The sequence below is a fragment of the Colossoma macropomum genome, unplaced genomic scaffold (assembly GCF_904425465.1).
Source record: "Colossoma macropomum unplaced genomic scaffold, Colossoma_macropomum, whole genome shotgun sequence".
Classification (NCBI taxonomy): domain Eukaryota; kingdom Metazoa; phylum Chordata; class Actinopteri; order Characiformes; family Serrasalmidae; genus Colossoma; species Colossoma macropomum.
Window position 1 is genome coordinate 4,067 of NW_023495471.1, and position 72,089 is coordinate 76,155.

The window sequence follows — 72,089 nt, forward strand, 5'->3', positions numbered from 1 at the left end:
GGCGTGTGCGAGTGTTTCAGTGGCGTGTGCGAGTGTTTCAGTGGTGTGTGCGAGTGTTTCAGCGGCATGTGCGAGTGTTTCAGCGGCGTGTGCGAGTGTTTTAGTGGTGTGTGCAAGTGTTTCAGGGGTGTGTGCGAGTGTTTCAGTGGTGTGTGCAAGTGTTTCAGGGGTGTGTGCGAGTGTTTCAGTGGTGTGTGCGAGTGTTTCAGTGGTGTGTGCGAGTGTTTCAGCGGCGTGTGCGAGTGTTTTAGTGGCGTGTGCGAGTGTTTCAGTGGCGTGTGCGAGTGTTTCAGTGGTGTGTGCAAGTGTTTTAATGGTGTGTGCGAGTGTTTCAGTGGCGTGTGCGAGTGTTTCAGTGGTGTGTGCGAGTGTTTTAATGGTGTGTGCGAGTGTTTCAGTGGCGTGTGCGAGTGTTTCAGTGGTGTGTGCGAGTGTTTTAATGGTGTGTGCGAGTGTTTCAGTGGCGTGTGCGAGTGTTTCAGTGGTGTGTGAATGTTTCAGTGTATTTCACCTTAAACGGCCACCCATAGACATCACACACACACACACACAGAAAAAGAAGTGACCCTCATACACACAAAATAACACACATTTAAAACAAAGAAATCACACAGAAACACACACACACACAAAATGACACACAAACACACAAAGAACAAAAAACAACATATACACACACAACCACACACAACCACACACACACACACACACAAATCACACAACCACACAAACACACACACACATATAAAAAGAAATCACTTACACAAATTGACATACACAAACACACAAACACACACACACAAACACACAAAATCACACACAAACACACTGAAAGGAAATCTCACACACACACTTTGAAAGTAAGAAATCACACTCAATATGACACACTCACACAAAATCACACACACAAAAACATCAACAAAAACAAAATAATAAAATTGAATACCTCGCTATATCGCGCTTTACTGTTTTGATGTTTAGTGAATAAAGTCATGAATCATTTCTTCCACTGATTATTCATGATGTCAATACTGCATTGGGTTTACTGTATTTTGAAATGATGCTGTCTTGATGTTTAGTATTTATGTTGAGTCTGTGACAGATCACTAAGTGGTATGTACTAAAATTATCCATTATAAGTTCCTATGAATTTAATATGTCAAACATTCAATGTGCCTGGACCTCAAATCACATCACAGTTCAGTGGACAGTGGTTCTATCATTTTTACTGCTCTTATAGCTGTGGTCATCCACAATCTGGCTGAGGAAGTAAATGTTCTTCATATCAAAAACTTTTGCTTCCATCCACTGTTATTTAGGCAGTTCCTCCATCTAATGATGTACACAAAAGCAGCCTGAGCGCTAATGGCTTAATACTAATGGCTTGTGGGGCCTTCAGCCTGCTAAAATTTAATAAATGTAAGTTACCAACCAGGGCCAAGAGACGCACACGACAAAATAACATGACAAAGAGCTGGACAGGATATATTATCAACATCAAGCTCATTAATCTGGAGATCAACAACACAAAACCAGTTGAACTCCATCACAACCAGCCTGTTCATAAACACAGTCAGTGCAGCGTTCAACAAATGATGCTCCAAAATGACAAAGTTTTAGGTTTAAGAGCTTCATTTAAATTTACTGTCAAAGAAAGAAAGACCAGCAACTTAAACACGCCTGACCAGAGAAAGAAGAAGAAGAAGAGCCAGGTGACGATCACACTGTTGCAGAGGTGACAGGCTGCTCATACAGTTAACCAGACATAATACAGTCTAATGTACCAGCTGATTTCTTAATAATGTTACTGATGCTATGCCGTCAATATGAAAGTTAACGGTTAACCTTCTTATGCTCATTGTAGGCACACAATACAACTTTAATTTCTCATCTAATCACTAATATAGCAACTACAGAGCCTGTAGCCTAAACTGAGCAGCTACTGGAACCAGGCTAAAGCATACTGACTTACCCAGCAATGTAACTAGATGTAGTTTACAGTTTATAATAGCTGTGTTTTATATTAATCTATAGTGTGTGCTGCTGACCTGAACATCTCAATGAAAGTCACTTGTTTACTTTCTGCAGTTTTCTGGCCTGTGACTGTGTGTACAAAGTGCCTCTCTCTCTCTGTCTCCCTCTCTCTCTCTCTCTCTCGTCTTGAGTTGGCATGTAAAATGTTAGCATACACAGAAGTTGCTACAGTGCCACTAGCTCCCCATTGTGGACAGTCTTGTAGTGAGTGAGTGAGTGAGTTAGCTAGGTCCATGAAGTGTTCCACATCTAAAAAGATCATGTTAAGGAAGGTCATCAGGTCCAAGATGATCAACTCAATTCAGATGATTTTTTAATGACTCAGTCATTTACTCCGTACTTTTGAGCTGATACTTTTTTACTTCTACTCAAATTATTTTCACTTTTACTGCAGCCATTACTTGATTATGAGAGCCATTATGGACCTAGATTTAAAAGCCGATTCCACTGATTTTTAAAAGTGTCTCCGTAATTCAGTGTTTGAGATGTAAACAGTGTCATTCAGAGTTTTTTGTTGTGAAAGAGTTGATTGTAGAAACTCAGAATTTTTTTTTTTGTGAAATTCTCCTTTAAATTGAAAGGAATACTAGGCCTGGGTGAAATTGTGAGAAATTTACCTTCATTCTTATCTATTCAGCTAATGAGCTTGTTGAATTGAAAGTGGTTTAAGATCATCTCCACTGATAGAGGTAAAGAAATCTCAGTGCAATAACTCTATAGATTCAGTACTGGGGTCTCCAGGAGATGGCGCTCTGCTCATATTTATCGGTTTTTCAGCAGGGAGTGAATCTCAGTGTAACTCATTAGGTTCAGTACCGAGGTCTCCAGGAGATGGTGCTCCAGTATAAATGGGTTAGTGTGGTTAAGCTCGTCTGCTCTTTCAAAGAAAACAGGCATTAAAAATAGGGCTTCATCTTTGGCCTCAACAATGTTTTACTTGCTGTTAACAAATGACTGGATCTGATTATTTTGGACTTCTGTGGACTCAAGAACAACAGAACCTCAAAAAGATCATTGTTTATTATTCTGTGGTTGCTGTTATGCCAGATTAGAAACTGTAGGACTGAGCTAGATTTGTCTTTGAGAAAAATGAATGGGATTTTCAAAAATGTAAAGCATTTTTAAAAGCAAAGAATCAATAGGGAATACACCAGCAACATACATGAAGCATCAGCATAGGAACGTATATTAAACATGAAGGTAGCATATGAGAGTAATATATATCCTCTGTGTAAGATTAAATGTTTACTATCATATATCATTAAATATGTGTGGTACACATGTTTATATATGTTGGTATATGTGTCCCATATTTGAAAGTGGCCAACTTCAAATAAGTTGGCATATACAGTATGTCACATACGTGACTAATATAAATTTAATGTAAGAGAAATCCATATTTGCTAATATACACTATATGGACAAAAGTATTGGGACACCTACACATCACACCTACAGGAGCTTTTATGACATCCTGTTCTAAATCCATAGGCATTAATATGGAGTTGGTCCCCCTTTGTAGCTATAGCAGCTTCCACTCTTCTGGGAAGCTTCTACAGTATTTCGGAGAGTGTCTGTCGGAATTTTTGTCCATTCATCCAGAAGAGCATTTGTGAGGTCAGACACTGATGTTGGTCGAGAGGGCCTGGCTCATAATCTCTGTTTTAGTTCATCCCAAAGGTGTTTGATGGGGTTAAGGTCAGGACTCTGTGAGGGCCAGTCAAGTTCTTCCACACCAAACTCACCCAGTCATGCTTTATGGAGCTGCTTTGTGCACTGGGGCTCAGTCATGCTGGAACAGAAAAGGTTCTTCCCCAAACTGTTCCCACAAAGTTGGAAGTATACAATTGTCCAAAATGTCTTGGTGCTGAAGCATTAAGATTTCCCTTCACTGGAACTAAGGGTTCTAGACCAACCCCTGAAAAACATATCATCATCCCTCCTCCACCAAACTTCACAGCTGGCACAGTGCAGTCAGGCAAGTAACGTTCTCCTGGCATTCACCAAACCCAGACTCGTCCATCAGACTGACCGATAGAGAAGCGTGATTTGTCATTTTCACGGAATACGTTTCCACTGCTCCAGTGGTCTAGTGGAGGTGCTTTACTCCACTCCATCTGACGCTTGGCATTGTGTACTTTGATCTTAGGCTTGTGTGCAGCTGCTCAGCCATGGAAACCCATTTCATGAAGCTTCCAGAGGCAATTTGGACTTCAGCACTTGGCAGCCCCGCTCTGTGAGTTTGCGTGGTCTACCGCTTTGTGGCTGAGCTGTTGTTGTCTGGGGCAGATCTAGCAGGACAGAAATTTCACAGAATGACTTGTGGCAGAGGCGGCATCCTATGACAGAGTCATGTTTAAAGTCACTGAGCTCATCAGTACGACCCTCTACTGCCAGTGTTTGTTTATCGAGACTGCGAGGCTACATACTTTTCATCCATCTGTTAACAATGGGTGTGGCTGAAACACCTGAAATAATTAGGAGGGGTGTCCCAATACTTTATACTTCAATAAAGTATATCTCAGATAGTAGAAACCCAAATACTGCCATATATCAGCTGCTACTGCTTTTAGTGATGCTAATGTACCGTATAGTTGATGTTTCTAGAGATCAGTCAGAAATGAGTCAGAAAGCACATAATGAAGTCTATTAGAGACACTGAACACCTGCAGAGGCTTTGAGGGAAGCGTGTGATGATGTAGACGTTCAGTTAGCCGTGACTTTGTCTTTTATTGTAATGAGGCCGTGAGGAGAAAACGAGGTTAAACCTGCAGCTCTTTGCTCAGTTTTTAACCACAAATCCCCTTACAGGGACTTTCAGTGGTCACGATTCTCATGACAGCACTGTACTCATAAAACAACTACTGGCTCTCAGATTTTGAGACGCTGTTGTTAAATATCATATTTCATCTTTTTGTGCTTCATCCTTGGAATATTTTACCCCATTAAGAGTTTTAAAAACCCGTACATGAATCTGACAGTTGATTATCAGATTAGTAACCTTTATGGACCTAAATTTAAAAGCTGAATTCCACTGATTTTCACAGTTTCTACATAATTCAGTGTGTAAGATGTAATCAGAGTGATTCAGAGTGGTTTGGTGTGAAATGGCTCAAATGTCTTTACAGTGGTGGTGATAGGAACCAGGGGTCACCATATAAAGTCATTTTCACTAAAAATAATAAAGAAAAATCAATCTAATCTGTATTTTCATAGAGTATATAACAGCTTTGATTGGCTTACTGCTTGCTTACACAACAAACTTACTGAATCAGCTGACAGATACTGACAAATCAGCTGCCTTCATAATTATATTATTTATTATACAATTTTAGTGTCACTTTTTTACAGTAGCACCAGTAAACCTGCCTAAATTTCAAGAATTTGCTTTTACTAACAACGTATCTTTAAACTATGCTTAAAATTGCTGTATTACTGCAGTGATGAATGTAAGAATGAAAACTAACAGAGAAATAAAATTAAAACTCACTACAATTGTCCATTTTTCTCAAAGTTTATTTACTGTTATGTCCCTGTAAAATGAAATTGAAAGTAAAACCTTCTCAAACAATGACATGAGTCATCAAACACCATCTTCAGTTGTACATTTGTATGTTTTGGCCTTGTTCCTGTTTCCCTCACAGTCTTGTTTGTGGTTTGGCGTTGCAAACCGTGCAAAGAGCTGCAGATTTAACCACATTTTCTCATTTCCTCATTATATGCTGTGCAGCTGTGAGACTGTTTGTACAAGGAAATTCCCCAATTTTTCAACATTTCTATATAATTAAATGGTTAAGATGTAAACAGAGTCGTTCAGAGTGGTTTGGTGTGAAACGCTCTGTTCTAGAGAAACTTACAGAGTCAGAATTGTTCACAGTGGTGGTGATAGGAACCAGACGTCCACCTCTAAAAGCTCCCTCACAGAACACTTTGTTTTTCACATTAATCACTATTTTACCATCATCAGCGTTCCATATTAAACTCAGAAGACGTGTAGGTTCACTGGTTCTCTGAATTATGCATATAAATTTGGAAAGCAGGAATTCCTTTTAAAAGCCCAATGTTAATTAAACATGTAAAACCGTTTATTGGACCCAGTTACACTGGAAGTGTTAATGATTCAGAGTGAGATGCTACAACATGGTGTATTTGAGCACTAGACTGTTAGGATCATTATGAGTTTGTCTGGAGACTGTAGGCCGGTCTCTGGACAAGAGTTTACAGGAAGACTAATCCAGTTACCAATTCAGATAATTAGTACTGTATGAATAAGGGGGACGGAAGTTTCCTCTTCATGTAAATCTACCACACTCTAACGACCGGTTGGTTAAAGCAGAGAGCTGTGAAACTCTGTCTGAGCTGATTAATCTGCATTAAGATACAGTGAATCATGGAGTCTCTCCTTTTTCTAGCTCTCAGTGTTCATCTGGCGTCAGCAGGTGAGTTCAGTTCAGTTATGTAAACAATTCCTAATCGAATGCATAATTATTAAAATAATAAATAATAAATAATGTAGTCCTCTAGAGATTGGCTGGGTGAGGGGTGAGGCCACAAGACCTTTTATACAGTATCACAAAAATTACAAAAAAATAAATAAATTGTTCACTTATATTTATAAGTTGGGACATTTTGTAAAATGTGATCAAATCAAGAATCTGTGATTTGTTACTTCTCTTTATTTAACTGACAAAAAGGCAAAGAAAAAATTACAATATTTTCACAGACCAACTTAACTGCATTTTCTAATAATATTTTTATGATAAAATAGAATTTAATGCCTGCAATACACTGAAAAATGTTGGGATCTGCTCAAACGGCTTATTATTTAGTCACACTAGGCTAAATTACCACACGTGATATGAAAATGACTCACAAATGGAGGGAAACAGGCATTTTGGAAACCACACAGACCAAAAGCCACAAATAGTTAGTTTATTTAGGTTATATACAGGTGACATGCTGAGACACAGCATGAAAAAAATATTTCAAATTAATTATTTAAATTCATATATTTTACAAAATATGAAATATGAAAAAGTATTAAAATATAACATTGTGTTGTTTTGGTTCACATCTTTACAGTTTAGAAGGAAACCATTAAAGTGAAGCGATTAAACAGTTCAAATGTATATAAACTCTTTTTTTTCTCAAAGTAAAGCAATGATAAATGATAAAATGCCTAGAAAAAAATAAAAATTCACTTTTAAATTAATTCAAATTAATCAGTTTGTTTTATGGTTTTTTACATTGTTTTTTCATCCTCACAGGCTCCCACTCTCTGCAGTACATCTGCACTGGAGTAACTCCGGGAATAAACTTCCCAGAGTTCTCTGTGGTGGGTCTGGTGGATGGAGAGCAGTTTGTGTACTATGACAGTAACATCAGGAAGATGATCCCCAAGACAGAGTGGATAAAGGAGGTTGATGCTGATCATCCAGATTACTGGAACAGAGAGACCCAGACTAGTCAGAGTAATCAGGAGATCTTCAAAGTTAACATGGCTACGGCAATGCAGCGCTTCAACCAGACTGCAGGTGAACACACTCAGAGCTGTCAGCACTGAAACAGCACATACGCAAAACAAATAAAAGGATAATATTTTAACATACAGTTTATACATGGAAAATACTAATGATTATTGCACGATGTTGCCTCAGGGCAACACACCCATTGTCCTCACTTTTCAATGAATTAAAGCATATTTCTTGCTAATAAAAGGGCCAATAATGAACAGAAAAGTTGGAATAAACCAGTAAAATGCTTTTACTTAGTCAACATATTTCTCAGTGGGCATTTTAACATTATTTTTCCAGCATATTTCATTGTGTGGATGACACTGGACAATTCCCCACAGAAAAGCATAAAAACTAGCATAATTTTTCATCCATCAAAAGATGTGATTCACATCTGTTGGGTGTAACGTTCCTGATTGAATATCATATGAATTGCTTTTGTGTTATGAGAAATTGCATGAATATGTGTGTTGCTTAGAAGCAACACTGAACAGTGGAATAGATATAACCAGTATGAAGTGATGTAGCCAACTGAGAGAACACTATTGTTTGTTTTTATTTTTATGAAGAATTATTTTATTAAATAATGAATATATTACTATTTAACATCTGTGCAACAACAAATAAAAAACAACAAAAAACAAAATTTTGCTCTGACAGCGCAGTGGTGGCGTTAGAGCCATGTGTGATTGATCTCAGGGTTGTGGGTTCTATATAGAGATATGCTTATTTGTCACTGTTGGGTCCTCGAGCAAAGCACTCAACCCCCCAAAACATGAAAGTAAAATCCAAGTGCCAGCCTTACTCTTCATGCACTGTACTGTTACTGTTAATCTGAATCAATATGAATGAAGTGTGTGTGTCTCTGCAGGAGTTCACACAGTGCAGTGGATGTACGGCTGTGAACAGCATGAGGATGGGGCTATTAGAGGATATGACCAGCATGGTTATGATGGAGAAGACTTCATCAGTCTGGATCTGAACACTCTCACCTGGACTGCAGCCAACGCTAAAGCTGTTATTACCAAACACAAGTGGGACAGAGAAGCCTGGGCTGCTCAGGTGAAGAACTACCTGGGGAACATCTGCGTTGAGTGGTTACAGAAGTATGTGGGTTACGGCAGATCCACTCTGGAGAGGAAAGGTAAAGTGGTCTGTGCACCTGCTGCACATTTGTTAATTACCATTTCCCCCGGTCTGATCTGAGACCTGAACTGCTACAGTGTTCTGAAATAATAATGTTATAAAGTGTAATAAGGTTATTATCCTTTTTGACTGATTCATTTGGCTACAGTTTACTTTAAAATGCTGCATGTGAATCTACTTCACGTCTGACGTGTAGAGTAATATACAGTGTTAACTGATACCTTTTTTTGCAAATGGCTTATTTATGTGTCCTTCAGAGCTGTGAAAGAGTGAGAGAGCACCCCTAATTAATTAAATATCCAATCAACATTACCATTAAGTTCAAAGTTATTGGTTTTTCAGGAGATGTTTCTGGTGAGATTAGATCTATAAGATAATGGTGTCTCTAGTGGGTGCTGGGTATCCTTAGTGGGTGCAAGGATGCTGCTACATTGTTGCTATGGTATTTCTGATGGTTGCTGTAGCATTACTAGGCAGTTGCTAGGGTGTTGCTAGGTGGTAACTGTTGCTAGGTGTTTCATACATTGTCCTGGGTGGTTGCTAGGTTGCTGTAAGTTGATAACGGTGTTCCAGGTTGTTTGCAAGATATTGCTGACTAGTTGCAATAGTATCTCTGATGGCTGTTAGGTAGTTGTTAGATGTTTGCTATGGTGTCCCGGGTGGTTGCTAGGTTGTTTCTAGGGGGTTGTTATTGTGTTCCAGGTGGTTGCTAGGGTGAATCTAGGCAGTTGCTATATTAGTCCCAGTGTATTAAGGTTGGACACACAGCCTCAGTGTAATCAGTGTTATATTTTTACACTGACCTGCTGACGTGTTCCTGCTGCAGTAGCTCTGTTCTTCATGGTGTGATAACAGCACCAGCCTAAACATCCTGTGCATCAGCAATTTCAGTGTCCTTTCAGTAAAATGTAAAAGTTTCTGTTTATTCAGTTTATTTCTTTTATTCTTTTAAGTGAAGCAGCAGTTCAAATATATATTCACCTGAATTTAAACATTTGGTTATTTGATTAAGTTTGTTTCTGAATTAACTCTTACTTCTTCCTCTTTCTGAGCCTATAACGTCTAATGGAGTATTAGCAGCCTATCAGCAGGGTCAGTGGGAGGGACGGCAGCAGAATTCAATAGAGTCGAACTGCAATGAAAGGCGTTTCCATAAAACAAGAACGCCCAGATCAGGAACGCCTACTTATCATTCATTGGCCGATATATCTGCAAAATGGCTTCTCTCATTGGTGGATACGACTCAATGGGGAAAATACATCAGTATTTGTAAAGACGTTACTAATACTACATTAATATTGTTTCTACATGTTTACCTGATATTAGCATTTAAAAACAAATATGTATATGTAATGTACTCGATTCTGGTGATTTGTGTAGAGTACTGTCTCGTGGTTTTGTGATCCCCGACTTGACCTTGCGGTCTGTATGCCCATCATAACGGTAGCAGTGCTACACAATCTGCTCCATACCAGCCGCTATTTAAATTAATGTGCAATCATGGATTATAATGTTAACATCCCTAATGAGAACAAAACATAGAAACCACTAAGAGTTTCTGTTGGTTCCTGGTTGGTTTGTAATGCATTTTGGCTTTTCTTGAAGGTTGATAGTGTAACGGATCCTAATTGTTTACCAAGTGACTTAGTGACTGGTTCCAGATACATTTCTAATTCTACTTGGAAACTAGTGGTCTCTAATGGTAACCATTAGGAGGCAAAAACCATTAGATTTTAATCCTAATGGTCTTTATTCAGCAGGGGTTACCGTGGTGCTGCCAGCTTGCACAATAACTTTGGCAAGGTTGAATATTGTTGACTATCAAGCAACCCTGTGCTTATTTTCCACCAGTTTTAAGGTCGCAGTAAAATGTTAATGTAACAGTAACTCACCGACATCATAACCTGTAATGAAAGCGCTCGTTGATCTCGACCTTATTAATCTTTCCCATTTTGTTCGCGCTGTTCTGTACGACGGCGTTTTAGGGCCACTGGTAATGAAAATAAAAATAGCAGACTTCGAGAATAAAGTCCTAATACTTCGAGAAAAAGTCACAATATTTTAAGAAAAAGTCGTATTTTCTTGAGTAAAATCTTAATATTTTAGATTTATTCTAGATAAACACGGTTTCCTCCGACGGACTCGGAGGAAACCGTGTTTATTTAGAATAAAGAGCCGGACGGACCCGGAGGAAACTGTCTGTCTGTGTTGTTGAAGGAGAATCGCAGGCAGGGTCGTCTACACGGCTATCGGGGGCTACATCTCCCCCCATTCAAAGAGGGCATGAAGTTTCACAGACAGTGAGAATGATGTTCCAGAAGGAGTGAGTGGCTTTTACTCCAAATCCCACCTGCCCCTGACGTCACATGACGGGCGTTCCTGGTGGGCGTGTCTGCATCACAGAAACGCCCTCATGTGCTGCAATTAGACCCTCCTCCTGCTGCTCGAAGTATCGCCTGTTGTATTGTTCATAAGTCAAGCTGTGGTAGCTAAATCAGGCTAAAGTGCACCCAATAGAGCCTGGCTGCTACACTACGGTGCTCCACTCCACCGCTGCAGAGAGAGGGAGCGAGGGAGGTGGAGAGGTGCGGTAGAGAGTTTTGTTTATTGCTCTTCGGAGTGAAGAGGCCAATTGCGTTGTTTTGTTTTCTCAGCCACTACACACCCGAGCCATGTATCAGGCCTGCAACGAGGGGAGTAGAGAACTGGTTCGGTTAACTAGTAGAGAGCGAGCTGTGCGTGTCAGAGTGCGTGTGGGCCCATTTTATTTTGTTTTATTTGTTCAGGCTTTGCCAATACAAATATTTTAAACTAAAATCTACAGTGTTGGATATTTTCTTTTGCATACTCAGGAGTTATTTGTTAGTACTATAATTATGTTTCATGTTCATATTGAGTGTATATTGCTAACTGTCAGATACATTTATCAGTCACCTATGCCTAACCTACTGTATAATTAGCTGAGTAACCCGGGGCCCCCAGCTATATTTAATCATTTAAATAACCAACAAGCTATTGGGCACCTAGCTGGGGCGCTACATTTCCATTACACATTTTTTCGAATTTTTGCATTACAATGCAATCTCTCTCTCTCCAGTCCCTCCTGAGGTGTCTCTGTTCCAGAAGGACCCTTCTTCTCCAGTGGTGTGTCATGCTACAGGTTTCTTCCCCAAAGCAGTGATGATCTCCTGGCAGAAGAATGGAGAGGATCTGCATGAGGAGGTGGAGCTCAGAGAGACGCTACCCAACCAGGATGGAACCTTCCAGAAGAGGAGCATTCTGACTGTCTCACCTGAGGAGCCGAACAAACACAACTACACCTGCATCATTCAGCACATCAGCCTGGAGGAGGAGATGGTGCTAATAATGTCTGATAACAGAGTCCTGTCAGGTAGGAGAATCTGATTCTGATGGGGAGAAATCTTTCAAAAATGTCTTCTTCCAGATTTGATTGGTGAAGTAGAAACAGGACTGACACAGATTTAACACTCTGTGTTTCAGGTAGAAGTTTCTTCAGCTCAGACGGAAGATTATTTGGAAAAATCTTCATTGTAGTTCCAGCTGTTCTTCTCGTCTTTTCCTTGTGAATGATGGTGAAAGATTGAGGTAAGGAAACACTGGAATCTTCAGCCGCACAGAGCAGATATCAGTCTTTGTGGAGAGACACTGAGATAATGCTACCTTACACACCCAGTGGACGCTGTCACTGAGAGGCTTTATGCTTCACTCTTCCAGTTCGTTCCACATCCAGTTCACTAACAGTTTATTGGCCTCAAACATTACAATTAACCGTAATGGTAACATGACAGAACAAAATCCGTCATGATTGTATACGACATCAAGTTCATGTAGCACAGTTACTCTAACTTTGTACTAGCTAACCGCTAACTTAGCAGAGAAAGGCTAGTTAACCACTGTTTTCAGATTTGGTTAGCTATCAGCTTTCTCCATCCCCTACTTTCATTTATTTGCTATAATGAAACACTGATAGAATGAAATCTAGAGAAAGCTTTTATCTTAAATCTGACCATCAGTTTTGCTTCCATCCGATGTTATTTATGCAGTTCCTCCATTCTGATGATGTACACAAAAGCAGCCTGACGCTAATGGCTAATTACTCTCACTTGTGGGGACCCTCAGCCTGCTAAACCTAATAAATATGAGTTATAAAAGACGCACACGACAAAATAACATGTCAAACAGCTGGACAGCACATATTATCAACATCAAGCTTATGAACAGCACAAAACGCTCTGAACACTATCACAACCAGCCTGTTCAGCACAGCACTCAACAAATAATGCTCCAAAATAAGATTACAGAATTACATGCTAACATATACATTACTTTAGCTTCAGAGCTGAAAGTTCATAATAAGCAGAATAATCTAAATACATACATTTAATTCTAAATTCTCACCAAAACTGGTCTCTGTGCTGTATAAACATGAATTCTGTCTCTCAAATGGATTAAAAAGAGTTCCTCAGTAGTCCTGAGTTTGCTGTAGTCCTGTTTACTAAACCCAGAGTCTGAAGCTTGTGATTGGAGAAAAGGTGGCCAATCGTTCTGAAGCAATGTGCTAATTCTGCCTAACAACAGCCATTGATTGGTCAAGAGCATTTTCTCCAGAGGCTTTTACCTCAGTATTTTTCTGCACTGCTGATTGGCTGAACAGCAGTGCACTGGATCTAAAGGAGACTGTGGAATAGAGATTGTTTGCAGCACAGAGACCATGACTTCTTCTTCTAGATGTTGTGAATATGATTAATAAACAGGGATTATTCCAATCATACGGGCATATATCAAAACAAAAACTTAAGTATCAGGTAGAAGTTATTTACTTCAATGTTGCTTGTGGTAACCGGTTACAGGGTGTATTACAAGTTACATAGGCCGTGTAAACAGGGTGTATTTCATGTTTTCCTAAACTTAACCTTAAGGGTCATCCTGCTGTGGATGGTTCTCCTCCTGAGTTGCTGCAGAGGTAGAGCTAAACTCCAGCTACTGAGAAGGACAGGCTACTCATACAGTTAACAGACATAATACAGTCTAATGTACCGGCTGATTTCTTAATAATGTTACATGAAATTTTGCCATCAGTTTGCTGGTTAAGAGTGAACCTTGTCATCCTCATTGGAGATACACAATATAGCTTTAATTTCTCATCTAATCGCTAATATAGCAACTACAGAGCCTGTAGCCTAAACTGAGCAGCTGCTGGAACCAGGCTAAAGCATACTGCCTTACCTACCAACGTAACTAGATGTAGTTTACAGTTTACAAGCATAATCTGTTAATGACCCTCATAAACTCTCACATTTTATCATAGCTGTGTTTTATATTAATCTATAGTGTGTGTGCTGACCTGAACATCTCAGTGAAAGTCACTTGTTTACACTTGTTTACATGTGAAATGTTAGTGTTATAAGGTCTGTGTAGCACCCCATAGGACATCCTGCTGGTCTGGATGTACACAGAAGTTACTAGAGTGCCAGTAGCTCCCCCTTGTGGACAGTCTTGTTACACATGAATGAGTGAGTGAGTTATAAGCCGGGTCAGTGAGGTGCTTTCTTATCTAAAAAGGTCCTGGTAATGAAGGTCATCTTCTCTGCAGTGGATTATGAGTCTACAGGTCAGTTTAGAGCTGATACTGTATGAATGGCAGTAAATCTTTCATCTCTGAATGACTGTTGTTTTTGTGTTTGTCTTTACAGAAATGAACTACAGAGCAGGACAACAGGAGCAAGAGGATCAACTCAATTTTAGATGATTTTAATGAAACAGTTAAATACTTACAGCCCACATAAATAGCTTTACAGATCATTTTCTCAGAGGGGCTAAGACTTTCGCACAGTCCTGTATGTGGAGGTTATACCTCAAACACACTTATATATCTTAATTATCTAAAACTTTTTTCTCAATGTTAATGTATGAAGGGTGCTGGGACATGATTTTATGTTACTTTTGTAGCCTTAAAGATACGATTTCTTTATTTACTTAAAGGCGAATTCAACCATTTTTAACAGTTGATTCAGAGCGGTCATTCAGAGTGGTCATTCAGAGTGGTCATTCAGAGTGGTTTGGTGTGAAATACTTGATTGTAGAGACTCTTGATAGTGGTGGTGATGGGAACCAGAAGCCATTAATCGACTTCATACCCAATTTATGTAAGAACTTCCTGTGAGGGAGCTTTTAGAGGTGGACGTCTGGTTCCTATCACCACCACTGTGAACAATTCTGACTCTGTAGTTTCTCTAGAACAGAGTTTTCACACTAAACCACTCGACCTTGGTGATTTTTTACATATCCTTCATTCTGATCTATTCAGCTAATGAGCTTGTTGAATTGACAGTGGTTTAAGATCATCTCCACTGATAGAGGTAACGACATATCAGTGTAAAACTCATTAGATTCAGTACTGAGATCTCCAGGAAACCTCAAGTCTTTCAGCAGGAAGTGAATCGCAGAAGTAATAATGGCTTTTACTTGTTCATAAAACAGCTTCCACAGCACTATTTTACCCCCAGATTCATATAACAGCATCCACAGCGCCACCTCCTGGTGGAGATGTTATAGTGTGAATGGGGTGGTTAGTATAACTGGGTTAGTGTGGTTAATCTCATCCTCTCTTTCAAAGAAAACAGGCATTAAAAATAAGACTTTATTTTTGGCCTCAACATTGTTTTTATTTCAGACAGAACCACAAAGATTATTATTATTTATCAGAAATCTTTATTTATCATTCTGTGGTCGCCTTCAGGCCCAAATTAGAGCCAGATTTCTCTATGAGAAAATGAATGGAATTTTTGAGAAATTACTGCTATCACAGCCCCTGTGGTTAACAACATGGTTCCAAACTTGATATATTTTTTGTTGCACACACATTTTTCCACTGCATCTCACTGACAGACGGAAAATGAACAATCAACGAGATGAAATGTCCACTCCAAAACAATATTACAACAATTTAACCTCTTTCTACAGGCCCTCTAGTGGCCGATCCTCCAGCAGAATAAAAAATATACTTGAAATTTTTTAACTAAATGTTGTGAAAGTGGAGGAGTGAGAACCCCTGCTGTGAAAAGCAATATTCACAAAGACGACCATGTTAAAATAAAAAAAAACTTTCTTCATATCAAGCAATCCTGCACAACTGACACAATAAACACAGAGCATATAAACACAATAACAACACTTTCATAAACATTGGCTTGTTTGCTTATTAATGAAGATAAAAATTCTGTTCACCACATTCTGTCAATGTTATTGAGGAAAAAAATGCAACTGATGGATCTCCAAAACTGGCAGAAACTGCCTTTTATGGATGCTGTGAAAAAGGGTTAATTAACTCCCCAAAATCGCTCATTACATACTAAGGCTTATTATTCAGTAACTATGGGACTTCAGTGCAAACAGGCTGAGCTGTTCTTAAAGAAGTGTGTAATGACACTGTGGTCCTGCCTTTGGGCCTTGACCATTTAAGGGGTTAATAAAGTGGTGTCCAGCACTGAAAGACTGTAGGTGCTTCTCAAACTGTTCTATCAAAACATTTTCTCTTTAACTCAACTGAACTCAACATATGACTTATAACTTAGTCATATATAACTTATTAGTGCTATGTAGGTTTACACAGGGTCAACTGTACAATGAAATGTGCTGGACGAGAAAACAGGTCAGCTCAGCAGGTAGAGCATTAGTCATATAATAAAAACAAAAATGGGACGAGACATAAATCGACTATTACACTATTTATATTTGTGAAGTGAGGATTTATTTAAAAAAGTAAAAGTGTCCAGTGTATACAACAGGAATGAACACTGGGTGTGTGTAATGTAGCAGCAGTCATGGTTGATGTAAGCAGTGCAGTGGGCAGTTAACAGTGCAGTGGGCAGTAGACAGTGCAGTGGGCAGTTAACAGTGCAGTGGGCAGTAGACAGTGCAGACAGGAATATTAGATTATGAGCTGAGGAGTCCAGTGTCCTGGTGGTAACACCAATTATTTTATTCTTTTATTAAATATGTGTTTGTTCTATATTTGTGGTGAAGAACAGAAGATAAAGATAAACTGAGAAGAAGAACAGAATAAAAAGGCAGAAGAACAGGAGATGTCTATTTGATGGAGTTGGAAGATGTTTGGGTTGGGTTCTCCTGGCAGTCCTCCTGGTGTCCTTCAGACCGACTGACACTTCCTCACACTCTTTATTCTGATGGACAAATTCGGACTTCATGATGACTCCCAAAACTGAAATCTGATACCTGGTCATATATGCACACACAGCACAAAGGGTCAGGCATACATTTCAGAATATATGTGCATATATGTATGTATATGTATGTATTAGGGGTGGGAATCTCTAGGCACCTCACGATTTGATTCGATTACGATTCAGAGGCTGCGATGCGATTATAAAACGATTATCGATGCATCTCGATGCATCTTTTTTTTACTATACATCATTTCTATTTTCTCACTGTCTGAGGACTTGGTGGTTTTAAAGCAAAGTATTTGTAATGATCCATAATGAATTTACTTCCAATATCTTTTATTAATAAATCAAATGGAAGTGATGTGGCAAGTGAACTAGAAGGCTCTCATTCACTGCCTTTGGAGCACATGAGACGCTGCTGCCACTCATCTGTGATAAAATGCGCTGTTACGGTGAAATAAGATCCAGTGGCAGTGGATGTCAACGCAGCGCGTTACAGCCGTCCTGCCCCCTTTTAAGTGACTTTATATCTTTGGTTTTGGTCTCGTTGTAGAGAAGGGGGGATCGCTGTGTCAGTAAAATGTCTTTGAGACGGGACGTGTGCAGCATTGCGCGAAAGCCCTGTTTCTCAACGACTGAGAATTGGCGTGCAGACTGCAGGTCACCTAGCAACAATGCGTTATTCGCATTTATAAGCAGCGCAGCTGGTTTCCTGGTATGTAAATCTGCAACGAGAGACTGTCACACACTAAATAGTTACTAAGATGAACTCGCTTCTCTTTCGAATTTTCTCGTTCCACCTTAAAATGGTGCCACATTTACATTCGACGCCTCAGTCAGAATTTAAGGTGGAACAGGAAAAACCGAACAAGAAGCTGGAGAATGAGAAGTGACTTCAGCCTCGTAAGACAGCCGAATAATGACAAACATTTTACAAGAAACTGCTCTAGTTTTGAGGAAAGGTGTTCTGGCGGAGATGGGAGGAAAGCGGCTAAAGCTGAAGCTTAAAGCAGAGCAAAGTAAATCTGTGCTCTCGTTTATATTGTTCAGCCCATACTAGCACATACTGACACATACTGGACATTAAATGTTGTGGCTCCCGAGGTGGTTTGACTTTGTTGAAAGGTCAAAATGCCTCTTCTTAACATTTGTGCTGTGACTCCTGACCTAACCTGGCTTTAATGCAGAGGGAGCCGGTCGGATTTCTCACTCATCCAGTAGTGTTTTTGTTGTGTCACCACAGACTGTCCAGGCGCTGCACTTACCCACTTTCAAGTTCCGCCCTTTGCGTTTCGTCAACATTACATTATAAATTAATATTTAGAAAATCGATTTTTGACATTTATGAATCGATTCATAATCGTCCACGTCTGCATCGCGATGCATCTAAGAATCGATTTTTTCCCAAACCCATAGTATGTATATTTATATTAGATGTTCACATCCTATATGGACCACACATAGGTGATAGGTGGGTCAACATCAAGCTAGTACATATGAGCAATACATTCCATCCATACATGATTAATGTTTTCTATCAAATATTGTTAAATATATCTGTTACACATATGTTTGTATATGTTGATATTTGGGGCGGCATGGTGGCGCAGTGGGTAGCGCTGTCGCCTCACAGCAAGAAGGGCCTGGGTTCGATTCCCGGCTGGGCGACCAGGGTAATTTCTGTGTGGAGTTTGCCTGTTCTCCCCGTGTCTGCGTGGGTTTCCTCCCATGGTCCAAAGACATGCAGTCAGGCCAATTGGACATGCTGAATTGCCCCTAGGTGTGAATGTGTATGTCTGTCTGTCTGTCTGCCCTGCGATGGACTGGCGACCTGTCCAGGGTGTATCCTGCCTTCCGCCCAATGACAGCTGGGATAGGCTCCAGCACCCCACCGCGACCCAGAAGGATAAGTGGTTTAGATGATGCATGTATGTTGATATTTGACCAAAATAAATTTTCCATATTTGAAAATGGCTAATTTCAAATAAGTTGGCATATATGACACATATATGTCCAAATATGACTAACATAAGCTGGATATAAGGGAGATCCATATATGCTAATGTATGTCATATATCAGAAACCCATATACAGCCATATATCGGCTGCTACTACTAGCAGATACTGAACACCTGCAGAGGCTTTGAGGGAAGCGTGTGATGATTTAGACGTTCAGTTAGCCGTGACTTTGTCTTTCATTGTAATGAGGCCGTGAGGAGAAAACAAGGTTAAACCTGCAGCTCTTTGCTCAGTTTTTAACCACAAACTGTCTTGTGGAACTTTCAGTGGTCACGATTCTCATGACAGCACTGTACTCATAAAACAGCTACTGGCTCTCAGATCTTCAGGCACTATAGTTAAATATAATAGTTAATCTTTTTGTGCTTCATTCCTGGAACATTTTACCCCATAAAGAGTTTCACAAACCTGAAAACCAGTTTGAAATCAGGCAGGTGGTGCAGGTTAGAAGACAAGAAAATGTATTTATAAACACACGGATTTAAATGTTGTAGCTAACAGCTTTCAGAAGGTATTCAGTTTATTAGGAGGCCCACATGATCAAACAAGGCCATGTACCAAAAGAGGAATTCCAGTATTTTTTTAAATTCCACATAATTAAATATGTTAGATGTAAACAAAGCTGTTGAGAGCGGTTTGGTGTGAAATGCTCTGTTCTAGAGAAACTTACAGAGTCACATTGTTCACAGTGGTGATAGGAACCAGACGTCCACCTCTAAAAGCTCCCTCACAGAAAGTTACTACAGTAAATAGTTATGAATTCACTGCCTGATGACTGAGACACTGTTTTACAGTACTCTCTAATACTGGATGGATACATGCAGGGTGTTGTGAGGCAAAATAGACCCCATTGAAAACTTATTATTTCAGATTTTCCACTATTTTCCATCATCAACATTCCATATAAACTCAGAAGACTCGTGTAGGTTCACTGGTGGTTCTGGATAGTAAATAAAATGGCTATATTGGTGTTGTAGTCATGACGACCCCTGGTTCCTATCACCACTGTAACGACATCGAGTACAAGTCAAGACCAAGAGTTTTAGTAGTCAAGCCTGAGTCAAGACTGAGATCAGAAATGGCCAAGACCAAGACAAGACCGAGACCAGATTAAGATTTTTTTCAGAAAAAAATACTAAAAATGAAATTTGTTTGTAGTTAATTGTACATTTAGCATCATTACTTATATATACTATTATATACTGTTATATACTATTATATTATATTATATTATATTATATTATGTAAAATATAACATGAACTATATAGCTTATAATGTTATTAGATTGTCTGTTATGTGTTACACATAAAATCGAAAAAAACAGCTAAAAATACAGCAGAAAATAGATTAACTACAATTAATGATGTTCTACCAAGAGATCTGTAAACAATGTGATATGAACAGTAAACTACAGCTCTCAGTTACATTATTCTTTTGAATTATAGTCACATGAACAAATGCATGCTCACAAATTGTGTGATCACCTGTGAGAAAAACATAATCAAAAGCCAAAAACTGCAGTCATGTGAAAAAAATGTAATCATGTGAAAAAATATGTGATCATATATTAAAAAATTGTAATTATGTGAAAAAGCCATTCCATGTGTAAAAAGGTGATCATGTGGAGAAAACCGTATGATCACATATGAATAAAAACAATCACATGCAGAAAAAACAATGAAAAAAAGTGACCACATTTCATAAAAAGGTATAATCACCTGTAGGAAAACCTGTCATAAGAAAAAATATGATACATGAAAAAAACATACAATCAAGTGAAAAAACCAGCATGATCACACTGTGAAAACAAAACACATGATTATGTGAAAAAATGTATCGTCACATGAAAAATACGTGATCACATGATAACAGTCATAAAAATCAGAAAATCAATAAAGCATGATTTTTTTTAAAATATTTGCACACAACTGTATAAAGAAGAGTGAGGAGATTATTTCTGATCTCTCTTCTGATTCAGATCAGTTCACAAAACTACGTCCTGCTAATGTCTTGGTGTGATATAGACGCCAAATTACAGTGGAATTCTTACGCTGACTTTGCAGACATAACAACATGTTTAAGATCTCGTGGGACCAACAGACGGGTTTAGTTTTTGTTCTACATCTTAATAATTCAGAGTGAGATGCTACAACATGGTGTATTTGAGGACTGGACCGTTAGGGTCATTATGAGTTTGTCTGAAGACTGTAGGCCGGTCTCTGGACAAGAGTTTACAGGAAGAGTCTGGAAAGATCAGCGTGTAGTATTTCTTCTACAAGGAGATCATAAATTTATGCTTTTGAACAGCTGGGTCCAGATATTTATTGCTGTCTGAATAAGGGGGACGGACGTGACCCTCTTCCTGTAAATCTACCACACTCTAATGACGGCTGGTTGAAGCAGAGAGCTGTGAAACTCTGTCTGAGCTGAATAATCTGCACTAACATACAGTGAATCATGAAGTCTCTCCTTTTTCTTATGCTTAGTGTTCATCTGGCATCAGCAGGTGAGTTCAGTTTAGCTATATAAACAGTAGAGTACAAATCATACTAGTGTTTATTATATCTAAATATTAATTACTATACCATATAATTGTGTAATACTTTGTGTAATATTATTACTAAATACCATATGTGTATTAAACTAAATGATATGAAATAGAACATGTTCATCATAGTTCACTTCTTACCATTTTACTGCTTAATTACTATGTCATATGTCATGTTGTGCATCTGAGAAAATCACTAATATTAGAATAAATACGAGTAATATTAATACAGTAAGTAGTGACTGTATGTGTGTTAATGTGTTTGTTTAATGATTTCCAAACCTCTCATCGAGGAAGTCTGGTAATTCATTAATTATTAATTATAGTTATCATCTAATACCAGCTTTATCTAATCAATATATCATTACATTAAATCAGGTGAGCTGCTGGGATAATTTAACACATATATGTGATGAACCAAGATTTGTTCTAACTAGCACTCAAGACATCAGCCGCTTTCTGAAAACAAGAAATTCTTATTACACTTAATAAATTTGACTGTATTTATTTTTATTTGTATTTATTCTAATGTTATATAATGTTGTTATAAGTACAAACATAAGTATCCACTGCTGAGAAGATCAATGGTTTTTAATGATGTGCTCTGGTTCCTTTTGCACAGTGTATAATGAAGGTGAGCAAGTATTTAAAGATTTTTGATTTTGTGGTTTAATAAACTTCCAGCTTCAAATTTACACACATAATATCTTTTGAAATTGTAGTTATTAATATGATCAAAAAAGCATAAACTAAGATTATTAAATGATATATATCATTTAATAATCTTAGTTTATTAAATGATATATATATATATATATATATATATATATATATATATATATATATATATATATACATCAAAGGGAAACCTATATATATATATATATATATATATATATATATATATATATATATATATATATATATATATATATGTTTCCCTTTACTGTGTATTATAAAAGCTTGAAAAAGTTCATCTACAGGAGATATAATAAGTCTTTTCAATCTCTGTTGGTTCGTTCTTCATGAAGTTTTGACACAGTGTAAACGGCAGCTTGTATGTTGGAATTATAAAAATTATCAATGTCAAAAATAATGTAAGATATGATTGTAATATGTTGTATACATTGCCTCTATTGCTCAAAAGCCTCATATCTCCATTTTTGTCATTTTTCATTGTTTTGCATAATTTAAAACTCCAGCCATGTGTGTGTGTGTGTGTGTGTGTGTGTGTGTGTGTGTGTGTGTGTGTGTGTGTGTGTGTGTGTGTGTGTATCTTATTACTATTAATTGTATCTTCTTATTTTTTTTTTTTTACATTTTTAACATTTTGGTTCATAATTTCGTGTCTTGGTTCACTTTTTTGAAGTTCATCTTAAAGTATTATAAACTCTTTTATTTTCAACGTGAAACTATGATAAATATCAGTAATGAGAAACAGATATTGCAGTGTTGACCTTTAGGGCTAAAAGGCCAAATCAAATTTAAATTTAACTTAAATTTAATTTATTTGTATGAAATGTTAATTTTTTCTCTTGGCAGTGAGTCACTCTCTGCAGTACATCTACACTGCAGTAACTCCAGGAATAAACTTCCCAGAGTTCTCTGTAGTGGGTCTGGTGGATGGACAGCAGATTATCTAACATTTGACCCCATAAAGAGTTTCACAAACCTGAAAACCAGTTTGAAATCAGGCAGGTGGTGCAGGTTAGAAGACAAGAACATGTATTTATTAACGCGCTGACTCTGATTTAAATGTTGTAGCTAACAGCTTTCAGAAGGTATTCAGTTTATTAGGAGGCCAACATGATCAAACAAGGCCATGTACCAAAAGAGGAATTCCAGTATTTTTTTAAATTCCACATAATTAAATATGTAAGATGTAAACAGAGTCGTTCAGAGTGGTTTGGTGTGAAACTCTCTGTTCTAGAGAAACTTACAGAGTCAGAATTGTTCACAGTGGTGGTGATAGGAACCAGACGTCCACCTCTAAAAGCTCCCTCACAGAAAGTTACTACAGTAAATAGTTATGAATTCACTGCCTGATGACTGAGACACTGTTTTACAGTACTCTCTAATACTGGAGGGATACATGCAGGGTGTTGTGAGGCAAAATAGACCCCATTGAAAACTTATTATTTCAGATTTTCCACTATTTTCCATCATCAACATTCCATATAAACTCAGAAGACTCGTGTAGGTTCACTGGTGGTTCTGGATAGTAAATAAAATGGCTATATTTGTGTTGTAGTCATGGCGACCCCTGGTTCCTATCACCACCACTGTAACGACATCGAGTACAAGTCAAGACCAAGAGTTTTAGTAGTCAAGCCTGAGTCAAGACCGAGACCAGATTAAGATTTTTTTCAGAAAAAAATACTAAAAATGAAATTTGTTTGTAGTTAATTGTACATTTAGTATCATTACTTATATATACTATTATATACTGTTATATACTATTATATTATATTATATTATGTTATGTAAAATATAACATTAACTATATAGCCTATAATGTTATTAGATTGTCTGTTATGTGTTACACATAAAATAGGAAAAAACAGCTAAAAATACAGCAGAAAATAGATTAACTACAATTAATGATGTTCTACCAAGAGATCTGTAAACAATGTGATATGAACAGTAAACTACAGCTCTCAGTTACATTATTCTTTTGAATAATAGTCACATGAACAAATGCATGCTCACAAATTGTGTGATCACCTGTGAGAAAAACATAATCAAAAGCCAAAAACTGCAGTCATGTGAAAAAAATGTAATCATGTGGAAAAATATGTGATCATATATTAAAAAATTGTAATTATGTGAAAAAGCCATTCCATGTGTAAAAAGGTGATCATGTGGGGAAAAACCATATGATCACATATGAATAAAAACAATCACATGCAGAAAAAACAATGAAAAAAAAGTGACCACATTTCAAACAAAGGTATAATCACCTGTAGGAAAACCTGTCTGATCACATTATGAAAAAAAAACTTATGATACATGAAAAAACATACAATCAAGTGAAAAAACCTGCATGATCACACTGTGAAAACAAAACACATGATTATGTGAAAAAATGTATCGTCACATGAAAAATACGTGATCTCATGATAACAGTCATAAAAATCAGAAAATCAATAAAGCATGATTTTCAACCAGGGTGCTAAAATATTTGCACACAACTGTATAAAGAAGAGTGAGGAGATTATTTCTGATCTCTCTTCTGATTCAGATCAGTTCACAAAACTACGTCCTGCTAATGTCTTGGTGTGATATAGACGCCAAATTACAGTGGAATTCTTACGCTGACTTTGCAGACATAACAACATGTTTAAGATCTCGTAGGACCAACAGACGGGTTTAGTTTTTGTTCTACATCTTAATAATTCAGAGTGAGATGCTACAACATGGTGTATTTGAGGACTGGACCGTTAGGGTCATTATGAGTGTGTCTGAAGACTGTAGGCCGGTCTCTGGACAAGAGTTTACAGGAAGAGTCTGGAAAGATCAGCGTGTAGTATTTCTTCTACATGGAGATCATAAATTTGTGCTTTTGAATAGCTGGGTTTAGATATTTATTGCTGTCTGAATAAGGGGGACGGACGTGACCCTCTTCCTGTAAATCTACCACACTCTAATGACGGCTGGTTGAAGCAGAGAGCTGTGAAACTCTGTCTGAGCTGAATAATCTGCACTAACATACAGTGAATCATGAAGTCTCTCCTTTTTCTTACGCTTAGTGTTCATCTGGCATCAGCAGGTGAGTTCAGTTTAGCTATATAAACAGTAGAGTACAAATCATACTAGTGTTTATTATATCTAAATATTAATTACTATACCATATAATTGTGTAGTACTTTGTGTAATACTATTACTAAATACCATATGTGTATTAAACTAAATGATATGAAATAGAACATGTTCATCATAGTTACTTTTTACCATTTTACTGCTTAATTACTATGTCATATGTCATGTTGTGCATCTGAGAAAATCACTAATATTAGAATAAATACAAATAATACTAATACAGTAAGTAGTGACTGTATGTATGTTAATGTGTTTGTTTAATGATTTCCAAACCTCTCATCGAGGAAGTCTGGTAATTCATTAATTATTAATTATAGTTATCATCTAATACCAGCTTTATCTAATCAATATATCATTACATTAAATCAGGTGAGCTGCTGGGATAATTTAACACATATATGTGATGAACCAAGATTTGTTCTAACTAGCACTCAAGACATCAGCCGCTTTCTGAAAACAAGAAATTCTTGTTACACTTAATAAATTTGACTGTATTTATTTTTATTTGTATTTATTCTAATGTTATATAGTGTTGTCATAAGTACAAACATAAGTATCCACTGCTGAGAAGATCAGTGGTTTTAAATGATGTGCTCTGGTTCCTTTTGCACAGCATATAATGAAGGTGAGCAAGTATTTAAAGATTTTTGATTTTGTTGTTTAATAAACTTCCAGCTTCAAATTTACACACATAATATCTTTTGAAATTGTAGTTATTAATATGATCAAAAAAGCATAAACTAACTAAGATTGGTCTATTAAATGATATATATATATATATATATATATATAATATATATATATATATATATATATATATATATATATATATATATATATATATGTTTCCCTTTACTGTGTATTATAAAAGTTTGAAAAGTTCATCTACAGGAGATATAATAAGTCTTTTCAATCTCTGTTGGTTCGTTCTTCATGAAGTTTTGACACAGTGTAAACGGCAGCTTGTATGTTGGAATTATAAAAATTATCAATGTCAAAAATAATGTAAGATATGTATGTAATATGTTGTATACATTGTCTCTATTGCTCAAAAGCCTCATATCTCCATTTTTGTCATTTTTCATTGTTTTGCATAATTTAAAGCTCCAGCCGTGTGTGTGTGTGTGTGTGTGTGTGTGTGTGTGTGTGTGTGTGTGTGTGTGTGTGTGTGTGTATCTTATTACTATTAATTGTTTTTTTTTTTTTGTTGTTTTTTTACATTTTTAACATTTTGGCTCATAATTTCGTGTCTTGGTTCACTTTTTTGAAGTTCATCTTAAAATATTATAAACTCTTTTATTCTCAATGTGAAACTATGATAAATATCAGTAATGAGAAACAGATATTGCAGTGTTGACCTTTAGGGCTAAAAGGCCAAATCAAATTTTAACTTAAATTTAATTTATTTGTATGAAATGTTATTTTTTTCTCTTGGCAGTGAGTCACTCTCTGCAGTACATCTACACTGCAGTAACTCCAGGAATAAACTTCCCAGAGTTCTCTGTGGTGGGTCAGGTGGATGGACAGCAGATTGTGTACTATGGTAGTGACATCAGGAAGATGATCCCCAAGACAGAGTGGATGGAGAAGAGTGAGGATGAAGATTACTGGAACAGTGAGACCCAGATTAGTCAGCGTCATGAGGAGACCTTCAAAATAAGTGTGGATACTCTAATGCGGCGCTTCAACCACAGTAAAGGTGAACATGAACACACAGAGCTTTAAACACATCTAATACATAAAAAAGGATAATGTTCACTTCAACATACAGTTTGTATATAGAAAATTAATAACGCTTAACTGCACAATGTTCAACATCAGTATCATATAAATGATTTTTGTGTCTTGAGAAATTGTTTGAATATGTTTGTTGCTTACAAGCAACATTGTACAACAGTGGAATGGATATAGTTAGTATCAAGTGATGCAGCTGAGGGAACACTGCAGTTATTGTTTAGCTTTTCATGTTCCTTTAATTATTTAGAATTATTTTTGTGTTCTTGTTTATCTCGGAAATATACTCTCAGTATTTAATGTGTGTGCAGTACTAGTGGTTAGACGCCTGTTCTAGTCAATTCTTTAATTCAGCAACAATATTTTTTGCTACTCTTGTCAGTAGATCATATTTAGAAAAGGCTAAATATTTCAAAATGACTTGATTCTTTTTAGGTTTAGTACAGTTCTATTATTCTAGTACACTTCTGTTATTTGTGGTTTTCAGTGATTCTTTAGTGTGCAAGAAATCAAAACATTACTTCACACAGTTACATCATTTTAACATGGTTTCTTTGGAAAAAATTAAATAGATGTTGAAATAAATAGTTTTGGTATTTAAAGATCAAATAGTGTAGTTTCGCCATATTTAGATTAAAATTTTCTGTTTTTATATGACACACTTCTTTCCACTGAAGAAGGCAACATAACCCAAAATGACCATCTAACTCATAAAAAAAAATAATAATCAGGTCCATTTTATAAAAGAAAAGCTTCAAGAAGAAAAGAATCAAGCATTTTTTAAACATTGCTCTCTCATAATGCATCAAACTGAGGGTCATATTTACAGTTTTTCTTTTATTTCAGTTAACAAATTTCCCAATTTACCTAAATATGAGTGTATTCTGACAAATAAACACACAGCATGAATATATTTTGTGCTAGCAGTGCACATTTATTCATCTAGACACAGAGTTGAATATTACAATACATTTTGTTTATATTGGCAATGACAGGCCCATTTACAGTAATGATAGTTTGGACACCCCTGGGTGGGTTGATTTTGATTTTCTAGGTGAAAATAAGCTAAACATCCTCTACAGAGACACACTTATGAACATTCTAATACGCAATTAAGGTTCAGTTACTGAATTTAGCATAAAGAAAAATAAAATATAAAATGTTTAAATAAAAAAAAACATAAAAAGCTTTTAAATTAAAACATAATTAAAAAATAACGGCACATTTGTTGTTGTATTTTCCCTGAAGTATGAGGATGTGTTAACTCATTTACACTTAAAAAATCAACAAGAAAATCAACATGAAATTTGACCAGGGGTGCACTCACACTTCACTGAGACTCTTGGAGAGCCCCCTAGTGGCAGGAACCCTGAAACCTTTCTCCTTTCCCCCTCTTATAGGAAGGCCTAACTGTGCAACAAAATATGTGAATGTAAAATCCATTGAAGTGTCAACATGTCAGCTCTTACCTTTCATGCCCTCCACTGTTACTGTTAGTTCACTGTTAATGTGAATTGAATGGTTTAATGTGTGAAGTAAAGGTTACTCTCTGAAAAGTTCATTCTACCCAAAGCACTGCATTCAGTTCAAAAGGCAAATCATCTCGTCATGTTATCTGATCTGTTTTCCGTCTTTTCTGCTGTACTTTAATCCAGAAATGACCCCTGTTTGAGATGGTCAGGGTTAGTCAGGGTTTCTTTCCTGTATTGTGCATCAATATGAATGAAGTGTTTGTGTCTCTGCAGGAGTTCACACAGTGCAGTGGATGTACGGCTGTGAACTGAATTATCATGGAACCAAGAGAGGTCCATACATGCAGTTCGGTTATGATGGAGAAGATTTCATCAGTCTGGATAAATTCACTCTCACCTGGACTGCAGCCAACGCTAAAGCTGTTATTACCAAACAGAAGTGGGAGGGTGAAAACTGGGCTGCTCAGGTGAAGAACTACCTGGAGAACACCTGCACTGAGTGGTTACAGAAGTATGTGGGTTACGGCAGATCCACTCTGGAGAGGAAAGGTACAGTGATCTCACCCTCATCACTGAAAACCTGCTGCACATTCATTGTTTATTAGAGACGTCCTGTTTCAATTTTTTTTTACCCCCTGGACCAAATAATTGTAAATGTGGCTCTGAACTGCTTCAGTGTTATAATAAGAATTTAATAATGTATGTAACAGGGTCATTATACTATTTGGCTAATTCAGTTGGCTGCAATATACTTTTAAATGCTGCATTTATGCATTTATGCACATCATGCCTGATATGTGCAGAATAATGTACCACCTTATGTCTTTTTATGTTTTGTGAATTGCTTATTTATGGGCACAGAGCTATACAGAACTATGGAAAAGTCAGAGGCCACCCTTCAGTTATTAAATTTCCAGTCGAAATAGCCTTTAAGTACAAGTTATTCATTATTTAGAAGATATTTCTGAGGAGATTAGATATAAAATAATTCACTTATACAAGGAAGGAGAAAATCAAAACAGTAAAAGCTACTAAAGCTACAGACAAATGGGGCTTCGAAAACCACCTGCAACATCTGGTAGACCACCAAAACTGTCCCCATCAGGTAAACAATACTGAAAGCTTTCATCTTTGGTAGAAAGGCCCCCTGAACACAGGCCCGTATACAAGCACATACCCTGCACACCCAGACGCTACACCACTGATCACTTTAGTGAAACTACAGAAGTGCATTTCCTGTAGAAAATGCAGAGTGATGGCACAGCTTAAGCAATTTCATGGTATTGCTAGGTTGTTCTTAGGTGATTGATAGCGTGTGTATCTGGTGGTTGCTTAGCTGTTGCTAGGTGGTTGCTATGGCATACAAAGTGATTGCTAAGGTATTGCTGTGAGATTGCTAAGGTACCCAATGTGGTTTCTATAATATTGCTAACTAGTTGCTATTGTACCTCTGATGGTTGCAAGGGTGTTGCTAGGTAGCTGCTCTGGTGTTTCTGGGTGTGGCTATGGTGTTGCATGGTGGTTGCAATGGTCTCCTAGATGGTTGCTAGGTAGCTGATAAGCTGTCCCAGGTGGTTGCTAGGGTGTTGCTTGGCGGTTGTTATGACATTCCAGGTGATTGCTAAGATGTTGCTAAGCAGTTGCAATGGTATCTCTGATGGCTGCTTGGCAGTTGTTAGGTGGTTGGTATGGTGTCCCAAGTGGTTGAAATGGTGTTGCTTTGTGGTTGCTATTATATCTCTGGTGGTTGCTAGGGTATGTCTAGGCAGTTGCTATGGTAGTCCTGGTGAATTAATGGTTTGCATGCAGCCTCAATGTAATCAGTGTAAATATACAGTATTTATACCAACATGCTGAGTATTTCAGTTAAATGTAAAAGCTTCCACTGCCTTTTTTGTCAGAATATTACAATTATTATTAAATCTCTCTCTCTCTCTCTCTCTCTCTCTCTCTCTCTCTCTCTCTCTCTCTCTCTCCAGTCCGTCCTGAAGTGCACCTCTTCCAGAAGGACTTTTACTCTCCAGTGGTGTGTCTTGCTACAGGTTTCTTCCCCAAAGCAGTGATGATCTCCTGGCAGAAGAATGGAGAGGATCTGCATGAGGACGTGGAGCTCAGAGAGACACTACCCAACCAGGATGGAACCTTCCAGAAGAGGAGCGTTCTGACTGTCTCACCTGAGGAGGTGGACTGGAATAAGTACACCTGCACTGTTTATCACAGCAGCCTGGAGACGTGGATACGGGTGTCTAAACGCAGAGTCCTTCAAAGTCAAAGTAAAGCGATTCTAAATGGGAAAAATCTGCTCTCGTTTTTAGAATGATTTGATTGGTGAAGTAGAAACAGGACGCTGACCCAGATTTAACACTGTGTTTCAGGCGGAAGCTTATTTGGAAAAATCTTCCTTGCAGTTGCGGCTGTTCTTCTGCTCTTTTTGCTGTGGATGATGGTGAAAGAGTGTGGTAAGGAAACAAACGTGTGACAAAGTTTTTAGACCCTTCTGATTTCTACTGTTTTTGCACGTCACACAAAATAGTTTCAGATCTTCAAACAATACTTTATAGACGACAGAGCCAACATGAGTAAAACACAGCATACAGTTTTTAAAGGATCATTTAATTTATTGAAGGAAAAAAAAAGATTCAACCCCAGTCAGCCCTGTGTGAAAAAGTTATTACCCCCTTAATTACTCAATCATTAATTTAGCCAAATTTAGTTAATAATTGGGGTCAAGCCGCATTTCTTTCAGCATAAATCAACAACGACAAGGAGTTGTGGTGCAGTAAACTTCACCAAATGCAGAAAGATTACGGATCCACGCTATCAAAAGGGCGGACTGGGGTCCCCAATGGTGCCAAAGGCAGCATAGTCTGTGCAGCACTCCCTTCATATCCGAATGCAGTGTTTTTTGACAGGGTGATTGGCTATCAACACATCTGAACTTTAGTTTTAATACTCCTAGGATTCTCTGACTCCGTGTTTTAGATGAGGCTGAAGTCAGTTTCCAAATATTATGACATCTATCATTGAAATTATCCAGTAATGGTAACACGACACTGTTATATTACTGGACAAAAGTCATGACATCTGCCATGACATGCTTATCGCATGGTTATGTCAACATTATGTGGCAAGGTTACTTTAGCTTTGTACTAGCTAACAGCTAACCTAGCAGAGAAAGGCTAGTTTCTAAGGTTTGGTTAGCTGACAGCTTTTCACCTTCATTTCCTCCTGTCAAAATGAGAGGCTGACAGAATGAAAACTTCTGCCTTAAATGTGACAATTATTACAGTTAATATACTGTAATATACTGCAATTATTACAGTTAATATACTGTAAACTAATGCTAAGTTCCTTATACCTCGTTTCATTTTATTTTTTGCTTTTTGCCACTGTGGTCCATCTTTTAGCACCTGAGTCATGATAACTGCTACATTAGTGAGCAATGCTGAAAGTATTGCGCACTGCAGAACAATCCTTGTTGTGTCAACCAGCCCCCCGAATTAGACTGCTGTGCAGGATTAAACAGGCCAATCTCTGCCCACTCTATGAAACCACTTGAGGGGAGGGTCACTGATTTAACCCACGAAGTACTGCAAATACAGACTTGACTGTAACATTTACACTTTGTCTGTGCATTGTTTGTTTATATATAAGATCACTTGTTGTATATTTTCATTACACATTGATTGGTGGCAGCAAGAATTTCATAATTCCATTATTGTTATTACATTTGTCTTTACAGAGAGGACGTACAGAGGAGGACAATGAAGATGAAGAAGATTCAGCATTTCAGCAAATTCAAGCGTTTCTTTTAATATCAGTATTTTTTATTTGCACTTTTGTGGTCAGTCTCACATTTCTAAAAAAAGTAATATTTCTTCATAAAAAAGTCATATTAAAATGTGAAATTCTGTTATTTCAACATAAATTCTTTAAATAAAGTCTGTAAATAAAGTCATGAATCAGTTCTTCCACTCTGATCATTCAAGGTAGAGATACTGCATTGGGTTTATAGTAAAGGATGAAGTATTTCTGTTTCTTAAGTCTTTGTCTGCCTGGACCTCAAATCAGATCACAGTTCAGTGAGGAACTGTGGAAGCATATAAATTGGCTTTATAAGCAGAAATCAATACCAGCAATATATATAAATGAAACTGACACTGTAGAAACTACTAATGAATTTAACATTGTTTTCATTCAATCAGAAGAACTTGCAGCAAATGTTCAACCCGTAGCACCACCACAAGATTCAGTGAAGTATTCATCAGCATTGTTTTACATTACACAGGTGGATTTAAGTAAAATTTGCAAGATTATTGATCAATACTGACCACAAGTTTTAAGGCTGGGGCATCTGATCAAACTTGTAACTACAGATCAACATCAATTCTTCCAGTAGAACTTGAAAGTTTATATGTTGAACTACTGATGCAGTATCTTCAATATAATCAAATCCTGCATCAAAAGCCATTTGGAAAGGTTACATGCTTTTTTATTAAAATTATTAAAAGCTCATTAGATACAAGTATTTACAAGTGTACTTTTAGATCTTAAAAAGTGAATCAGAAAATACGTATAAATAAACTTAAGGAGCTGAACTTCTTTAAATCATACCAAACAGATTTGACTTGCTTCACAATCAGACAAAAAGGACACAAAGGATTTTTTTATATGTTGATCAAGAGGAAATCGAGGAAGTTAATGAGCTTAAATATTTAGGAGTTACACTGGATGACCAATTATAATATGATGCCCACATAAAGAAACTGACCAAGACTATTAAAACTAAACTGTTTTCAATTCACTAGACCTTGCACTCCTCTCAAGGCTGCACAGATGTTTGTGCACGCCATGATTTTATCATATATGTCTTAAGCTTTTCAGTCAGCAGTTAAACCTACAATCTCCTTACATAAGCAGGCTTTGAAAGTAATAGATCAGAAACCAATGAGGGGGCATCACTGTGAAATTAAATTTTACATGTTTAACGCTTATTTTTAAGCACATAAACAATCTTGCCCCAGAAATATTTTGCCTGTTTATTACAAAGCGGGCAGACAATGGAGCGACAATGAGGGGTGCAGTAATTGGCAACTGTAGAATGCCGGTGCACAGAGCAGCCTTTGGTCAGTCAGCTTTTACAGTTAAAGGTGTTTGGTTATGGCAGGTATTACCTTCAGAAATCAAAACACAGAATGAATCCAAAGTTTTTAATATAAACGTGTCTTACTGGTTTAAACAAAAACAAACCTGTGAAGTGATGTATATGTGAGGGCTCTTCCAGAGACAGAAGGCCAGGAAAGCACCGGGTCCAGATGGTGTTTCCTTGTCCTGTCTCGAAGCCTGTTCTGACCAACAGAAACAAAAACCAATTGGAAGATTCATGCTTTATTCCAGAATGACAATGTTTCGGTTCCACACGTAATTGCAATCTGTTGGAAGAAGTATTTATTGATAAATAAAATCAGTATTTATTGATAAATAAAATCAAGGAGGTTTCTTACAGGCATATTTACCAAATTTATCTAGTAAAATTCCTTTTAGTGTCAAGATTTAAGGTATCCTTGCATATAAGATGTACCTTTTGTGGCCTATACCCAGAAACTCTTTTTCATCTATTTTGGCTTTGTGATCAAACTCGACTACTATGGAAGAATATTTGTAGCTTTATCTTGGATTTTATTTACAGTGAATTATAATTTTACTTTACTCTAATTTTTGAAAATGTTTCTTTGGGTTTACAAATTACCAAACTGATTTGAAAAATAAATGTTTCTTATGTAATCTACTTATTTTGCTAAGCATGAACAGCCAATGAGCTGCTCCGCTCGCCAACCAATCAGCACTCAGTAGCAATAGTGTCCTGCTGCCCAAAACCCATTTGCTGTAAAAGCTAAAGGTGAGTTTTCTTTGATTTTTAGTGAAACACATCCTTCAGCTTTCTAAAATTAAAGGAAGGTTCTGGTTCAGTGATTAGAAACTATTTTAACTTTTTGTTTTTAGCCGTTGAGCCATTTACTCCCATTAATTGAGGACTCGCTCACGGGCGCCCTCTGCTGTTTTGTAGTCCTGTTTTTGATATAATGGGAGGAATAGGAAGAGGTCAGGCTCCTCATAAACCGGCTCTGGTAATTCTTCTCTCTACAAGTTCTCTGACGAAACTGCTCCCAGGACCCCTAAGTGTCTGTATATATGCCTGCTCCTAGGACCCCCAGCTGGCCCAGTTTATGCCTGCTCCCATCCTGATTAATAACATACCACACAACAAGAAAAAAGGGTCGTCTACTACACAAGCTACAATATATAGCATCAAGCTCTTACAGGATAACAGCTGCTTAATCAACATATACATATTTTTTAAATCATTGTAGGTTTGGATTATATTAGTTATTATCCCAAAAATAATGAAGTATGAAATGATGTGTTAATAGTGCTATAAAATACTAATTCACTTGTTTCTACAGTGTTTCTTATCGGTTATGTTTATAAATGGTCAGGCACAGGGTGATGTACACATTCAGTGACCGCCTGTAATTATAGTGAAACTAAATGCTCTGAAACCATTCTTTCCATTACTGCATCTCACATTAGGTGATCACATCAGTTCCTCAGAACAGTGTGGTTAAACTGCATTGAAATTATAACTGCAATAATACTATGAACTTTTAACTTATTATTTATTAGCAACGATATTTTTAGGTAATTATGACTTGTTAACACAATATTAGACTATTATTACCCACTTACTGCCAAAATACAAAGTAAAGTGCTATCGATTCTTTCACTTGGTCCTGTCCCCAGCGTTGCGTAAACAAAGTTATGCTCGTGGGTAAAAGGAAGTGTTTCTCATTGCGCGGCTGAAGATCTCACCTTGTGCTATTTGTGGGGTGAAGAGCTGGACAGTTCTGCTATCTCTTTCTTTGTGTGACGATTCACAGCGCAGGAACTGAATCATGAAATCTCTCCTTTTTCTTGCACTTACTATTAATCTGACATCAGCAGGTGAGTTAATATTAATTACAACATGCTGTATACGTAAACCTAAAGGCTTACAGGTTAAAGGATGTTTCAGAGGCCAGCACTGGTGATAGCAGGAGTCTGAAATGTTTGCTCAGTTTGTGTCTGGCTTATTGTTATATTTAATAGAGTAAATATATATTTTTGTGCTAGAATTGTCTTATTTTTTAGCAGTTTGCAGCCACTCCATTTTCAGTGGTGTAGCCCTTAACTTCCTGTTTACTGCTAATGCTTAAAGCGGACCACAAATCGCTTTAATGTTGCCACTTCATTTGAACAAACAGCCCTTAACTTGCAACTAAATGTACAAGAACTATTCCTTTAAAGCTGCACTATGTAAGATTTTGGAAGTTTTTTATGAAAACTGAAAGAAGTATCATTACTGAGCGAGGAGAATATAAACAGGCTAAAATGTGGTGAGTGTGCGCTGCTGCGAGTCGCCCTGTAAAGCCTGAAATAATCATTTAAAAGTCAGAGGTGTCAAGTTTTTCACACCATGTTGTTTGGTTTTACATAGTACCCTCACACACACAGCCTCAAAAAGAAGGTCCAGCTCGATGTTTAGGCCTCAAATCTCAAAATCAACATTATACCGATGAAGATATGATGACAACAGTAGACATTTCACTCACATCCTCAGAAGACGCTCCTTCACAGAGTTTAGACTGAGTTCTCTTTAAATTCTCTTTCAATACTCAGATTCATCCCCTCGGGGAAGGGGGCCAAAGCTCAACCCCCACTGCTTGCAGTTACACATTTTCCAAATCTTTCTTTTTTAGCTCACAGAACTCAATGTCGATTATTTCTATAATCTGAAAGGCTGACTCGTCAGACCACAAGACATGTTTCCACTGTGCATCAGTCCATTTCAGAGGAGCTCAAGCCCAGAGAATTTGGCGACATTTCTGGAAATTGTTGCTGTATTACTTCCTCTGTGCACAGTACAGTCTTAAGTTTTGTGGAAGCAGTGATGGGTTTTTTATTGACTAAATGTGGTGATATCCATCAAGCATGCTGGTTTTTAATGCAGTGGGTCAAAGGTCACAAGCATTCAGTTGCGGTTTTTGGCCTTTTCCTTCATGCACAGAGATTTTTGTGGATTCCATATCTTATGGTGATATTACGCACTGTAGACGATGAAATGACTAAAATCTTGGTCAACTGCTCAGTGAGGAACAGTATTTTTAACAGTTGTGTTATTCGCTGATGCCTTTTTTGGTAGTCTTGAACATCCTCACTTATAAAGAACCTTTCCTGGATGCTCCTTTTATACCCAAGCATGATTGCATCGCCTCTTTCAGATGATATTCAAACATTTACAGAGCACATTTATATTTACAAAGGGGAAATCCACCAAAATGTCTGCAAGTTTCATAGTTGAGATGTGAACAAAGTCATTCAGAGTTGTTTTGTGTGAAGTGGTTGATTGTAGAGACTCAGATGTCTTTACAGTGGTGGTGACAGGAACCAGGCATCGCCATGACTACAACACAAATATAGGCATTTTATCTACTATCCAGAACCACCAGTGAACCTACACGAGTCTTCTGAGTTTATATGGAATGATGATGATGGAAAATAGTGACAGTCTGAAGTAACAGGTTTTAGAATAAGAATTCTTCTTTGACAATCATGACATGAATGATCAATATAAACCTTTAATGTGAATCTGGATACTTTTAACATTACAGTTTTATTTCATGAATATTCTGATTGTCTCAATTTTTTTTTTCCTTAGAAAAATTTCAGTCACTTTGTTAATTTTTATCTTGACAGCTACTCACTCTCTGCAGTACCACCACACTGCAGTGACTCCAGGAATAAACTTGCCAGAGTTCTCTGTGGTGGGTCAGGTGGATGGAGAGCAGGTTGTGTACTATGACAGTAACATCAGGAAGATGATCCCCAAAACAGGCTGGATAAAGAAGGTTGAGGCTGATGATCCAGATTACTGGAACAAAGAGACCCAGATTAGTCAGAGTCATCAGGGGACCTTCAAAGCTAATGTGGCTACAGCAATGCAGCGCTTCAACCAGACTGAAGGTAATAACAGTAAATCATACATACATACATGCATCATCTAAACCGCTTATCCTTCCGGGTCGCAGTGGGGTGCTGGAGCCTAATAACAATAAATGTTTTCATAAAAAATAAACACAATAGTCACATTATACAGTCACATTTTTAAGAACATGTTACAGAGACTTCTAATCTTTGATCCTAATTTCAGATCTTTATTTTTTCAAAATTTCATATTTCAAAAGCAAATCCTGTTTTAATTTAGAAAGCAGATCTTACCTTACAAAATCTTATCTCCAGTTAGGAAATAAACTACTTGATCGTGGCCGGTCATGGTCATGGTGAGCGCCCCCTGCTGTTTCAGTTGGAATTGCACTAACATTTTAAACAGCAACACATTCAATTCAGATGCCTTATTATTTACCACCATCACTGCAATATTTGTATAGAACTCTTGATGGACATTAACACATGAAGGTAATGAGGGGGGATGGTGGAGATCATGTCAATGGGGATTTTTGAGCCTCAGAGATAAAAAAGACATCTCACAAATGAAAACACAGTTTTGCAATATGAAAAATGTAACATCTTCATGCTAGTTAGAGTGAACATGTTATGCTACCTGTCACAGCTGTCTAAAAATGATAGAAACAGAAGACTAAAACTGAAGTTAGGACACCATTGAGGTTATTACCTTCAGGTCATACTGACTAAACAGGTAAGATTTCAGAGTTAGGATGTTTCTGTATTACAGCCCCTGGGGGAGAATGAAGGAGGCCTCTGCTCTCAAAAAAGGATGTAGATGCATGACAGTGGTGTCAGACAAAACCCCTGAAGATAAGGACTATTGGTGCGATGTGTGCTCTGAAGAAAGAAGACAAAGGTCGAGCTGTTTGCTAAAAACCAAAACTGCCCTTTGACCAAAAGAACTTCTAGCCTGCTGTGAAGCATGGTGGAGGAAGTGTTGTGGTTTGGGCGTATTTCTCACCTCTGGGCCTCTTCACACTGTCATTATAGATGGAGCCATGAATTTCCAGCAAGATGTGGCTAATATTGTGTTATTATCCTTAGATTCACTGCGTGCATACATTTATAACAATTTTGATCATAAAGTGCTTTTTATTGATTGCTTTAACCAGACGAACTATAAAAGGCCACTTAAGCATCAAGTATATTCCTATTTATGTGTTTTAAATAATGGTAGTTTGTTTATGTGCATTTACATACTAAATAAACACAACAACAGCATTCAGAAATCAGACGATCAGATCAACAGACAAAATACACAGATTTTCATGGGAGGTACTTTCACAGCACTATAGTGATTGCAGTGACTGACACTGAATGTGCCTTGAGGCAAGGAATTAGCAGAAAACTCCATCTGTTCATATTATTTTGCATCAGTTTATAATGCAGATGAATGAGGTTCACTGTTTCAGTAGATCCTGTGCGTTAATTTGTTTTATTATGCTCCAGCATTACATTCCTGTGTGTCTGTACAGGAGTTCACACAGTGCAGTGGATGTACGGCTGTGAGCTGCATGATGATGGTACCAAGAGTGGATACATGCAGTTCGGTTATGATGGAGAAGACTTCCTCAGTCTGGATCTGAACACTGCCACCTATGTTGCACCTAATCCTAAAGCTCTAATTAGCAAAATCAGGTGGGATGCTGCAAATGAAGGTGCAAGGATGAAGAACTACCTGGTGAATGAATGTATTGATTGGTTAGAGAAGTATGTGGGTTATGGCAGATCCAGTCTGGAGAGGAAAGGTACAGTGATCTGATCTGTTACTGTAACTGTTCACTCTCACTGTTTCACCCTCATCACTGAAAACCTGCTGACCATTTACTCACTGATTACTCACCAGAATGTGGAGGACAAACATCTCACTGACTTAGCTCTTTACTTTCCCTCAGCGTAATACAGCAGACCCTCTGATTTCTGTAGAGGGTAATAATACATCATCATGTTATGTTATTATTTTAGTGAATCCACTGGTCATATGGATCTTAATCAGCCACTGTATAATATGTACAAGTGTTATTTTTGAGTTATTAATGTTGTGACTTCTGTAATGTTGTACTATTCAGTATCTATAATGGATTGTTCAGCATGTACCATGAATTATTCACCGTTTACTATGAATCATTGAGTATTTAATAATGAATTATTCAGTATCTACTATGAATTATTCAGTAACTGCTTTGAATTATTCAGTATTTACCATGAATTATTCAGTAACTACTACAAATTATTCAGCATCTACTATGAATTATTCAGTGTCTACTATGAATTATTGAGTATCTACTATGAATTATTCAGTATCTACTATGAATTATTCAGTGTCTACTATGAATTATTCAGTGTCTACTATGAATTATTCAGTAACTGCTTTGAATTATTCAGTATTTACCATGAATTATTCAGTAACTACTACGAATTATTCAGTATCTACTATGAATTATTCAGTATCTGCTATGAATTACTCAGTGTCTACTATGAATTATTCAGTATCTACTATGAATTATTCAGTATCTACTATGAATTGTTCAGTATCTACTATGAATTATTCAGAAAGCAGTGCTGTATGTTAAACTAAAGGTTCATAAATGTTTAATAACATTGAGGATTTTATAGTTTAGTGTCCGTTGGGTTGCAGTTTGGCCAAAGGGCAATACTTTATTAAAATTCAGGTTGGACACACAGCTGAACTCCAAAGTGCAGAATGTTTAGGTGATGCTGGGTTGCTGCACTATTCTATATATACTGTAACTCTAGAGAAATAAACATTATAGCTCTCTCTGATGCTAATCCAGGTAGATGTAATCCCAGTCTATATGTTTCATAAATGTTCATGTATCCATATAGCTGATTTGTCCATGAAAAACATTAGATTTCTGCATTGGCCCCCAAGTCCCATATCAGAGGGTCTTTAGTGAGTCCACATGCTGCACATCAGTATTAATAGGTTAACACATCCTCTATAGAAAACACACATTTAAAGCGTTACCTGTTCTTTTTTCTCAGTGTGTTAAATTCAGTAAATAAACAGTAATCAACATGGAATTTCTCTCTCTTTCTCTGTCTCTGTCTCTCTGTCTCTGTCTCTCTGTCTCTGTCTCTCTCTCTCTCTCTCGCTCTCTCTCTCTCTCTCTCTCTCTCTCCAGTCTCTCCTGAGGCGTCTCTGTTCCAGTGGGACTCTTCTTCTCCAGTGGTGTGTCATGCTACAGGTTTCTTCCCCAAAGCAGTGATGATCTCCTGGCAGAAGAATGGAGAGGATCTGCATGAGGACGTGGAGCTCAGAGAGACGCTACCCAACCAGGATGGAACCTTCCAGAAGGGGAGCGTTCTGACTGTCTCACCTGAGGAGCTGAAAAAGAATGAATACAGCTGTATCATTCAACATCCTGGAATGGAGAAGGAGATGATGCTGCAGGCGTCTGATCGCAGAATCCTGTCAGGTAGGAGAATCTGATTCCAAGGTGGCGGTAAACCCCTCTGTACTCTCAGACTCGTTTGGTTGGTGAAGCAGCTGAAGGAGACTGACAGATCTACCTCACTGGTGTTTCAGACAGAGGCTCACATGGAGGCTTGTTTGGTGTCGTCATCAGTGCAGTCCTGGCTGTTCTCCTCCTCTTTTCACTGTGGAAGATGATGAAGGAGTCCGGTAAGGAAAAGGAAGCTGCACACAACTGTCTCTATGGAGACACACAGAGGTCAGACATATGTGCGGCTGCAGTTTGAGGGCAGGCTGCACAGAGGACGGCTGACCATGCGCTGGTGAGGTGCAGGGCTGAAAATGAACACTGAAATCAGACATAAAGAAGTTCAGGGCAAAAGAGAAGAGTTTAGTGATAAGGAGACAGTGATGTTAGGGGCTGCTCAGATAACACCTTTGAGGCCCACCTGGCATGTTGGAGTTTGAGTTGGATCTTGACACAAACCAGGTAGTGGTCTGAACTGCATTCAGGCCCTCTCATGGTCTGGACATCCTTCAGCGTCAAGCAGACTCAGGTGTTGATCAGGATGTAATCCAGTACAGCGGAATCCTTGCTAGATGGATTTCACCAGGTTAGTTGCTGTTTTGTCGGGTGTTAGAAGTAGTTGAAGTACCTAGAAGTAGGTGTTCCCGACAATCAAACTGTTTGAGGCAGTGAAGGATAGGAGGCGCAGTCCAAATTTATCCATGGTCGTCTCCCAGCCAGTTCTGTCCGCTCCCACATGGGCATTAAAGTCACCAGCCAGGATGATCACTTCGGTCTGTGGGATCAGATCTAAGGTAAGCTGCAGTTGATTGTAGAAATCATCCTTGGTTGGGTCTGAACTGGTTTTGGTTGGCACATATGCGGTGGCAATGTGGGTCCCGATGGTACCGTGAAGACTGAGGCTTGCTAGACGGTCACATAACTGTTGGAAGGCTATGACGCTATTGGCGGCTTGCTTGTCGACCACAAACCCAATGCCTGCTTCTCGTTTATTGCCGCCAGAATAGTATAGCGTCATTGTTTTATCAGTGTCTAGAGGCTGAATGGTAATTCTTCCAGATCTGGTAAGTCGTACTAATAATGCCACAATTGATGTCTTGCATTTGACAAGTTCGTCGCTGATGATTTCTTTCTGGCTGACATGGTCTTCTGTTTGAACATTCCATTCGGCAATTTTGAGCTCCAGCTTCAGAGTGATGCATTTTGTTTTTGGCTTCTGGCACATAGCTAATTTCTCATCGGTGTCCTGGGACCATAGTGCTGGCGCATCGGCTGCCCCAGTTGCAGTAACATTTGTTGCAATCAATTTTAATTCAGAATTACCATATCTTAGGACCGGCCTTGGTGGAGTTAAGTCAGGCCCAGTGTATTGTACCAAAGAAGTTCATTTTTAGGTTGGAACAGTTAAATGAGAGGTTCCAAAAAATCAGTTATTTTAGCCACATTAGCCTTTTTACCACAAATAGCTCAATTTGTTTTTTACACCACATTTTGGTTAACTGGTCCACAGTTAGTCAAAGTTTGGCTTAAACAACTTACTTCTATTCCCTCCTAATATTGGCCGTTATTATATCAATGTGTTCAAAGTTAGAGTTGAAAACACATCGACTTTTACCTGACTTCAGACTTAAACCCCTTACCTTATACCTTAATTATGTTTATTTAATGTAAACTAATGATTGAATTTATCATTTTGTCACTAACAAAACAAGCATAACACTACCAAAACTTTACCATATGTTTCAGCAGAACTAAAATACGCAGCCAGGACATGACTAACAAACACAGCTCTGGACAGCTGTAATGCTCCATCTATACAAATACTATATTTCATTTCAGTCACTTCTAGTAGCGTTATCAGCACAGAGTTCCTAACCCCGCCTCCCTCTCTCTCCTCCAGAACCTTCAGACGAGTCTGTGTTAACCAAGGTCATCTTCTCTCCAGTGGATTATGAGTCTGCAGGTCAGTTTTAGAGCTGAGACTGTATGCATGGCAGGACATCTTTCACCTGTGAATCACTGTTGTTTTTATATTTGTCTTTACAGAAATGAAGTAGAGAAGAGGAGAAGATGAAGAACTCAGATCAGATGATTTTTAATGACATCTTCACAGCAATCAGTATTGCAGTGTTGGGTTTAGAATAAAAGCTGCATTTCTGAATGTACACCTGATTCTACTGTAAAGTACAGGAAAAAGATTATCTACCACAGGCTTGAACAGAACATAGAAGTGAATTCAGTTTTGGGTTCAAATGGGCTAATTGGTCTTGAACAGTAAAATAGCCAAGTTACCTACCAAAGTTCTTTTAGTAACAGTATTGAGACTGTGTACTGTACAGACAGGCCAATAGAGGGTGCCAGAAAACAGATGGAGAAGGTCAAACTATACACAGAAGAACTGAACACCTGAACACATTGATACAGGGAGATTCACTCGAAAGAGGCCCCGAATATTCTGTAATAACTCTCTCTAGGACGAAGCAATCTGAACGAAACTACATGCACTGTGCTCCTCAGTATATGGAGCTTCCAACAAGCTGGGATGCTCCTGTGTCAGAGCGATGAGGTAAGCGCCGGACACCCGTCACAATGTTTAACCTCCGTTTGCAACTTCCATGTGCATACCCCCCGTACCCCTTCATGTGTCTGGCAGAAAACAGAGATCACTTCCAGCATCACATGTAATGTAATCGATTACACATACGTCAAGATATGTGGCGGATTTTTCGGGTTCAGATTGCTTCATCCTAACGGGAGTTACAACAGAATATTCAGGGCCTCTTTTGAGTGAATCTCCCTGTATATTATCCAGTGGTGAACTGTCAGAGCTGTCAACTGTATAAGAGCTGGACCTTCGGTTCAGGCCATAAAGGTCAAAAATCAGTGAGGACATGAGAAATATATGGATCACATATATACTGTCCGTCTGACACGTCTGATACAAACATACAAAGACTTTTTAAAGCAAAAAAATCAAAGTGAAATGAAAAACCTTCTAAACATCAAGCTAGTATATATGAGCAATACAGGCCGTCCATATATGATTGAAGTTTTCTATCAAATATTATTAAATATATCAGTTACACATACTGTATGTTTGTATATGTTGATATTTGACCAAAATAAATTTTCCATATTTGAACATTTATATTTGGCTAATTTCAAATAAGTTGGTTTATATGACACATATACAATATGTCCAAATATGACTAACATAAGCTGGATATAAGGGAGATCCATATATGCTAATGTATGTCATATATCAGAAACCCATATACGGCCATATATCAGCTGCTACTACTAGCAGACACTGAACACCTGCAGAGGCTTTGAGGGAAACGTGTGATGATTTAGACGTTCAGTTAGCCGTGACTTTGTCTTTTATTGTAATGAGGCCGTGAGGAGAAAACGACGTTAGACCTGCAGCTCTTTGCTCATTTTTTAACCACAAACTGTCTTGGGGGACTTTCAGTGGTGACGATTCTCATGACAGCACTGTACTCATAAAACAGCTACTGGCTCTCAGATTTTCAGGCACTATAGTTAATTATAATAGTTAATCTTTTTGTGCTTCATTCCTGGAACATTTTACCCCATAAAGAGTTTCACAAACCTGAAAACCAGTTTGAAATCAGGCAGGTGGTGCAGGTTAGAAGACAAGAACATGTATTTATTAACACGCTGACTCTGATTTAAATGTTGTAGCTAACAGCTTTCAGAAGGTATTCAGTTTATTAGGAGGCCCACATGATCAAACAAGGCCATGTACCAAAAGAGGAATTCCAGTATTTTTTTAAATTCCACATAATTAAATATGTAAGATGTAAACAGAGTCGTTCAGAGTGGTTTGGTGTGAAACTCTCTGTTCTAGAGAAACTTACAGAGTCAGAATTGTTCACAGTGGTGGTGATAGGAACCAGACGTCCACCTCTAAAAGCTCCCTCACAGAAAGTTACTACAGTAAATAGTTATGAATTCACTGCCTGATGACTGAGACACTGTTTTACAGTACTCTCTAATACTGGATGGATACATGCAGGGTGTTGTGAGGCAAAATAGACCCCATTGAAAACTTATTATTTCAGATTTTCCACTATTTTCCATCATCAACATTCCATATAAACTCAGAAGACTCGTGTAGGTTCACTGGTGGTTCTGGATAGTAAATAAAATGGCTATATTTGTGTTGTAGTCATGACGACCCCTGGTTCCTATCACCACTGTAACGACATCGAGTACAAGTCAAGACCAAGAGTTTTAGTAGTCAAGCCTGAGTCAAGACCGAGACCAGATTAAGATTTTTTTCAGAAAAAAATACTAAAAATGAAATTTGTTTGTAGTTAATTGTACATTTAGTATCATTACTTATATATACTATTATATACTGTTATATACTATTATATTATATTATATTATGTTATGTAAAATATAACATTAACTATATAGCCTATGATGTTATTAGATTGTCTGTTATGTGTTACACATAAAATAGGAAAAAACAGCTAAAAATACAGCAGAAAATAGATTAACTACAATTAATGATGTTCTACCAAGAGATCTGTAAACAATGTAATATGAACAGTAAACTACAGCTCTCAGTTACATTATTCTTTTGAATAATAGTCACATGAACAAATGCATGCTCACAAATTGTGTGATCACCTGTGAGAAAAACATAATCAAAAGCCAAAAACTGCAGTCATGTGAAAAAAATGTAATCATGTGGAAAAATATGTGATCATATATTAAAAAATTGTAATTATGTGAAAAAGCCATTCCATGTGTAAAAAGGTGATCATGTGGAGAAAACCGTATGATCACATATGAATAAAAACAATCACATGCAGAAAAAACAATGAAAAAAAGTGACCACATTTCATAAAAAGGTATAATCACCTGTAGGAAAACCTGTCTGATCACATTATGAAAAAAAAAACTTATGATACATGAAAAAACATACAATCAAGTGAAAAAACCTGCATGATCACACTGTGAAAACAAAACACATGATTATGTGAAAAAATGTATCGTCACATGAAAAATACGTGATCACATGATAACAGTCATAAAAATCAGAAAATCAATAAAGCATGATTTTCAACCAGGGTGCTAAAATATTTGCACACAACTGTATAAAGAAGAGTGAGGAGATTATTTCTGATCTCTCTTCTGATTCAGATCAGTTCACAAAACTACGTCCTGCTAATGTCTTGGTGTGATATAGACGCCAAATTACAGTGGAATTCTTACGCTGACTTTGCAGACATAACAACATGTTTAAGATCTCGTGGGACCAACAGACGGGTTTAGTTTTCGTTCTACATCTTAATAATTCAGAGTGAGATGCTACAACATGGTGTATTTGAGGACTGGACCGTTAGGGTCATTATGAGTGTGTCTGAAGACTGTAGGCCGGTCTCTGGACAAGAGTTTACAGGAAGAGTCTGGAAAGATCAGCGTGTAGTATTTCTTCTACATGGGGATCATAAATTTATGCTTTTGAATAGCTGGGTTTAGATATTTATTGCTGTCTGAATAAGGGGGACGGACGTGACCCTCTTCCTGTAAATCTACCACACTCTAATGACGGCTGGTTGAAGCAGAGAGCTGTGAAACTCTGTCTGAGCTGAATAATCTGCACTAACATACAGTGAATCATGAAGTCTCTCCTTTTTCTTACGCTTAGTGTTCATCTGGCACCAGCAGGTGAGTTCAGTTTAGCTATATAAACAGTAGAGTACAAATCATACTAGTGTTTATTATATCTTAATATTAATTACTATACCATATAATTGTGTAGTACTTTGGGTAATAATACTACTATATACCACATGTGTATTAAACTAAATGATATGAAATAGAACATGTTCATCATAGTTACTTCTTACCATTTTACTGCTTAATTACTATGTCATATGTCATGTTGTGCATCTGAGAAAATCACTAATATTAGAATAAATACGAGTAATATTAATACAGTAAGTAGTGACTGTATGTGTGTTAATGTGTTTGTTTAATGATTTCCAAACCTCTCATCGAGGAAGTCTGGTAATTCATTAATTATTAATTATAGTTATCATCTAATACCAGCTTTATCTAATCAACATATCATTACATTAAATCAGGTGAGCTGCTGGGATAATTTAACACATATATGTGATGAACCAAGATTTGTTCTAACTAGCACTCAAGACATCAGCCGCTTTCTGAAAACAAGAAATTCTTGTTACACTTAATAAATTTGACTGTATTTATTTTTATTTGTATTTATTCTAATGTTATATAGTGTTGTTATAAGTACAAACATAAGTATCCACTGCTGAGAAGATCAGTGGTTTTAAATGATGTGCTCTGGTTCCTTTTGCACAGCATATAATGAAGGTGAGCAAGTATTTAAAGATTTTTGATTTTGTGGTTTAATAAACTTCCAGCTTCAAATTTACACACATAATATCTTTTGAAATTGTAGTTTTAATATGATCAAATATATATATATATATATATTATATAGTATAATATAAAAATTGTATATATATATATATATATATATATATATATACAATTTTTATATTACTATATAATATTTTTTTTGATCATATTAATAATATATATCGAAACACGTTTCCCTTTACTTTGTTTTGTCACTGTGGAAATAAAGCTTGAAAAAGTTCATCTACAGGAGATATAATAAGTCTTTTCAATCTCTGTTGGTTCGTTCTTCATGAAGTTTTGACACAGTGTAAACGGCAGCTTGTATGTTGGAATTATAAAAAATAATGTCAAAAATAATGTAAGATATGTATGTAATATGTTGTATACATTGTCTCTATTGCTCAAAAACCTCATATCTCCATTTTTGTCATTTTTCATTGTTTTGCATAATTTAAAACTCCAGCCATGTGTGTGTGTGTGTGTGTGTGTGTGAGTGTGTGTGTGTGTGTTATCTTATTACTATTAATTGTATTTTTTTTTTCTTTTTACATTTTTAACATTTTGGCTCATAATTTCTTGTCTTGGTTCACTTTTTTGAAGTTCATCTTAAAGTATTATAAACTCTTTTATTCTCAACGTGAAACTATGATAAATATCAGTAATGAGAAACAGATATTGCAGTGTTGACCTTTAGGGCTAAAAGGCCAAATCAAATTTAAATTTAACTTAAATTTAATTTATTTGTATGAAATGTAAATTTTTTCTCTTGGCAGTGAGTCACTCTCTGCAGTACCTCTACACTGCAGTAACTCCAGGAATAAACTTCCCAGAGTTCTCTGTGGTGGGTCAGGTGGATGGAGAGCAGACTGTGTACTATGGCAGTAACATCAGGAAGATGATCCCCAAAACAGAGTGGATGAGGAACAAAGAGGATGAAGATTACTGGAACAGTGAGACCCAGATTAGTCAGCGTCATGAGGAGAACTTCAGAACCAGCGTGGATAATCTAATGCGGCGCTTCAACCACAGTAAAGGTGAACATGAACACACAGAGCTTTAAACACATCTAATACATAAAAAAGGATAATGTTCACTTCAACATACAGTTTGTATATAGAAAATGAATAACGCTTAACTGCACAATGTTCAACATCAGTATCATAAAAATGATTTTTGTGTTTTGAGAAATTATTTGAATATGTTTGTTGCCTACAAGCAACATTGTACAACAGTGGAATGGATATAGTTAGTATCAAGTGATGCAGCTGAGGGAACACTGCAGTTATTGTTTAGCTTTTCATGTTCCTTTAATTATTTAGAATTATTTTTGTGTTCTTGTTTATCTCGGAAATATACTCTCAGTATTTAATGTGTGTGCAGTACTAGTGGTTAGACGCCTGTTCTAGTCTATTCTTTAATTCAGCAACAATATTTTTTGCTACTCTTGTCAGTAGATCATATTTAGAAAAGGCTAAATATTTGAAAATGACTTGATTCTTTTTATGTTTAGTACAGTTCTTTTATTCTAGTACACTTCTGTTATTTGTGGTTGTCAGTGATTCTTTAGTGTGCAAGAAATCAAAACATTACTTCACACAGTTACATCATTTTAACATGGTTTCTTTGGAAAAAATTAAATAGATGTTGAAATAAATAGTTTTGGTATTTAAAGATCAAATAGTGTAGTTTCGCCATATTTAGATTAAAATTTTCTGTTTTTATATGACACACTTCTTTCCACTGAAGAAGGCAACATAACCCAAAATGACCATCTAACTCATGAAAAAAATAATAATCAGGTCCATTTATAAAAGAAAAGCTTCAAGAAGAAAAGAATCAAGCATTTTTTAAACATTGCTCTCTCATAATGCATCAAACTGAGGGTCGTATTTACAGTTTTTCTTTTATTTCAGTTAACAAATTTCCCAATTTACCTAAATATGAGTGTATTTTGACAAATAAACGCACAGCATGAATATATTTTGTGCCAGCAGTGCACATTTATTCATCTAGACACAGAGTTGAATATTACAATACATTTTGTTTATATTGGCAATGACAGGCCCATTTACAGTAATGATAGTTTGCGAAGTTTGGACACCCCTGGGTGGGTTGATTTTGATTTTCTAGGTGAAAATAAGCTAAACATCCTCTACAGAGACACACTTATGAACATTCTAATACGCAATTAAGGTTCAGTTACTGAATTTAGCATAAAGAAAAATAAAATATAAATGTTTAAATAAAAAAAACATAAAAAGCTTTTAAATTAAAACATAATTAAAAAATAACGGCACATTTGTTGTTGTATTTTCCCTGAAGTATGAGGATGTGTTAACTCATTTACACTTAAAAAATCAACAAGAAAATCAACATGAAGTTTGACCAGGGGTGCACTCACACTTCACTGAGACTCTTGGAGAGCCCCCTAGTGGCAGGAACCCTGAAACCTTTCTCCTTTCCCCCTCTTATAGGAAGGCCTAACTGTGCAACAAAATATGTGAATGTAAAATCCATTGAAGTGTCAACATGTCAACTCTTACCTTTCATGCCCTCCACTGTTACTGTTAGTTCACTGTTAATGTGAATTGAATGGTTTAATGTGTGAAGTAAAGGTTACTCTCTGAAAAGTTCATTCTACCCAAAGCACTGCATTCAGTTCAAAAGGCAAATCATCTCGTCATGTTATCTGATCTGTTTTCCGTCTTGTCTGCTGTACTTTAATCCAGAAATGACCCCTGTTTGAGATGGTCAGGGTTAGTCAGGGTTTCTTTCCTGTATTGTGCATCAATATGAATGAAGTGTTTGTGTCTCTGCAGGAGTTCACACAGTGCAGTGGATATACGGCTGTGAACTGAATTATCATGGAACCAAGAGAGGTCCATACATGCAGTTCGGTTATGATGGAGAAGATTTCATCAGTCTGGATAAATTCACTCTCACCTGGACTGCAGCCAACGCTAAAGCTGTTATTACCAAACACAAGTGGGAGAGTGTAAACTGGGCTCCTCAGGTGAAGAACTACCTGGAGAACACCTGCACTGAGTGGTTACAGAAGTATGTGGGTTACGGCAGATCTGCTCTGGAGAGGAAAGGTACAGTGATCTCACCCTCATCACTGAAAACCTGCTGCACATTCATTGATTATTAGAGACGTCCTGTTTCAATTTATTTTACCCCCTGGACCAAATAATTGTAAATGTGGCTCTGAACTGCTTCAGTGTTATAATAAGAATTTAATAATGTATGTAACAGGGTCATTATACTATTTGGCTAATTCAGTTGGCTGCAATATACTTTTAAATGCTGCATTTATGCATTTATGCACATCATGCCTGATATGTGCAGAATAATGTACCACCTTATGTCTTTTTATGTTTTGTGAATTGCTTATTTATGGGCACAGAGCTATACAGAACTATGGAAAAGTCAGAGGCCACCCTTCAGTTATTAAATTTCCAGTCAAAATAGCCTTTAAGTACAAGTTATTCATTATTTAGAAGATATTTCTGAGGAGATTAGATATAAAATAATTCACTTATACAAGGAAGGAGAAAGTCAAAACAGTAAAAGCTACTAAAGCTACAGACAAATGGGGCTTCGAAAACCACCTGCAACATCTGGTAGACCACCAAAACTGTCCCCATCAGGTAAACAATACTGAAAGCTTCATCTTTGGTAGAAAGGCCCCCTGAACACAGGCCCGTATACAAGCACATACCCTGCACACCCAGACGCTACACCACTGATCACTTTAGTGAAACTACAGAAGTGCATTTCCTGTAGAAAATGCAGAGTGATGGCACAGCTTTAGCAATTTCATGGTATTGCTAGGTTGTTCTTAGGTGATTGATAGCGTGTGTATCTGGTGGTTGCTTAGCTGTTGCTAGGTGGTTGCTATGGCATACAAAGTGATTGCTAAGGTATTGCTGGGAGATTGCTAAGGTACCCAATGTGGTTTCTATAACATTGCTAACTAGTTGCTATTGTACCTCTGATGGTTGCAAGGGTGTTGCTAGGTAGTTGCTCTGGTGTTTCTGGGTGTGGCTATGGTGTTGCATGGTCGTTGCAATGGTCTCCTTGATGGTTGCTAGGGTGTTGCTAGGTAGCTGATAAGCTGTCCCAGGTGGTTGCTAGGGTGTTGCTTGGCGGTTGTTATGACATTCCAGGTGATTGCTAAGATGTTGCAAAGCAGTTGCAATGGTATCTCTGATGGCTGCTTGGCAGTTGTTAGGTGGTTGGTATGGTATCCCAAGTGGTTGAAATGGTGTTGCTTTGTGGTTGCTATTATATCTCTGGTGGTTGCTAGGGTATGTCTAGGCAGTTGCTATGGTAGTCCTGGTGAATTAATGGTTTACATGCAGCCTCAATGTAATCAGTGTAAATATACAGTATTTAGACCAACATGCTGAGTATTTCAGTTAAATGTAAAAGCTTCCACTGCCTTTTTTGTCAGAATATTACAATTATTATTAAATCTCGCTCTCTCTCTCTCTCTCTCTCTCTCTCTCTCTCTCTCTCTCTCTCTCTCTCTCTCTCTCTCTCTCTCCAGTCCGTCCTGAAGTGCACCTCTTCCAGAAGGACTCTTCTTCTCCAGTGGTGTGTCTTGCTACAGGTTTCTTCCCCAAATCAGTGATGATCTACTGGCATAAGAATGGAGAGTATCTGCATGAGGACGTGGAGCTCAGAGAGACGCTACTCAACGAGGATGGAACCTTCCAGAAGAGGAGCGTTCTGACTGTCTCACCTGAGGAGCTGAACTGGAATAAGTACACCTGCACCGTTTATCACAGCAGCCTGGAGACGTGGATACGGGTGTCTAAACGCAGAGTCCTTCAAAGTCAAAGTAAAGCGATTCTAAATGGGAAAAATCTGCTCTCGTTTTTAGAATGATTTGAGTGGTGAAGTAGAAACAGGACGCTGACCCAGATTTAACACTGTGTTTCAGGCGGAAGCTTATTTGGAAAAATCTTCCTTGCAGTTGCGGCTGTTCTTCTGCTCTTTTCGCTGTGGATGATGGTGAAAGAGTGTGGTAAGGAAACAAACGTGTGACAAAGTTTTTAGACCCTTCTGATTTCTACTGTTTTTGCACGTCACACAAAATTGTTTCAGATCTTCAAACAATACTTTATAGACGACAGAGCCAACATGAGTAAAACACAGCATACAGTTTTTAAAGGATCATTTAATTTATTGAAGGAAAAAAAAAGATTCAACCCCAGTCAGCCCTGTGTGAAAAAGTTATTACCCCCTTAATTACTCAATCATCAATTTAGCCAAATTTAGTTAATAATTGGGGTCAAGCCGCATTTCTTTTAGCATAAATCAACAATGACAAGGAGTTGTTGTGCAGTAAACTTCACCAAATGCAGAAAGATTACGAATCCAAGCTATCAAGAGGGCGGACTGGGGTCCCCGATGGTCCCAAAGGCAGCTGTGCAGCACTCCCTTCATATCTGAATGCAGTGTTTTTTTGATAGGGTGATTGGCTATCAACACATCTGAACTTTAGTTTTAATACTCCTAGGATTTTCTGACTCAGTGTTTTAGATGAGGCTGAAGTCAGTTTCCAAATATTATGACATCTATCATTGAAATTATCCAGTAATGGTAACATGACACTGTTATATTACTGGACAAAAGTCATGACATCTGCCATGACATGCTTATCGCATGGTTATGTCAATGTGATGTGGCAAGGTTACTTTAGCTTTGTACTAGCTAACAGCTAACTTAGCAGAGAAAGGCTAGTTTCTAAGGTTTGGTTAGCTGACAGCTTTTCACCTTCATTTCTTCCTGTCAAAATGAGAGGCTGACAGAATGAAAATTTCTGTCTTAAATGTGACAATTATTACAGTTAATATACTGTAATATACTGCAATTATTACAGTTAATATACTGTAAACTAATGCTAAGTTCCTTATACCTCGTTTCATTTTATTTTTTGCTTTTTGCCACTGTGGTCCATCTTTTAGCACCTGAGTCATGATAACTGCTACATTAGTGAGCAATGCTGAAAGTATTGCGCACTGCAGAACAATCCTTGTTGTGTCAACCAGCCCCCCGAATTAGACTGCTGTGCAGGATTAAACAGACCAATCTCTGCCCACTCTATGAAACCACTTGAGGGGAGGGTCACTGATTTAACCCACGAAGTACTGCAAATACAGACTTGACTGTAACATTTACACTTTGTCTGTGCATTGTTTGTTCATATATAAGATCACTTGTATATTTTCATTACACATTGATTGGTGGCAGCAAGAATTTCATAATCCCAGTATTGTTATTACATTTGTCTTTACAGAGAGGACGTACAGAGGAGGACAATGAAGATGAAGAAGATTCAGCATTTCAGCAAGTTCAAGCTTTTCTTTTAATATCAGTATTTTTTATTTGCACTTTTGTGGTCAGTCTCACATTTTTAAAAAAAGTAATATTTCTTCATAAAAAAGTCATATTAAAATGTGAAATTCTGTTATTTCAACATAAATTCTTTAAATAAAGTCTGTAAATAAAGTCATGAATCAGTTCTTCCACTCTGATCATTCAAGTTAGAGATACTGCATTGGGTTTATAGTAAAGGATGAAGTATTTCTGTTTCTTAAGTCTTTGTCTGCCTGGACCTCAAATCAGATCACAGTTCAGTGAGGAACTGTGGAAGCATATAAATTGGCTTTATAAGCAGAAATCAATACCAGCATTAGATATAAATGAAACTGACACTGTAGAAACTACTAACTAATTTAACATCGTTTTCATTCAATCAGTAGAAGAACTTGCAGCAAATGTTCAACCCGTAGCACCACCACAAGATTCAGTGAAGTATTCATCAGCATTGTTTTACATTACACAGGTGGATTTAAGTAAAATTTACAAGATTATTGATCAATACTGACCACAAGTTTTAAGGCTGGGGCATCTGATCAAACTTGTCACTACAGATCAACATCAATTCTTCCAGTAGAACTTGAAAGTTTATATGTTGAACTACTGATGCAGTATCTTCAATATAATCAAATCCTGCATCAAAAGCAATTTGGAAAGGTTACATGCTTTTTTATTAAAATTATTAAAAGCTCATTAGATACAAGTATTTACAAGTGTACTTTTAGATCTTAAAAAGTGAATCAGAAAATACGTATAAATAAACTTAAGGAGCTGAACTTCTTTAAATCATACCAAACAGATTTGACTTGCTTCACAATCAGACAAAAAGGACACAAAGAATTTTTTATATGTTGATCAAGAGGAAATCGAGGAAGTTAATGAGCTTAAATATTTAGGAGTTACACTGGATGACCAATTATAATATGATGCCCACATAAAGAAACTGACCAAGACTATTAAAACTAAACTGTTTTCAATGCACTAGACCTTGCACTCCTCTCAAGGCTGTACAGATGTTTGTGCACGCCATGATTTTATCATATATGTCTTAAGCTTTTCAGTCAGCAGTTAAACCTACAATCTCCTTACATAAACAGGCTTTGAAAGTAATAGATCAGAAACCAATGAGGGGGCATCACTGTGAAATTAAATTTGACATGTTTAACACTTATTTTTAAGCACATAAACAATCTTGCCCCAGAAATATTTGGTCAGTTTATTACAAAGCGGGCAGACAATGGAGCGACAATGAGGGGTGCAGTAATTGGCAACTGTAGAATGCCGGTGCACAGAGCAGCCTTTGGTCAGTCAGCTTTTACAGTTAAAGGTGTTTGGTTATGGCAGGTATTACCTTCAGAAATCAAAACACAGAATGAATCCAAAGTTTTTAATATAAACGTGTCTTACTGGTTTAAACAAAAACAAACCTGTGAAGTGATGTATATGTGAGGGCTCTTCCAGAGACAGAAGGCCAGGAAAGCACCGGGTCCAGATGGTGTTTCCTTGTCCTCTCTCGAAGCCTGTTCTGACCAACAGAAACAAAAACCAATTGGAAGATTCATGCTTTATTCCAGAATGACAATGTTTCGGTTCCACACGTAATTGCAATCTGTTGGAAGAAGAATTTATTGATAAATAAATCAGTATTTATTGATAAATAAAATCAAGGAGGTTTCTTACAGGCATATTTACCAAATTTATCTAGTAAAATTCCTTTTAGTGTCAAGATTTAAGGTATCCTTGCATATAAGATGTACCTTTTGTGGCCTATACCCAGAAACTCTTTTTCATCTATTTTGGCTTTGTGATCAAACTCGACTACTATGGAAAAATATTTGTAGCTTTATCTTGGATTTTATTTACAGTGAATTATAATTTTACTTTGAAAATGTTTCTTTGGGTTTACAAATTACCAAACTGATTTGAAAAATAAATATTTCTTATGTAATCTACTTATTTTGCTAAGCATGAACAGCCAATGAGCTGCTCCGCTCGCCAACCAATCAGCACTCAGTAGCAATAGTGTCCTGCTGCCCAAAACCCATTTGCTGTAGCTAAAGGTGAATTTTCTTTGATTTTTTAGTGAAACACATCCTTCAGCTTTCTAAAATTAAAGGAAGGTTCTGGTTCAGTGATTAGAAACTATTTTAACTTTTTGTTTTTAGCCGTTGAGCCATTTACTCCCATTAATTGAGGACTCGCTCACGGGCGCCCTCTGCTGTTTTGTAGTCCTGTTTTTGATATAATGGGAGGAATAGGAAGAGGTCAGGCTCCTCATAAACCGGCTCTGGTAATTCTTCTCTCTACAAGTTCTCTGACGAAACTGCTCCCAGGACCCCTAAGTGTCTGTATATATGCCTGCTCCTAGGACCCCCAGCTGGCCCAGTTTATGCCTGCTTCCATCCTGATTAATAACATACCACACAACAAGAAAAAAGGGTCGTCTACTACACAAGCTACAATATATAGCATCAAGCTCTTACAGGATAACAGCTGCTTAATCAACATATACATATTTTTTAAATCATTGTAGGTTTGGATTATATTAGTTATTATCCCAAAAATAATGAAGTATCAAATGATGTGTTATTAGTGCTATAAAATACTAATTCACTTGTTTCTACAGTGTTTCTTATCGGTTATGTTTATAAATGGTCAGGCACAGGGTGATGTACACATTCAGTGACCGCCTGTAATTATAGTGAAACTAAATGCTCTGAAACCATTCTTTCCATTACTGCATCTCACATTAGGTGATCACATCAGTTCCTCAGAACAGTGTGGTTAAACTGCATTGAAATTATAACTGCAATAATACTATGAACTTTTAACTTATTATTTATTAGCAACAATATTTTTAGGTAATTATGACTTGTTAACACAATATTAGACTATTATTACCCACTTACTGCCAAAATACAAAGTAAAGTGCTATCGATTCTTTCACTTGGTCCTGTCCCCAGCGTTGCGTAAACAAAGTTATGCTCGTGGGTAAAAGGAAGTGTTTCTCATTGCGCGGCTGAAGATCTCACCTTGTGCTATTTGCGGGGTGAAGAGCCGGACAGTTCTGCTATCTCTTTCTTTGCGTGACGATTCACAGCGCAGGAACCGAATCATGAAATCTCTCCTTTTTCTTGCACTTACTATTAATCTGACATCAGCAGGTGAGTTAATATTAATTACAACATGCTGTATACGTAAACCTAAAGGCTTACAGGTTAAAGGATGTTTCAGAGGCCAGCACTGGTGATAGCAGGAGTCTGAAATGTTTGCTCAGTTTGTGTCTGGCTTATTGTCATATTTAATAGAGTAAATATATATTTTTGTGCTAGAATTGTCTTATTTTTTAGCAGTTTGCAGCCACTCCATTTTCAGTGGTGTAGCCCTTAACTTCCTGTTTACTGCTAATGCTTAAAGCGGACCACAAATCGCTTTAATGTTGCCACTTCATTTGAACAAACAGCCCTTAACTTGCAACTAAATGTACAAGAACTATTCCTTTAAAGCTGCACTATGTAAGATTTTGTAAGTTTTTTATGAAAACTGAAAGAAGTATCATTACTGAGCGAGGAGAATATAAACAGGCTAAAATGTGGTGAGTGTGCGCTGCTGCGAGTCGCCCTGTAAAGCCTGAAATAATCATTTAAAAGTCAGAGGTGTCAAGTTTTTCACACCATGTTGTTTGGTTTTACATAGTACCCTCACACACACAGGCTCAAAAAGAAGGTCCAACTCGATGTTTAGGCCTCAAATCTCAAAATCAACATTATACCGATGAAGATATGATGACAACAGTAGACATTTCACTCACATCCTCAGAAGACGCTCCTTCACAGAGTTTAGACTGAGTTCTCTTTAAATTCTCTTTCAATACTCAGATTCATCCCCTCGGGGAAGGGGGCCAAAGCTCAACCCCCACTGCTTGCAGTTACACATTTTCCAAATCTTTCTTTTTTAGCTCACAGAACTCAATGTTGATTATTTCCATAATCTGAAAGGCTGACTCGTCAGACCACAAGACATGTTTCCACTGTGAATCAGTCCATTTCGGAGAAGCTCAAGCCCAGAGAATTCGGTGACGTTTCTAGAAATTATTAAAATATTACTTCATCTGTGCACAGTACAGTCTTAAGTTTTGTGGGAGCAGTGATGGGCTTTTTATTGACAACAGTTTGTCAAAGTGTTCCTAAATGTGGTGATATCCATCACAGAAGCATGCTGGTTTTTAATGCAGTGGGTCAAATGTCTTAAGCATTCAGTTGCGGTTTTTGGCCTTTTCCTTCATGCACAGAGATTTTTGTGGATTCCATATCTTATGGTGATATTATGCACTGTAGAAGATGAAATGACTAAACCTTGGTCAATTGCTCAGTGAGGAACAGTATTTTTTAACAGCTGTGTTATTCGCTGATGCCTTTTTTAGTAGTCTTGAACATCCTCACTTATAAAGAACCTTTCCTGGATGCTCCTTTTATACCCAAGCATGATTGCATCACCTCTTTCAGATGATTTTCAAACATTTACAGAGCACATTTACATTAACATTTACAGAGGAAATCCACCAAAATGTCTGCAAGTTTCATAGTTGAGATGTAAACAAAGTCATTCAGAGTTGTTTGGTGTGAAGTAGTTGATTGTAGAGACTCAGATGTCTTTACAGTGGTGGTGACAGGAACCAGGCATCGCCATGACTACAACACAAATATAGGCATTTTATTTACTATCAAAACCACCAGTGAACCTACACGAGTCTTCTGAGTTTATATGGAATGATGATGATGGAAAATAGTGACAGTCTGAAGTAACAGGTTTTAGAATAAGAATTCTTCTTTAATAATCATGACATGAATGATCAATATAAACTATTATGAATCTGAATACTTTCAACATTACAGTTTTATTTCATGATTATTCTGATTTTCTCAATTTTTTTTCCTTAGAAAAACTTCAGTCACTTTGTTAATTTTATCCTGACAGTGAGTCACATTCTTTGGTACCTCCATACTGCAGTAACTCCAGGAATAAGCTTCCCAGAGTTCTCTGTGGTGGGTCTGGTGGATGGACAGCAGATTGTGTACTATGACAGTAACATCAGGAAGATGATCCCCAAAACAGAGTGGATGGAGAAGAGTGATGCTTATGATCCAGATTACTGGAACAGAGAGACCCAGATTAGTCAGAGTCTTCAGGAGACCTTCAAAGCTAATGTGGCTACAGCAATGCAGCGCTTCAACCAGACTGAAGGTAATAACAGAACTTTTCATAAAATGTTTTCATAAAAAATAAACACAATAGTCACATTATACAGTCACATTTTTAAGAACATGTTACAGAGACTTCTAATCTTTGATCCTAATTTCAGATCTTTATTTTTTCAAAATTTCGTATTTCAAAAGCAAATCCTGTTTTAATTTAGAAAGCAGATCTTACCTTACAAATTCTTATCTCGAGTTAGGAAATAAACTACTTGATTGTGGCCGGTCATGGTCATGGTGAGCGCCCCCTGCTGCTTCAGTTGCGATTGCACTAACATTTTACACAGCAACACATTCAATTCAGTTGCATTATTATTTACCACCATCACTGCAATATTTGTATAGAACTCTTGATGAACATTAACACATGAAGGTAATGAGGGGGGATGGTGGAGATCATGTCAATGGGGATTTTTGAGCCTCAGAGATCTCACAAATGAAAACACAATTTGCAATATGAAAAATGTAACATCTTCATGCTAGTTATAGTGAACATGTTATGCTACCTGTCACAGCTGTCTAAAAATGATAGAAACAGAAGACTAAAACTGAAGTTAGGACACCACTGAGGTTATTACCTTCAGGTCATACTGACTAAACAGGTAAGATTTCAGAGTTAGGATGTTTCTGTAATACAGCCCCTGGGGGAAGAATGAAGGAGGCCTCTGCTCTCAAAAAAGGATGTAGATGCATGACAGTGGTGTCAGACAAAACCCCTGAAGATAAGGACTATTGGTGCGATGTGTGCTCTGAAGAAAGAAGACAAAGGTTAAGCTGTTTGCTGAAAACCAAAACTGCCCTTTGACCAAAAGAACTTCTAGCCTGCTGTGAAGCATGGTGGAGGAAGTGTTCTGGTTTGGGCGTATTTCTCACCTCTGGGCCTCTTCACACTGTCATTATAGATGGAGCCATGAATTTCCAGCGAGATGTGGCTAATATTGTGTTATTATCTTTAGATTCACTGTGTGTGTACATTTATAACAAAATTTTGATCATGAAGTGCTTTTTATTGATTGCTTTAACCAGAGGAACCATAAAAGGCCGCTTGAGCATACTCCTAGTATACTCCTATTCATGTATATTTAATGGTAGTTTGTTTATGTGCATTTACATACTAAATAAACACAACAACAGCATTCAGAAATCAGACGATCAGATCAACAGACAAAATACACAGATTTTCATGGGAGGTACTTTCACAGCACTATAGTGATTGCAGTACCTGACACTGAATGTGCCTTGAGGCAAGGAATTAGCAGAAAACTCCATCTGTTCATATTATTTTGCATCAGTTTATAATGCAAATGAATGAGGTTCACTGTTTCAGTAGATCACATGCTTTAATTTGCTGTATTATGTTCCAGCTTTACATTCCTGTGTGTCTCTGCAGGAGTTCACACAGTGCAGTGGATGTACGGCTGTGAACTGCATGATGATGGAACCAGAAGAGGATATGATCAGTACAGTTATGATGGGGAAGACTTCATCAGTCTGGATCTGAACACTTTCACCTGGACTGCAGCCAACGCTAAAGCTGTTATTACCAAACACAAGTGGGACGGAGAAGCCTGGGCTGCTCAGGTGAAGAACTACCTGGAGAACACCTGTATTGAGTGGATAAAGAAGTATGTGGAATACGGCAGATCAACTCTGGAGAGGAAAGGTACAGTGATCTGATCTGTTACTGTAACTGTTCACTCTCACTGTTTCACCCTCATCACTGAAAACCTGCTGATTGTTTACTCACTGATTACTCACCAGCATGTGGAGGACAAACATCTCACTGATGCCTCTCTTTACTTTCACTCTGTGTAAGACAGAAGACCTGATTTCTATAGACAGTAATAATACATCATCATGTTATGTTATTCTTTTAGTGCCTCCACTGGTCATATGGATCGTAATCAGCCACTGTATAATACATTGTAACTTCAGTTTCTATCTGCATCAGCAGATTGGCTGTTTTACTTTATTTCTGTGTGGTTAGACTGTCTTGGTTGGTAATGAAGGCAAGCTGGGCTCTACACTAAGTAAAAAACTACACTAGTAAAAAAATATATCTGTATTTTATACCACTCTCACGTTTTGTTTGACTTATTATTCAGTATTTACAATTGATTGTTCAGCATCTACTTTGAATTACTCAGTATCTGCTATGAATTAATTACCATCCACTATGAATTATTCAGCATCCACTATGAATTATTCAGCATCTACTATGAATTATTCATTATCTACTATAAATTATTCAGCATCAACTATGAATTATTCAGCATCTACTATTAATTATTCAACATCTACTATGAATTATTCAGCATCTGCCATGAATTATTCAACATCTACTATGAACTATTCAACATCCTCTATGAATTAATCAGAATCTACTATGCATTATTCAACATCTACTATAAATTATTTAGCAACTACTATGAATTATTCAGCATCTACTATGAATTATTCAGCATCTACTATGAATTATTCAACATCTACTATGAATTATTCAGCATCAACTATGAATTATTCAACATCTACTATGCATTATTCATTATCTACTATAAATTATTCAGCATCAACTATGAATTATTCAGCATCTACTATGAATTATTCAACATCTACTATGCATTATTCATTATCTACTATAAATTATTCAGCATCTGCTATGAATTATTCAGCATCAACTATGAATTATTCAGCATCTACCATGAATTATTCAACATCTACTATGAACTATTCAACATCCTCTATGAATTAATCAGAATCTACTATGAACTCCTCAGTATCATTAACTAAAACCCCAATTCCAAAAAAGTTGGGACGCTGTGTAAAATGTAACCTTTCACCAATAGAAAACATTCGGCGCATCATAAAATGAAAAATCCAGCAAAGAAGACCCAGAACTGTTGAGCAGCTAGAATCCTACATTAGACAATAATGGGACAACATTCCTCTCCCAAAACTCCAGCAGTTGGTCTCCTCACTTTCCAGATGTTTACAGACTGTTGTTAAAAGAAGAGGGGATGCTACTCAATGGTAGACATGGCCCTGTCCCAGGGCTGCCATCAAGCTATAAATGAGTTAATGTTTTTCATGAAATGGTAAAATGTCTCACTTTCAACATCTGATATGTGTTTTATGTTCTATTGTGAATGAAATATGGGTCTATGAGATTTGAAAATCATTGCATTCTATTTTTTTTTTTTTACATCTATTAACATTTTATATAGCGTCCCAACTTTTTTGGAATTGGGGTTGTACTATGAATTTTGCAGCCTGCAATGAATTATTCAGTATCTACTATGAATTATTCAGTATCTATTACGAATTATTCAGCATCTACTATGAATTATTCAGTATCTACTATGAATTATTCAGTATCTATTATGAATTATTCAGCATCTACTATGAATTATTCAGTGTTATTCACTACTATGAAATATTTAGAAACTACTATTAATTATTCAGTATCTGCTATGAATGATCCAACATTAACTATTAATATTTAGTAACTACTATGAATTATTTGGTGACTATGAATAACTGAAAAACTGAAATGAATACACACTGTAAACAATCTTAAAAAAAAGATTTCTTGGACTGATGAGTTGATCTTCTTCAGACAAGCAGTGCTGTAGCCTAAATGACAGGTTCAGAAATATTTTAAAACTAGTTTAGTGTCTGTTAGGTTGCAATTTGGCCAAAAGGCAGTAATTACTCTATTAAAATTCAGGTTGGATAAGCAGCTGAACTCCAGAAGAGAACAGTGTTTAAGTGACGCTGGGTTACTTCACTAAAGGATCCTCATTCTTCATATTTAAAGAGATCATTAGATTTCTGCATTGGCCCATAGCTCCCACATCAGAGGCTGCTTTTCCACTATTGAGCCAAATGGTTCTCAGGGCTGTACTGGACCGCTCTGCACTGATCTAGACTCATGGCCGGTTTCTGTTCCCAACTGTTGAACCACTAAATCAGAACCAGGAAATACCCAAGAAAACTACACAAATGAGTGGCTAACTGCTAACAGGCTAATAGCCATGCACACTCCACCCACCACAAAACAAGTTTAATTCTGTCTGCTACTCCTACTCCAGTCTCTCGGCTGCTCTCATCTTTATCCTCTATACAGGTGTTTTTAATAATCGGTTTAGTAGAACCGAGCCTGTGCTGTGGTGGGAGGCACCGTGCACTCGCATCAGCTTAGCCTAGCAGGCTACAGCTTAAAGCACTACAGAACAGGGCAGATTTTAGCTTTATGTCACTCCACCATCAGTCAGTCAACTTTGATCTCGCTGTTGTAAGTTTTTATCATCTATACTTGTGATAGCAGAGCAGTGAGTCGAACTGAACCTGCACTGGGGTGTTTGGATCTCTTCAGCTATGCTACGTTAACTAGGAGAGAGGAGTTGGCTAGCATTAGCTTAGCTAGGAGGCTCCAGCGTCAGACACCGGAGAAGAGGTTATTTCAGCTTTCTGTCCCTCTAACATCAGCTGCTCGACTTCGCTTCCTCAGATTTGAGTCATTATCATCAGATTTTGTGTCAGTACAATTTCTTTTAATCAGAATCGAATCTGTTCTGTAGTGAGCAGAGCTGGCAGCATGCTAGCTAAGCTAATGCTAACCAGTTATCCTCTCTTACGCCATCCCAACAAACGGTTCTGTGGCCCCGAATACGATTGGCTAACCGTGCCAAAAAAAACTGGGCCGAGCCCGGTTTTTAAGTGTTCTGTGTCGTATCGCGTCCATGTGGAAACCGTTCAGCACTGCTGTGGAAAAGAGGCCAGAGAGTCCTTAGTGAGTAAAATACCAGCCTGGTAGAGCCCACATGCTGCACCTCAGCTTTTTCTGGGACAAATCAGTCAGTCAGATTCCACTTTTGTTAAATATGCAAGTGAAAGTAAGTAACACATTGAGTTAACATATTGAAAAAAAAATTAAATGTGCCATAACTTAATAACATTTTATGCCCGATTTTTTCCAGTATGTTAATTTCAGTAAATAAAATGCATTAAATGTGCTGGAGTGCATTCTCAGTAGAGGAAGTGTTCACTTATTTACACTTAGAAACTCAGCAACAACATGTCGTCTCTCTCTCTCTCTCTCTCTCTCTCTCTCTCTCTCTCTCTCTGTCTCTCTCTGTCTCTCTCTCTCTCTCTCTCTCTGTCTCTCTCTCTCCAGTTCCTCCTGAGGCGTCTCTGTTCCAGAAGGACTCTTCTTCTCCAGTGGTGTGTCTTGCTACAGGTTTCTTCCCCAAAGCAGTGATGATCTCCTGGCAGAAGAATGGAGAGGATCTGCATGAGGACGTGGAGCTCAGAGAGACGCTACCCAACCAGGATGGAACCTTCCAGAAGAGGAGTGTTCTGACTGTCTCACCTGAGGAGCTGAATAGGAATCAGTACAGCTGCATTATTCAGCACAGCAGCCTGGAGAAGATGGAGATAGCGCTGCAGATGTCTGATCTCAGAATCCTTCAAGGTAGGAGAATCTGATTCTGAAGGGAAAAAATCTTTAAAAATCTGTTTGTTTTTCATATTGATTTGACTGGTGAAGTAGAAACAGAACACTGACCCAGATTTAACACTGTGTTTCAGACGGAAGCTCAAGCTTTAGAATCATCATCATTGTATTTGCGGCTGTTCTTCTGCTCTTTGCGCTGTGGATGATGGTTAACGAGTGTGGTAAGGAAACCAGAGCAGATATCAGTAAACATGCAAAACTGTGAAAAAGTGTTCATACCCTTCTGATCGCTTCTGCTTTAGCAAGTTTGTCACATGAAACTGTTTCACCTCTTCAAACAATATTTAACATAAGACAAAGACAACATAAGTAAACAAGGAATACAGCTTTTACATTATTTCATTTATTGAAGGAAAAAAAATGGTTTAACACCAGCCAGCCTCAACTGTTCAAACAGCCAAATTTAGTTTATAACTGGCATCAATGGACGGGTTTTGTGCAACATCATCACAGAGACGCGAGCACAACTACAGGACAGACGGCAACAGAAAGCGGCGCTCTTTATGGCAGAAATCAACAATGACAAGCAGCTGTTGTGCAGCAAACTTCATCAACCGCTGAGAAGATGATTGGAGAATGTTTAATATCACGCCCTACACTGCAGAAGATTACTGATCCAGGCTATCAAAAGGGCAGATTGGGGTCATGATGGTCTCAAAGGCAGCATAGTCTGTGCAGCGCTAACTTCATGTCCGAATGCAGTGTTTTCAGATTGGGTGATCAACACATCTGAACTTCACTTTTAATACTGGTAGAATTCTCTGACTCAGTGTTTTAGAGAGGTTGAAGTCAGCTTCTTATTTGCCAGCTTCTTATTTGTATTTTCCCATTCCACCTTAAATGGTGCCTGAGTGGGCAATGACCTGAGGCACCAGAATTGACCTGCTGCACCATTTAAGGTGGAACGGGAAAATTCGAACAAGAATCTGACTTCAGCTTCATGGGATTTAGGCTATCGAAATATCCTGGATACAGTTTTACACAGAGTAAAACTCAGGTGGTCTCATAAAGACTTAGTTGTAAAATGTCCACCTTGTCTGTGCCCTTTGTTTATATTTATAGTAGTTTAAGTATGATCACCTGCAGTCTGTTGTCATCAGAAATTTGGATTGGTGTCAGAGTAAACTTTATAATCCCGCTGTTGTTTTTACGTTTGTCTTTACAGAGAGGACGTACAGAGGAGGACAATGAAGATGAAGAAGATTCAGCATTTCAGCAAGTTCAAGCTTTTCTTTCAGTATCAGCATTTTTTATTTGCACTTTTGTGGTCAGTCTCACATTTTTAAAATATGTGTTTTGTTATGAAAAGGCAACATTAACCTTTGTTATCGGAACATAAAGACATACAAATAAAGTCTGTTAATAAAGTCATGAATCATTTCTTCCACTCTGATCATTCATGATACCAATACTGCACTGGGTTTATAGTAAAGGATGAAGTCTTGATTTTTTATATTAATTTTTTAATCTTTGATGGATGACGTCACATATACTGAAATAAGTTTCCATGAATTTAATATAGCAGTTTATACACGCCATTCTGTCCACCTGGACCGTTAATCAGATCACAGCTCAGCGAAGAACTGTAGAAGCTTATAAATAGGCTTACTAATCATGATTTTTGCATGAATTATAAATGAATTGATGAGCACTGTGGAAACTGACAGTGAACACCTTAACACCTTTTTCATTCAATCAGTAGAAGAACTTGCAGCAAATGTTCAATCAGTAGCACCATCAATGAAGGATACATCAATGTATTTTACACATTATGCAGGCAAATCAAAGTAAACTTTTTAAGATTATTGATCAATTAAATAACTCAAAGGTTAAAGGTTATATCTGAGCCAGATACAAATTTCCTTAAAAAATATAGTGCTGTCTTGATAAGGCCTACAGAGCATGTAATAAATTCATCCATCAATGCAGGGAAGTTTCATAACTCAAAGGTCGGAGCATCTGATCAAGCATGTAACTATAGACCAATATCAGTTCTTCTAGTAGTACTTGAAAGCCGATGCCAGATCAGCGTCAGTTGGCTCTCATTAAGGGCAGCATGAGCACCTGAGCCGCCCCTGCTCCTTGGCTTGGCCACTGGGATTGAATATGAGGCATACTGAAGTGGCCTCACTGCAGGACCGAAGGCAGTGCCTGGAGGTGGGGCTTGGGACTCGCGCACCATCCACAAATCCCTCGTTGATCTCAAATCCCCGCCGTCGTTGTGGGGCTTCGTCTCACTTGGGGTTTGGGCCTTCCCGCCAGCTCTCTCATTCAATACGGAACACGTCTTTTAGTTTCCACCTAAGGGAGAATTCTGTATTTAACGGGATGGTTGGCGACCCTATCTGGCTATTACACTTAGCCAGCTATGCTAGCTGAAAGCTCATCGCTAACACTAACACTGCCCACAAACAAGTTAGCCTTCACCGTTTTTACCAGCTGGATAATGTATTGGTTTAAACAGAGCTTTTAGATGTTGTGTGAATTTATTACACAGTGCACTCATGGTGACGTGTGTGAGTACAGAAACCACTCAAACACAACTCAGTGGTTCTAGATACGTTTTTATTGACTCATTTAAGGGAGAAATCTCACTCACTCACTCCTTCACTCACATCCATTCTTTCAGGGCCCTTTTTATTTCCTCCTCCCAAATCTCCTCTTTCCTGAGCTCTTTTCCTCCTGGGGCTGGACATTTCCTTCATGTGTTCCTCTGTTCTCCTCATTATCTCCTTATTTTCTGCTCTCCACGTCTCTCGTTTCTCCTGCATCTCCAACTCCATCCTGGACAGTCTGTCTTTCATCTTACGGTTTTCTCTCTCCAGGTCCTGGCAGTTTGTGAGGAGGTCGACTTCTGCTCCTCGTCTGGCCTCCTTGTGCTCCTTTCCCTGCGTTGCTGTCGGCTCCTCCACATGTGCCAGCAGGCGGTGTTGCACGACCACGTTCTGCTCTTTTGAGCGATCTCACTTTGCTGCTCTCTCTCAAGGCATCTCACTTTTTCCAGGACCTTCTCCAGTTTCTCCTGGGCTTGTCTGTAAGCTGCACGGCATTTCTGCACTAGATGAGCTGTGTTCTGTAGCGCATCACCAATAACAGCTGTTAGGTCTTCTATATAACCCGTATCCATTTTTCAGGACACTGCGCTAAAAACAGCTTGATAAACTCCAACCGGTTCCAGTAAATCACTAAACAGAGCAGCGTGTGATGATGTCACAACGGCATGCTCATACATGGAGTTGATGACGTCATCGATAAATACCACGACGAAAAAATCCCACACGTAATTCCAGCCAGCACACTATAGGTCCTGCTGCAGGCCCGCATGTGGAGTTAACTTCGGTCCAACGGTTCTGAAATAAAATAATAAAACCCACGAGAAAAGTGTTTTGCTCATTAATGTAAACACAAGGTCGCAAAGTTAAATAATGAGAGCTGAATAAAACTCAGTTTCTCAAAAGAGATCCGGTGCACTTCCTCGGTCAAACGCTAGATGGCTTCCTGCACTGACAGCGCTGGGAGAGCTCCGTTCATCTCACTGATTCGGTTCTTACGAATGACCTGTTCGGATCAATGAATCGAACCTCCGGTGATTCATTTTCCTCCAAGGAGCCGAATCTCTGTACTGTTTACTGATACATCCCCTGTCCACTTTACTGCGTCCACTCACTGCTCGCTGTACTGCAGTGGGGAACCTCCAGAGCTCTAAGGTCTAATGATTTTTGTGAAATTATAAAAATAAATCACCATTCTGTGACTTCTAGTTTATTTTTATTCGGTTTTACTCATTGCGTTCAGATTCTGCACGTATTGTAGTAATGCTCGAGTTTCGTTGTTAAGTTTTGGTTGGAAACAAGAGGGTTAAAAGGGGGAAACTGTCCAATGAGGATATTTTTCCTCTGCGCTATCTGGGTAGAAACAGTCGGGGGCGCTGCTGGGCTGGAGAGATTTTCTAACACCAAAGAAGAGACGGCAGTCTCAGTGCCAGAGAACTGGGGGAAAGTCTAACGTACTGGTATTCGTATCATGATGGTATTGTGATTTTTTCAGCAACAGTCAAACAATGTTACCGCCCCCTGATGACGCCCTGCTCATGCTGAACTCATAAATATGAAAGCATAGGACCCTGGAGCAAGGAGAGAACCACACAAACACGCCGGTGTTGCATCCGATTCATGTTTCCCTTCACAGCTCACACTCTCTGGCACGACTCACTGAACAGACATCAACAGCAAGCAACACTGGAAATACGGAAAGCGAAACGGTTCAGGAAAGGTTAACGACCAACACAGTTCCACCATCTAACACTGGTCCCAGCCAAGATCAGACCAACATAGTTCCACTGTCTAACACTGGTCCCAGCCAACATCAGACCAACATAGATCCACTGTCTAACACTGGTCTCAGCCAACATCAGACCAACATAGTTCCACTGTCTAACACTGGTCTCAGCCAACATCAGACCAACATAGTTCCACCGTCTAACACTGGTCTCAGCAAACATCAGACCAACATAGTTCCACCGTCTAACACTGGTCTCAGCCAACATCAGACCAACATAGTTTCACCGTCTAACACTGGTCTCAGCCAACATCAGACCAACATAGTTTCACCGTCTAACACTGGTCTCAGCCAACATCAGACCAACATAGTTCCACCGTCTAACACTGGTCTCAGCCAACATCAGACCAACATAGTTCCACCGTCTAACACTGGTCTCAGCCAACATCAGACCAACATAGTTCCACCGTCTAACACTGGTCTCAGCCAACATCAGACCAACATAGTTTCACCGTCTAACACTGGTCTCAGCCAACATCAGACCAACATAGTTTCACCGTCTAACACTGGTCTCAGCCAACATCAGACCAACATAGTTCCACCGTCTAACACTGGTCTCAGCCAACATCAGCCCAACATAGTTTCACCGTCTAACACTGGTCTCAGCCAACATCAGACCAACATAGTTCCACCGTCTAACACTGGTCTCAGCCAACATCAGACCAACATAGTTCCACCGTCTAACACTGGTCTCAGCCAACATCAGCCCAACATAGTTTCACCGTCTAACACTGGTCTCAGCCAAAATCAGACCAACATAGTTTCACCGTCTAACACTGGGTCTCAGCCAACATCAGACCAACATAGTTCCACCGTCTAACACTGGTCCTCAGCAAACATCAGACCAACATAGTTCCACCGTCTAACACTGGTCTCAGCCAACATCAGACCAACATAGTTCCACTGTCTAACACTGGTCTCAGCCAACATCAGCCCAACATAGTTTCACCGTCTAACACTGGTCTCAGCCAAAATCAGACCAACATAGTTTCACCGTCTAACACTGGTCTCAGCCAACATCAGACCAACATAGTTCCACCGTCTAACACTGGTCTCAGCAAACATCAGACCAACATAGTTCCACCGTCTAACACTGGTCTCAGCCAACATCAGACCAACATAGTTCCACTGTCTAACACTGGTCTCAGCCAACATCAGCCCAACATAGTTTCACCGTCTAACACTGGTCTCAGCCAACATCAGACCAACATAGTTCCACTATCTAACACTGGTCTCAGCCAACATCAGACCAACATAGTTTCACCGTCTAACACTGGTCTCAGCCAACATCAGACCAAACATAGTTCCACCGTCTAACACTGGTCTCAGCAAACATCAGACCAACATAGTTCCACCGTCTAACACTGGTCTCAGCCAACATCAGACCAACATAGTTCCACTGTCTAACACTGGTCTCAGCCAACATCAGCCCAACATAGTTTCACCGTCTAACACTGGTCTCAGCCAACATCAGACCAACATAGTTCCACTATCTAACACTGGTCTCAGCCAACATCAGACCAACATAGTTCCACTATCTAACACTGGTCTCAGCCAACATCAGACCAACATAGTTCCACTATCTAACACTGGTCACCAGCCAATATCAGGTCAACGATAGATAAAGATAAATTTTATTTTGAGAGTTGATGTCTTTGCCTTGGTCCTTGTGCTGTCTTCAGCACTGTAAACTAAATTACAGGTAAAAGGAAGTGATTCTCATCATGTGTGGCTGGAAACCTCAACGTTTAAAGGAAATCCACATTCTGTTGCTCATGGTATGAAGAGCTGGACGGTTCTGCTTTCTATTTTTTGGCTGAAGTCTGCAGGGAGAAACACAGCACAGGGACCTAATCATGAAATCTCTCCTTTTTCTTGCACTTACTTTTAATCTGACATCAGCAGGTGAGTTCATGCTAATTACAACATACTGTATATGTAATCCTAAAGATTTAAAGGTTAAAGTTTTTTTGGAGGCTGTAAAGTTAGATACTCAGTGGTGCAGCCCTTAACTTCCTGATTACTGCTATTGCTGTAGAGCAGACCACAAACTGGTTTAATATTCCCACAGGATTTGAACAACCAGCCCTTAACTCACAGCTAAATGTACAAGAACTAGTTCTTTAAAGCTGCACTATGTAAGATGCCTGCATGTTCCAAAAAAGATCATTTTTTGAAAATTCCTTTGGGCAGACTGCGCAGAATGTGGCTTGGTGTCACGCTGAAATAATCAGGGACGTCTCTGAAAAAATGCTGCATATCACTGCTGTCAGAAACAAAACCTTGTATCTCTGAAATGATAACTTTACAATTGTTTTGTCCAAAATTTAAAACACACAGTGTAAAGTGCAACAGGCATTTTATGTCAAAAACTGGAAAATGACAAAGATGGAGATGCAAGGTTTCAACAGCAGTGATACGTCGCTGCCAAATGTGTTCAGCGTTGATAGTGGTTTTTATAGATGTGCAGGTTACCAGCTAATACTCCATAGACCCTGGCTTAAACTTTACGTTGGTAACAATGAGCATGGTCCATTTTCTCTTTGATCCAGAGAACACAACATCCATTATTTCCATAAACAATCTGAAAGGTTGACATCATCAGACCACAATACATGGTTTCACCGTGCATCAGTCCATTTCAGATGAGCTTGAGCCCAGAGAAGTCAGCAGTGTTTCTGTATGTTGACATATGACTTCCACTGTGCATAGTACAGTCTTAACTTGCATTTGTGGACGCAGCAACAGACGGTGTAAAAGTTTCATTGATATTGATCGTTAATTTGTGAAAGTGTTCCTGAACTCATGTGGTAATGTCCATCACAGAAGCATGCTGGTTTTTTAATACAGTGCTGTCTGAATGGCCAAAGGTCATGTGCATGCGTTTAAGTGAAATAACTCAAATCTTTGCACTCACTGAAGAACGTTCTTCTCTTTGCTGTCAGACTCTTTGCTAATGCATTTCCTGTTAAAGTAGTGAGCCTCAACCCATCCTTACTCATTAAGGACCTGGCCTTTCCAAGATGTTAAATTCATGAACATAATATAAACAGTAATAACAGTAATTCAGAAAAAATAGTAATTGATTGTGTTTTCTGTACATGATGTGAACTTTTTTACACTTAGAAAATCAACCACT

The 72,089-nt window shown here is 37.9% G+C and overlaps 6 protein-coding genes across 6 annotated transcripts in view; all 6 read left to right on the forward strand.

Moving 5' to 3' along the window:
• Positions 1-6,424: 6,424 nt before the first annotated feature.
• Positions 6,425-12,188, forward strand: LOC118802191 (class I histocompatibility antigen, F10 alpha chain-like). Its single transcript, XM_036562677.1, has 4 exons — positions 6,425-6,473; positions 7,302-7,568; positions 8,419-8,691; positions 11,791-12,188. Exons 1-4 carry the CDS (start codon positions 6,425-6,427, stop codon positions 12,096-12,098), a joined length of 897 nt encoding a protein of 298 aa, XP_036418570.1. The 3' UTR covers positions 12,099-12,188.
• A 9,189-nt stretch (positions 12,189-21,377) lies between these two features.
• LOC118802186 (class I histocompatibility antigen, F10 alpha chain-like) lies at positions 21,378-31,117 on the forward strand. Its single transcript, XM_036562672.1, has 6 exons — positions 21,378-21,426; positions 26,726-26,986; positions 28,767-29,042; positions 30,473-30,766; positions 30,869-30,939; positions 31,100-31,117. The coding sequence occupies exons 1-6, from the start codon at positions 21,378-21,380 to the stop codon at positions 31,115-31,117; spliced, it is 969 nt and encodes a 322-aa protein (XP_036418565.1).
• Positions 31,118-35,446: 4,329 nt separating this feature from the next.
• On the forward strand, positions 35,447-41,279 carry LOC118802192 (H-2 class I histocompatibility antigen, Q9 alpha chain-like). The gene is made up of 5 exons (XM_036562679.1): positions 35,447-35,495; positions 37,287-37,553; positions 39,032-39,304; positions 40,703-40,996; positions 41,107-41,279. Exons 1-5 carry the CDS (start codon positions 35,447-35,449, stop codon positions 41,277-41,279), a joined length of 1,056 nt encoding a protein of 351 aa, XP_036418572.1.
• A 5,397-nt stretch (positions 41,280-46,676) lies between these two features.
• On the forward strand, positions 46,677-52,504 carry LOC118802193 (H-2 class I histocompatibility antigen, Q9 alpha chain-like). The gene is made up of 5 exons (XM_036562680.1): positions 46,677-46,726; positions 48,226-48,486; positions 50,272-50,547; positions 52,005-52,298; positions 52,401-52,504. Exons 1-5 carry the CDS (start codon positions 46,678-46,680, stop codon positions 52,502-52,504), a joined length of 984 nt encoding a protein of 327 aa, XP_036418573.1. The 5' UTR covers position 46,677.
• A 4,343-nt stretch (positions 52,505-56,847) lies between these two features.
• LOC118802187 (H-2 class I histocompatibility antigen, Q9 alpha chain-like) lies at positions 56,848-64,673 on the forward strand. Its single transcript, XM_036562673.1, has 5 exons — positions 56,848-57,006; positions 58,820-59,086; positions 60,488-60,760; positions 64,274-64,508; positions 64,646-64,673. The coding sequence occupies exons 1-5, from the start codon at positions 56,958-56,960 to the stop codon at positions 64,671-64,673; spliced, it is 852 nt and encodes a 283-aa protein (XP_036418566.1). The 5' UTR covers positions 56,848-56,957.
• A 6,085-nt stretch (positions 64,674-70,758) lies between these two features.
• LOC118802189 (H-2 class I histocompatibility antigen, Q9 alpha chain-like) overlaps positions 70,759-72,089 on the forward strand; it is a 5,368-nt gene continuing 4,037 nt past the window's right edge. The window contains exon 1 of the mRNA XM_036562675.1: positions 70,759-70,855. Within this exon, the coding sequence (XP_036418568.1) occupies positions 70,807-70,855 (49 nt within the window). The 5' untranslated portion in view covers positions 70,759-70,806. The remainder of the gene's footprint in view (positions 70,856-72,089) is intronic.

Coding starts and splice junctions, on each gene's coding strand:
- LOC118802187 (XM_036562673.1), top strand. CDS start 56,958: ATGAAATCTCTCCTTTTTCTTGCACTTACTATTAATCTGACATCAGCA. Junction 60,761..64,273: donor ATCAACTCTGGAGAGGAAAG/GTACAGTGATCT, acceptor CTCTCTCTCCAG/TTCCTCCTGAGGCGTCTCTG. Junction 64,509..64,645: donor CAGTACAGCTGCATTATTCA/GCACAGCAGCCT, acceptor TGACTGGTGAAG/TAGAAACAGAACACTGACCC.
- LOC118802191 (XM_036562677.1), top strand. CDS start 6,425: ATGGAGTCTCTCCTTTTTCTAGCTCTCAGTGTTCATCTGGCGTCAGCA. Junction 7,569..8,418: donor GCGCTTCAACCAGACTGCAG/GTGAACACACTC, acceptor GTGTCTCTGCAG/GAGTTCACACAGTGCAGTGG. Junction 8,692..11,790: donor ATCCACTCTGGAGAGGAAAG/GTAAAGTGGTCT, acceptor CTCTCTCTCCAG/TCCCTCCTGAGGTGTCTCTG.
- LOC118802192 (XM_036562679.1), top strand. CDS start 35,447: ATGAAATCTCTCCTTTTTCTTGCACTTACTATTAATCTGACATCAGCA. Junction 35,496..37,286: donor TATTAATCTGACATCAGCAG/GTGAGTTAATAT, acceptor TTATCTTGACAG/CTACTCACTCTCTGCAGTAC. Junction 39,305..40,702: donor ATCCAGTCTGGAGAGGAAAG/GTACAGTGATCT, acceptor CTCTCTCTCCAG/TCTCTCCTGAGGCGTCTCTG.
- LOC118802193 (XM_036562680.1), top strand. CDS start 46,678: ATGAAGTCTCTCCTTTTTCTTACGCTTAGTGTTCATCTGGCACCAGCA. Junction 46,727..48,225: donor TGTTCATCTGGCACCAGCAG/GTGAGTTCAGTT, acceptor TTCTCTTGGCAG/TGAGTCACTCTCTGCAGTAC. Junction 50,548..52,004: donor ATCTGCTCTGGAGAGGAAAG/GTACAGTGATCT, acceptor CTCTCTCTCCAG/TCCGTCCTGAAGTGCACCTC.
- LOC118802186 (XM_036562672.1), top strand. CDS start 21,378: ATGAAGTCTCTCCTTTTTCTTATGCTTAGTGTTCATCTGGCATCAGCA. Junction 21,427..26,725: donor TGTTCATCTGGCATCAGCAG/GTGAGTTCAGTT, acceptor TTCTCTTGGCAG/TGAGTCACTCTCTGCAGTAC. Junction 29,043..30,472: donor ATCCACTCTGGAGAGGAAAG/GTACAGTGATCT, acceptor CTCTCTCTCCAG/TCCGTCCTGAAGTGCACCTC.